Genomic DNA, 72,089 nt, shown 5'->3' on the forward strand with positions numbered 1-72,089 from the left:
TAAATTGTAATATTTATATTGATATATTAAATATTATTATTATTATATATGATATATAAATACCAATAAAAAGGTAGTAAGGATGCATATTTTACAGGACTTTTTGATTAGAACTCATTGCTTATTGAAAAACTAGAAAAGAAAGAAAGAAAAGAAAAGTGCTTAAATTTTTGAAAAAAAAATTATATAAATTAGATCAAAATAACTCAAACCTACGTTTGAATATACTTTATTTATTCTCTTAGTTATAATGAGAAATTAATGCTCATTACATGACCTTTCACCGGGCAGCAGATGCCACTAATGATGGCGATGCACCCGTAGACTCATTAGGGCCTCTTCAAAGAGCCCTGCCCTAACTCAATGAGGACTCCCCCCTTAGAGGTCTTAGAGAGTTTTAGTCCAATAGATGCTCTGCACTGGAATCTTAATTAATTTCCCTCTAGGCAGTGTAACCGGCTAGCTGACATCCTGTTTCATTCTAATATTTCATTAAAATTTAGTCAGCAAGGAGGTCCTTTATCTAAAAATAAAAAACATTTTCGTCTGGTCATAATTATTTATAATTGCGATGACTTCACATAATGTACTTGCGAGAAAAAATTTAATTAATACATTAACCCAAAGCGTTATAATTAAATACTATTATTTAAATAAAGAAGAGAAAAAATATATCTAAAAACGTTGATAAGAACTAAAAAGCATAAATAGTATATTGTAATTTAATAAATTAAAATCGAAGCTTGAAAAACAAAAAGTATTGGAACAAAAGTTAAACAAAAAATACAAAATACTTATGTCCAAGTTAAGATGAAACTCATATAATGAAACTAAATATTAATTGCGTATTCACATAGTCTAGGAAATGTGGAATTCAGATCCATAGTTTGCGTACTAGAATATCCACATAAAAAAATTTATGAAAAAATTAGGCAATGTAGTAAAATAATTATAGGGAAGACTTCAGCACGTTGAAGTGAGGATCCCAGAGTGCCTAATTCAGAACGTTATGAGTTAGATTCTAACCTGGGTCATGTTAATATTAATGCACATTGATTTCAAGACGACCACAAGAAATGAATCTTGAGAAGGTTCTTTAACAATACTGTTTTGCTTGATCAGTTTTTTTATTGATTCAATTTTGTTACCGTAAATGTTTTAATGAAAAAGTGATAGTTACAAAATTCTCTTTTCTATGCATCTATCATTTTCATAGCCTCACCAGCAGTGTCATTGCTTCATCTTACTTGGTTTTGTAATTAAAGTATTTCATAATCGTGAGCGGCTAATTCTTCCAAGTAGAAAATACTTGATTATTTTTTCCATTATTTTCTAAGCACTTTACTGAAATAAATGGCTTTGAAATGGATCCTGGAAATCTTAAACAGTTTAAAAGTATTTTTCATAAGGTACTCACCCACATTAGGCCACTGAAAGTCGCTCTGAGGTTTCACCTAGTACTACACTGAAAAAGACAAAACATTCCATTCATAATGCTTTTCTTTGTATACTGTATCTTAATATGGATTCAACTTACTTTGTAACGCTACTCTTTTCAACAGGTTTCTATGCCTACAATGGAGGAAAAAATATGCAAAAAGAAATCTTTTCGCGACACAAATGAATGTTATGTGTCGTGAAAAGATTTCTACCACTTGGTAATTGTGTTAAAAAAGGTTTAAATTACGCTCATTACTGACGGCATGCCAACAAAAAGGTCTTCTATTTTGACAACATTTTTATTTTTATTTTGAATTCTATTCAAATTTAATTGCTACATAAATCTGTACAACGTTCTATACCATATAGCAATCAAAAGCTAATTGAAACGGGATGAAAAACATAAATTAGATAGACAAAACATAGTTAACCTTCATCACGATGATAGAGCAATACAGAGATAGTAGCAATACTGAGTATAGTTTTGTCTTGCTGCCATCCATCATACCTTTTTGTCTTCTGGGCGGCAACTGTTAGCAGGGTCAAATGATGATACAACCCATAATGATACGTCTCCTTTGCAGTACCCTCTTAACAATTTAACACTCAATTCTTCATCAGACGAGCACTAGGCCTGATGACGTTAATTACCGCCAACTTGTGTAATTTTCTGGGACAACTATTCAAACGTCAATTTCCTGGAACTTTTTTTTCTCTACTCCGTTTCATATCAATGTTCAGCTAAATTTCATCGGCGAATGAAGATTCATCTTAGGTTTTTTCATGTCAAAAAGTCAAACTGTTGTATAAACAAGCAGTAACATTCTTACCTTCCCCCAGGTTTATGAACATAAACGTAACTTTTCACGATTTATAAATAGGAATTATTTATGATGGAAAAATAAAAACTATAAAAAAGTGTACTAAAACTGCAATATTTTTGGGTATTACGCATTTAAATCAATATTTTGTTGTATGAAGATTGCTATTTTTTAGTACTATCATTTATTTTTTTAGCTCAGGTCTTCCATAACATGAAATGGTAATATGCATGCCACTGCTCCCAAAAAATAACATTTTATTTTGTATATTTTCTTTTTTCAAATATTCAGGAATTGAAATAATGATGGTAACAATTTCATTTAGGATTGTTGTGGTGCGGCTCAGCACTCGGTTGAGCAATGATGGATCTACCCCTTATCCTTCTCGCATCCTCCAGCTCTCGTAGTTCACCACAGATTCTACAACCACATACCCCGCGGTTTTAGGAACTCTATAGCTGGGGCACCGAGGATCAAAGTCCTTTTTCTGAAGCTTAGCAGCTTTCCCCGGAATCAGCCGAGCCTGTTAGAATAAGGAAGACCCATGTAGGGGTCCTGACTTGACGAGGAAGGAAAAGTTCTATTGAAGGCTTATACAGCACAGAATGGGAGTGTCAAAATTTGTTTTCGGGGCTACCATGAAATAGATACAGATTGATCAAGATGGAATAGAACTAACATCGTTCTAAACCAGGCACTCTGGGCTCTCGTCGCATCAGTTCATCTTACTCCTTTATTATTTCTTTAACACTTTTCTTTGGCACTGAATAAAAATAAAAGTTTCATAATGCATACCATGTTTATTCATGTCATGATAGTATATGCAGGTAGGTACATTTGGTGAATATAATTTTATTTATGTATGTTCTTTTCTGAATAACTTTTGAAATTGAATAATAATTCTTTCGATGTAATCTATAAGTTGTTATGGATGCAATATTTCAATTGCGGTCAAAAGACGAAGTCCCTGAGGCATCCTTAGATGACCCTTTATTGAACTATTATTATTGAACTATGAAAACATGAAAGTTCAAGAAGTCAGAGATTTACGATTTCCAGTTTTCTTCCTTTAAACTTTCAAAGGATTCCAATTTGGATGCAAATCATTGTGTTTTTGTTTTTTTTTAATGAAATAATTTGTATGTTCGTCAATACAGTGTATTTTACTTAACTATTACAGCAAATGGCAGGTTCTTATTTAAAATGAATTCTAATTCTTTTGCAGTTCCTTCACCCTCTTGGATAGGTCCCCAGGGTTTCTCAGTTTGATCAGCTATTTAGGGCGCAGAAGCTATTGAATAAATCAAAATGTCTGCGTGACGATAGAAAAAGTAATGGCGCACAAACACATTTTATCCTAGAGAAAAAATAATAGCATACAAGATTATGCGTTTTTTTTTTTTTAAATTATAAATACCAGTAAGCAAGGGCAAATTGTCATATGTCGATTTTCTGTTAATTTACAAAAAAAAAAAATATATATACTAAACTATTTTTTTTATTTTCAAACCTCTTTATTTTTATATATGGTTACAGAATACATTATAATATAATGCAATACATTTATACAGATACAATTTACACTAAACTATTTTTTTGTTCTCAACAGTTTAACATCGAATCAAACATACAACAATCATAGCGAGTAGGTTGGTCGATGTACGACATGTCACAATCTCATAAGAGGAGATCATAACACAAAAAAAGGACAATCCTTCCTGGCCGGAGCCACACGACTAAGACCCTCAGGGAGCGGCTATATCATTTTTGAAATATTTGCGTTATGTATTATTATATAACAGAAACTATCAATATTACACAAATCATACTTCATCATTAATTTTCCAAGATTTAGGTGGAAACTAAATATCTCGGCGTTATTATAGACTGCTCCCTCTCATGGATAGCTTAGGAGTAATTGTTCACAGGCGTGAACAGAAATATCTAATAGCTATATCTATAGAAATATCTAAAAAACCGTTAGTAATAACGCTTATGAGGCCGATAAAACTAGTGTAATCAGATTATATAAGACGCTTGTTCAGAGCAAGTTAGACTATGTGTATACAGTTTATGGATCCACTAATAAAACCCAGGACGTTCTAGATGTCGGATAAGATCCAGAATACAATTTGAGTAGCCACAGGTGAATTTCGATCAAGCCCCAATGCGTGTTTTCAAGTAGAGACCATTGCATAGTCCAAGGAAAATTTTAGATTTTAATAGATCTTTTTATTCACCAAATAATAACCCTCGTAAATATTTCAAACGCTTATCAACACCGTTGTAATTACAATTGTATTCAGAACCCTAGCTACTGCCAATTTATAAGGTTAATAAAATCAAATGCAACAAGAGATAAAAATTCGAGATACCAGAATTCAGGTATTTCTTGTGTTTGGATTATATAGCTGGGCTGTATATTCATAAATACTTGAGGGGGGGCGCCATATGCCACTAGGATATGCACGTATGAAATAATACAGGGCAAGTAGAATTATCGCTTTAATTAATGCTGTTTGAATATTGGATATTTTACAAACTATGACTAAATACATCTAAATGGCATGGATGTATTAGCGAGGATAGTTAAAACAGTTTTCGCAAAGTTCCTTTATTAATACCGGATCCAATTTAAACTTTTGTCCGTAGGGCCACCAAAAACTTGGCGACACAATATAATTTGCATTATTGTGCTCACTCCAATTTCGTCCATCGGGAAAACTTTGGAATAATTAAATCTAGTTTCATTTAGAGGAGATTATGTCGGATAATCGTAACCTGTGGAAAATTATAAATATTTATTCACTGGATTCTGAACAAAGTGATATTTCAGAATGTCGAAATAGTTAAAACTATTAAAGCTATCGTAAAAAAAAAATTATTTTTATAAAATAAATGAGGTACTGTGATATAGATTGATTTCCTGGAATATTTTCCAAACATATTTTAGAATCAATACGGAATGAAGCTTTTTGAGGTCCTCGGAATCCTAAAAATAAATCAAAGCATTCACGAAAGGTGATGCTCACTGATGAAGCATCTATTGTGTTTGCAAAGGCTGAGATAAAAATAAAGGCCATGATTATACAGTTGTCCCACAAATTGAAAATCCGTAGAGGTAGCTCGTTAGTCGAACTGCCTGTCACTTTAAAACAAGAGTTACACAATAGGCTTCAACCTTTACAAATGATACTAATAGTAGTATTGATTCAACAATTAAGGGTTATTATTAACGCAACCAGATAATTTCTTCTATAATGAGGGACACCCGTGGGCGGGTTAATAGAAACAAAGAGGGTGGAAGAGATTTGATATTCAATTATCCACTTGTTTATTCTAAACAAAAATAACAGTAATATAGTTAGCAGTAACATACCGTATTTGGATTTAAATGGAGCATTTTTAACAATATTTCCCTAATATGTTCAGGTTCAAATTCCACTTCCAAGGGAATTTCGGTGAGTTTTGTCGTACCCCAATAGCTCTAAATAAGAGTATAATGATAACTAACTGAAAAACGTGGCTGAGATGAATCGTGTCCACCTTTGAAATATCTACAATGCGTAAGTAGATAATCAGCAATTTGTAAAACTTTCATAAGGGCCTAGGATATGATGGACTCCATACCACCAGTTAAAAATTAAAGGTGAAATACGGTATTTCAGAAAAAGAATTATGGATGAATCAATATTTTGTTTAAAGCAGGACATTTTCTATTCCTACGGCAAACCCTAGGGACACCAGAACAGATTTTCTAAAAGCGGGACGTCTAATCACTTTGCTGTTAACTATGCCAAATAGATAATAAACTCTAGAGGTAAGCCAATGCTTGAAACTGAATTTAAGGTAACTTGGAGGTAACTTCAGTATCAATTTTACATATTACATATTAATATATATAATACAATACATATACCTTTGCTTAGGCATACGTTGTTTACAACATACATTGTTGGGCCTGTTCTTGCCTTACTCCAGGCACCCGGAAATTGTATGCTGAAATTTTCTTTAAATTAGTGTAGAACAAGGGGAGAGGAGTTACGAGACATTTTGTCTTCAGACCAAGATTGTTATATTTCGCTTAAATCCAATTGTTATTCTAAGAAATTATGGATTACCTGGTGAAGCGTTGGAAGTCCCGCTACCGCGGTCACTTCTGCGTCTTATAGGTGCTTCCCTCGTGCAGACTGATAAGCGAAATGGTGGATATCAGTCGAATTCGCTTCAGAATCTCGATAAAGGGTTGTTTCTCCCTCAGAGGCTGACCAGCATGTCATCGGTTGTGGCGTAGTAGTAGGGTCAGTACAGGTTCTATCTTCCTTGCCATGATAGATAACATCAGACGGCTTTGCAGCGGTGGCGTCTTCGGAGTCTTCCGGTGTACGCAGTAAGGGGGCATAAAAAAAAATGAGGCCCTAACCCCGACTTTACACAAAATCAAAAAAAGGTAGGAAAATAACGGATTATGTACATCGTACCTTACTCCAGGCATGCAATTATCCTATGCTCATATTTATAATTGTGGAATTTCAAGTCCATGTCCATTTCCATGTCCCTGAACTAAAGAATTTGAACCATATCATCATCGTTATAATCAACGGGATCAGAGCTAAAATTTGTTTTAGGCTAAAAAAAAAAAGAGTTGAGCCCGAGTATAACAATTTAGTTTTTTTTTTTTTTTGTATGTACCCAATAGAAAAGGTGACACCAATCGAACTTAATAGGAAATGAATAAAACCCATTTCCTCGTACATAATTTTTAACTATACGTCAGAGTCTTAAACCACGTTGCCACTAAAAACAAAATCGCTTTTAAAATAAGACCATATGAGCCTTTGAGTGATGTAAAAGATTCTATTCTCATAACAATTGTTTTTATAAAAATAAATAGTTATTTCATACTTGCGATTCACTAGTTCTAACACTAAAAAATATATACATTCCTAAAAACTTTATAGTTAAGTATATTTTGAATCTCCACATTTCACTCAAACTTTTGCATTGAAGGATTCATATTTGAAATTCAACAGCAATTATTAGATATAAGACTGTCTCTTAGTTACCATGTATACGAGGGTGGTCTGAAATGTTCCGACCTAACAAAAATACAAGACATTTTTCTGAATTTCTTTTTTTTTTTCAACACACCCTCCTTGTAACTATACACACTTCTCCCAGCAATACTCCCATCTCTGTAACTCGTCCAAAACATACTCGGCATTTGTCTCTGCAAAATAATTGTTCACGAAAGTGATTGCCTCTTCATCTGACGAAACTCTCTGTCCTCTGAGCGCAATTTTTAAATGAGGGAACAAAAAGAAGTTTCTTAGGGCTATATCTGGTAAGTTAGGCGGATGGTCAAGCAGTTTCAACCGTAATTCGTGAATTTTCGCCATGGCAACCGCTGGGGTGTGAGACGGTGCGTCGTTTTTGTAATACAGGATTTTCTTTTTCTGCAAATATGGCCGTTTTGCCTTCAGCTTGTCAAGTAATGATGCGTAGTATGCTCCGTTTTTTCCTTTTTGAAAATAGTCGATTAAAATAACTCCATGACTATCCCAAAAAACAGTCGCCATCACTTTCCCAGCCGATAAAATGGGTTTTGCTTTTTTGGAGCTGGTTCCCCCTTTGCAGTCTACTGTTTTGACTGTATTTTTGTTTCAAGCGTAAAATGGTGTATCCAAGTTTCATCTACAGTAACTGATCGGCCCCAAAACTTGGATTTATTGCGCCAACAGAGCATTGGAAATGTTTATTCGAACACATTTTTGGTCTAACCTGAACCAACACGGCACCCAACGTGCGGACACCTTTCACGTTCTGTTAACATGTTCACAATCTCTGCTATCTCTCTCACTTTAATTCGGCGGTCGTCTAGCACCATTTGGTGAACTTTGGCGATGTTTTCGTCGGTAGTTGCAATTTTTGGGCGTCCCGAATGTTCATCGTCTCCCAACCTCTTACGGCCACGTTTAAATTCAGCAGCCCAAAATTTCATTGTGGTAAATGATGGTACAAAGTCACCATACACAGAATCCAACTCATCTTAGGTTTGCGTAGGGATATATTGCCTTACAAAAACAAATATTTAATTATAGCTCAATACTCGATTTTGTCCATTTTCACAAAAACACTCATATCTACTCACTCATACGACTGTTACATAAAATGGCTGAAACTCTGGGGGGTAACTGTCAACAGATGAACAACGAAATTCACTTGCTTTTATTTACGAGTGCTGCCGTCTTCATGTTGCGTTCGGAAACTTTTCAGACCACCCTCGTATATTAGGTATGAGTTAATATGTACCTCACCTTTTTTGTCTTGTACTCCTGAAGATCCTGGAGGACACGAAATTTTCCCTTGTGGGACCAGTGACCACTTAGCACTTAAATTAAACTGAATGGGCAGAGGTCCCCTTAGGATAAAATTTCCAATGTTCTCAGCTCTTGATTAAAATTACAAATTTATAAATAAGTAAATAATATAATATAAATAGATAAGTAAGAATAATACAAAATGAATATAAATAAAATTGTATTAATAAATTACAAATTTACAAATCTGGAAAGTATGTTAATCATAATACGTATGTTAAAAAAATAATTTATCTTTCAGCTGATCAATACAACGAAGTTGGACCAATAAATTTGTATTGAGTTATTCCTGGACCATTTAAAAAATATTTAGTAATAAAGATGTTGGTAATATTTGAAGAAATCGGAAGATAATGTGTATATGTGTATGTATATAGACACAAATATAAAATAATATTTATAATATTGATCGAACTTTATAATTATAACTAATCATAGATTTTGATTTTACACCAAATTGTTTTACGCCTTTAAACAAGAGCAAACAAATAATCTTTGAAAATCGAGAATCTTCTCGAATATTTGGTAACCAAGAGCCTACCAATCATATGGGAAGGAATTGATAAATACAGGAGTAGACTTTTTTTTTTCATACCCTCCAGTAATGATGTTAGTGGGTATTTGGTACGTACATATAGGAGGTATGCTATATGTATAGCTGGGTGTTAAGGATACCTTGGATTGCCTTTTGGCATTATAAGGTTAAATGAGGGGTCCAATGAAGGCTGTAACTTGGTTGGCTTACGCTAGTGGATTATTGGAACGGGGAGGGTTAGTTATAATTAGATTTTATTTAATTTTAATTACTAATTTACAATACCAGTAATTCGGGAATGAAGAGTAGAAGTGACAATTAATAATAATCTTTATCCTAACAAAAAAAGGAAGAGCCAAGTGCGTTTTAAGGTCTCCTAGTATGAACTACCAATCAGATGAACATGTATGGGCTGGAATTTAAATTTTATAATGACATTGTCATAGAAACATTTTAAAAAATAAATATTAAGTAGTTTCCCTTTTCAAATGCACCAGTTGAAGATTTTTTCTGATTTATTTTTTCCTTCTGGGTCGTTTAGTTACCTTATTTAGTCACACTTCAACCTTCCATTTTTTATTAATTTTATATTAATAATATATTCGCCACGACATTTCAGACCATCCCTCCATCTTCAGGTATTATAGTTATATCTTGTGTATTTCTTACCTAATTTGGTTTTTGCCTTCAATACCCTTAAGAGTTTGTTGTTCACTTTTCCTACAATTTCTAATTGAAATTTTGTCATATTTTATACTTTTAAATTCAAAGATTGTCATAAACGCTTGTTCTTTTTGTCAGTGCAACAAACAGGAATTATTAATTGTAGGAAATTTAGCATTAAATAACTATTAGCGATATTAATGAAAAATACAACTCAGGAAAGAAAAAATACAAGATATATTTATAATGACCCAAGAATCATCACCAGAAAATGAACTGACGGTTCGAACGTCGTAATGAATACGTTATTCATGTAAAATCAATAAAATATTGAAGGTTAAAGTGTGAAAGTTTACGAAATAATCAAGACAGAAACAAAAGCAGAAAATATGATGCCTACGATACTGAACGAGAGGTTTGAAATGAGAACTAACGAAGAAGAAATCTCGAAAAATAGTAAATAGGAGGCAGAAAAATTGTATTTATATCTAAAGAAAACTGAAATATTTAACAAAATTTTAATTTTCATACTTATATCTTTGGAATGTTTTGTCATAAATTAAACCATTCGTACCGGGCAATAAAAGATGGAAGGTTGAAGATTACTAATTAACCTAGAAAGAAACAAAAATCAGAAAACATCATGAACTGGTACGTTTGAAAAAGAAAATTAATTAATATATTTTTTTATTTTTGTTCCTGCGACAATTCTTGTTCTAAATATTACATCCATTTTTATAAGATTGATAGTTCAATTTGGTAAATGCTGATATGCAATTACCACTGCATCAAGGTTGTGTGACAAGTGCAAAATGGTTTGTTTGTAAAGGATAATTTCACCAACAAAATCTTCGAAAAACGATGAATCTTTTATGAGATTCACAGTTCATAATATTCAGTGACAGTTAATAGGGTGGGATGTGGAATGTAATTGAATAACTGTGTTGAAAACTCAATAAACTTTAACTTAGCTAACTCTGGAGACTGATTTGTGAAAGTTTTAAGAATTAATTTTTAAAGACACGGCTAGGCACATTATCTTACAACAAATTTATGTAACTTAAACTTGATCAGAATGTATAAATTTAATTTCTATATCTCATAAAAATCACAAATTACATTCAAGTTTATCTACTGATTTTTTTGAATTATAGACAGTCTTCGTAATTTATTTGCAGTTATGAATTATATTTTAGGAATTTTCAAGTGCTGCTTATAATTCAAGCATAAGCAGCACTTGAAAATTTAATAAACGGAAGAACATTGAATATATGAGAATAAGAATAAAAAAATAAATTGCAACTGATAATTAAGTAGGAAAGTGGAAGCAGTAATGTTTATCATACGTTTATTATTCACTGTCAAGGTCCATTTTATTAGATGAATAGAATGAGACTTATATTGAATATGAAGGCAATATTAATGATCATATATCTTTTTTTATCACACTAAAATAAATAAAAAAAGTCCCAAGGGGTGGCAGCCAACCACTATTATACAAAGCCTCTAGGTATTTCTGAAACTGAGGAATGGTTGGCATAATTTATTCTTATTGAATTATAAATATTCATCATTTATAATAGTTATATTTGGATGGTAATACTTTGTTTTGTTATTTTATTTTCTTCCAAACTGTACCCTTTAAAGCTTCAAAATATGGTTTAGCGTCTTTTCACTTCTTTGTCATATGTCTGACTGGATAAATTAAGAGAGAGAGTAATACTTAACGCTACAAACCGAATTTTTTTTATTTATTTTTTTTTACGAACATTCACATATATATGCCTGGGATGATACGACAACATTTTCGATAAGACCCACCGAAAGTGTCGCTTTATAGAATCGATTTTTCACATTTTTTTTTTTAGATTTTCTTAACACTTTTGATTAAACTCGGTACATCAATGAACAATTAAATTTATTAAAGCTAGGTGCTGTAGTCATTAAATAAGTATAAATGAATTTAAATGTCAAATTTACAAAAAGAACTTCTGAAGTATCTTATTTTGTTTATTTGATACAATCAAACATGTCTTAGTGTTATTAGTAATAAAAGATGAATAAATATGAAAGAATTTTATAATTAACTAAAGGAGAAAACCGTCTTCAAACAGATTGGAAATAGCCGAGAGTGCATGACCCCATTCTATAGTACATGGCTTTATTGTTATTGTTATCTATTGTTAAATTGTTGGATTTTAGTCAGAAACAAGGTTAATAATTGTTTTTCACACCTCATGAAGCCCTTAAATATGAATTTTTTTAATTTTATCTTTTTAATCGATTAAATTAAAGTAGCTTTAATTTAGTTCATTGGAAATAATTAACTACATGTTATCATTAATATTTACAAACAATTAATGAATATAAAATATGAAAGAGTTTGATAAGAATTGTTTTTCTATGGTTGTTATGATTTTATTTTAACTTTATGTAGGGAGAGGAAGTAGGTGTAATTTCATCTCAAGTTCGTAAATGAAAGTTACTTGATGCGATCACAAGGTTTTTAACGTATAATTTAAATTTAAATTGGAGATTTAAATTAACCTGCAGATTTTTAGAACGAATTACACCAAGTTTGATTCATTTATTTTTACTTTATCACAAATTAGCTAAAAGTTTTCAAATAGCCTCTAACATTTATTAAAAGCTCCAGGAACCCAATTTTAGTCTAAAAACATTAGGAACACTAGGGTTATTTTATAATTTTCCAACCATTCCAAAAAAAAAAAAATGTTAAGATTGAAGCTTTAAAATTTTGTGTTAAATCGGACATTCAAACTTTTATTTCTTAAAACGGAACTAAGAAAAATCTTAAGTGTGTAAAATTGTTAATGTAACGTCAATGTGGGTGAAGGAGTTGCAGTATATTTTCACAAGAATTGTATATATCATATATATCATTAAATAAGTATAAATGAATTTAAATGTCAAATATGCAAAAAATCTTCTGAAGTATCTTTTATTTTGTTTATTTGATATAATCAAACATATCTCATTGTTATTAGTAATAAAAGATGGATCAATATGAACTATGAAAGAATTTTATAATTAACTAAAGGAGAAAACCGTTTTCAAACAACCGGCAAAGATAAATTGGAAATAGCCGTGAGTTTATGACCCCATTCAATAGTACATGGCTTTGTTGTTATTGTTATCTATTGTTAAATTGTTGGATTTTAGACAGGAACAAGGTTAATAATTGTTTTTCATATTTCATGAAGCCCTTAAATAAGAATTTTTTTAATCGATTAAATTAAAGTAGCTTTAACTGGAATAATTAACTACACTTTATCATTAATAGTTATAAACAAAGTTATGTGATGCGATCAAAAGGTTTTTAACGTATAATTTAGGTTTAAATTGGAGATTTCAATTAACCTGCACAATTATGTACTGGTATATTTACTTAAAAATTATAAAGTCGAAGCTTTATCCTCGAGAACAATTATTCGGAACAGTTACAAGTATAAAATTTAATCAATTTACACTTCCTTTAACCAAGTGATTGTTAATTTCAATATTTCAATGTTTAATTAAATAAGTTTCCGTTCGATGGATTCGAGCAGCAATTTCCAATGAATTTGACAACTTATCTAATTTTGGGCGGGGAGTTGAGAAATCTTATAAAGTACGTAGAACGGCTTCTCTGCCCCACTAGAATGAGATATGTCAGCGTTTTTGTGACTTATCGTAAAGAAGTGGCGATTAACTTCCTTCGTTACTTGTGGTTGTAATGCTAGTGTATTTAATCGAGCCATCCAACAACACTGCGGGTTTAAACTTTACTTAAATTGAAAACAAAAAATTTGGGGTGAACATCACACACCATTCACTTAGTACCATACTTTAAAAAAATCCTCACCCCTTTTTGACCAGATATTCCTATATTATTCACCATGGAAATACTTCCCAGTACTGATTATACAAATGAACCCTTCAGTATTTATTAACTTATTTTAACTTCAACAGTTTTCAGAAAAATATTATTTCTAATTGCAAACATTTTAAGTAAATTTTCAAAGTTTATATAAAAGTCTATATTCTACCCTTAACCATTTATTCAATGCTAAATTGTAATAAAGACAATATTTAAAATACTAAGAATGATTTAGTTTATATGAAGGGTAATTAAAATTATAAAACTAAATATTTAATGAATATCGTGACATGAAAAGATTTATCAGACTGACGAAATGGAAAAACGCACTATGCATGCGTCTGCCAGTTACAGTCAAACTCATGTTAGAACAACCATATCAGTAATAATCAAATTCTTTTATCGTTTATATTTATCCATTTTTTATTACTAATAAAAATTTTAGAGGGTTAATTATTTAAAATAATCAAAATCAAAGGTAATTTAAAAGAATTACAAAAAAAATCATCATTTTAGCCCTGTCAGACTATTTCGATGAGGACTTATAGGAAGACTTATCTGACATTAAAGACTATTTAATTGTACATTTATTGAATTTGCCGAGTTAAATCAAAATCTTTAGAACTTTTTAACTGACTCAAGTCGTCAATCAAGTTGTAAAAATTAAAATTTTCTTCCTTTACGACTACGAACCAACTGTATTCCTAAAGGAACAAAAGGATATAATTTTGAAGAACAAAAAAAGAGATGGCGGCAAAATTGTTTTTTTTCAAAATTTTGACTGTACAATCGTGTCTTGTTTATTGCTCCACAAGTATGCAACATCTTTACTATTTACTCACAGGACAAAGACTAAAATAATGACTCAAAAATTCCAACTACTTCTATATCCATTAGAAAATGTGAATTTGCAATTGTTTAAAAGATATATATAGAGTCAATTCGAGTCTACTGAATCAATCCAAGGGGTGCCAAGTAACCAAACATTCTAAAACAATAATCAAAACTAGTTTATAAAAATTATTTATAAGAAAACTCAAATTAAAAATTATATTAAATTTTCTTGCTTTAAAATTTAATTCGAAATAGATACAAGTCTATTAACATTAAAACATATAAAAGGATATATTCCAAATATAAATAATTATATTTGTATCTCAGAGTAAAAAACACTGTATACACTTTTTACCAATTTAGCAGTGCTACACAATTTTATTTCACTGTTTTTGTTTTACTCCGAGGAATAGATGGCTATTTTTTTTTGGCCAATTTTATATGCTTCTAAAAAAAAAAATTGTTAGGACATTTTCACTCGGTGGGAAACTTCTCTTCAAACAGGTTTCCTATTAAGTAAGGGAAATACAACTTAGTATCTTTTACATCTGAGAGACATAGTTATTCTCTTTTTTTTTGTCATAGTTACTTGTATTCAGTACAATTCAGTTATAAATGATTTTGTATATGTGTGTCCATTTATAATATAATTTTTTTTTTAATCAATGTCAATTTTTATTTATTGATACATATTAATCTACCATCATGAATGATATATAATTAAATAAAACAATGATGTGGTAACATATTATCAAGGTTAAATCGAAACAGGAGAGTGACAGGACCAAAACATGCATCTAACTACATACAATAAATACTACGAATAGATTCCGCTCACAAGCATGTCATAAAAATGTCTTCTAATTATATTTTTTTATGTATATTTTAAATTTGCAAAACAATCATTTATTTCAATTTTATAATTGTTTTATGCAAATACAATTATGTAAAGATTTACAATAATTTTTTCAATTAATATTCTTTATCAATTTATAATTGATGTAATAATTTCAACTTATTCATCATTACTTCATCATATATCCACATGTCATTTAAATATTTAATTTTTAAAGTTCAAGAATAAAATTTATTACTCTGGGCATTAGAACTAAAATCATAATAAAATAAATTTTATAATTTGGTCATTAAAAAAACATGAATAATTTGCTAATGACTATAAGCAATGGATGTAGCCTTTCATTAATTTTGATAACATCAAACTAAGAATGATGTCAAATAATTTCTACATAATACCATATTCATTAATAAATTTATGCCATTAGTGAAATAGGGTTTCATAATAATCTACAGCCCCTACCCGAAATTTATTACGACAACGAGAGCGCCGAAAGAGACCGAGTCACACGCCAGAGCATTCTTCGACGACTGAATAGCTTTCGACTCCAGCTGGTCGATAGCCCCCACTTTCATCCCCTTCCCCTCCCTCCCCGGCTCACTATTTTTCTTTTTGTTCTTTATAATAAAGATACATCTTGACAAAAAAAGTTTAAAAAAAAAAATTGAAAACAAGATGCAAACTCTTACGGGATATGTAATTCGTCGCTGATGACAGTTGCTTCATTACTCTGAGCTTCCGCAACTAATTCGGCTGAATTCTGATGGTTAATTGTCATTATAACACAAATAGTTTAACCAATCCTAAAAAACTGTACTCTAAAAAGCTAATAGCTCATCTAATGAAGATAATTAATCAGTTTGGTATCTGACCAATGCATCTTTCAATCAAGCTGCTGGCGACACATGATTTGCCAGATGTAACTCCAAAAATATCATTGTTTATATCTTTGCGATCGTCCAAGGAATCATGTTTAGGTTTTTAACATACATTTTGTGAACCTATTCGAACAAAATATATCTTTATGATTGTACTCTTCCTATTCTAATGAAAACTGGTACGCTCATCATACTACTTTCACTTACCACCTTAAATGACAGTCCTTTTGAATTTCAAAACAGCTATTTCATTATAATTCTGAATGTGTAATAAAGGAATCTTTAATGAATAAGCCCCATATTCTCTTTAAAACATTCATTATCAAATTACTCCATATTTTATTACTATAAAAGATAAAAGATTTTTAATTTTTTTTCAAATTGAAGGTACTTAAATGTTTGTTCGAAAAGTTTTTATTTTTCTCCTGTTATAAAAATTCGTATTTAACGTTGTCTTGAGCTGTAAAAAACGTTTATCAACTATATATCTATTCAGAATACAAAAGTTTAACATAAGACAACAAAGCATTGCACTATGGAATAAGATCTGCCGCTTTTGGCTATTTCCGATTTCCCTACCTCCTTTAGGCTGTTACATGAAAACCTTTTTCTTCTTGAGTTAACAGATGTTTAACATTCAAATGTTAGTTTAATATTTTAATGTATATTTTATGACAAAAATATATTATTTATTTATAAATATGATTCATGGAATTTAAATTTTTGTCCTTTAATTTTTTTTTTTTTTTTTTAAATCACAAGATATGTTTTATAATTATGAATATTTGTATAAGTGTATATGAAAATCATTCAACATTGATGTTCATAGTATTTCAGATTTTTGTGATTATTAGGCAGAGATATTATAATCGGGTGGCGGTCAATGAAGGTAACAAAATAGTAGAAACAAATATTTATTGTTAACCAACATTTTCATCCTTGTTTCAATCAGATAGCCCAAACGAGGCCTTACAAAGTGGGGCGATACGTTGAATAACAATAAATAGTTTTTCTAATATTTTGGTACATTTATTGACTGCCACCCCGGACTATCTTCCCATTATTTATAGGAATTATTTTACTGTTATATCGGCCGTGATTTTAAACAAATCACCTCCTAGCACAATCGCTGTACTAGAAAAAGTACCTCTTTAGCAAGTATCATGGAATATTAAGTTTTGATAAGCCTTGTAACGCCTGATAAATAAGAGAAGTAAAACATATTTAGATCAAATATATTATTTATTTATTTTATGTATGATGATTGACTGTATGTGCTTTTTTTTATAACTTATTATTGTTATTTACAGCTGTATAAAAATGTTTACAAGTAAATTTGCAGTAGGTGATATAATGACATGATACAACATGTGGAGAATCTAGCCATTAATAGAACTCCGATGAATTTGATATAATTTGTTAGGACTGCGGTCAACAAGACCAGCAATAGTTTTCAACTATTTATTTAATGTCAAAGTTTCGACCCACAATTTAGGTCTTCATCAGGACTGTTGTGACAAGTGGAGATGTACACAATGGACAAAGGGACTTCGTCAAAAAATTCCTTTATTTTAAGAATCATTGTTCTTCATGACCGCAGCCCTGACCATCTCCTTTTAATTAGTTTCTTCTTTGTTTTGAACTTTCATTTTCATTACACATACCTTTTTGAAGTTGACAGTAAGCCTAATGATATATCAGAAAGAATAAAATAAAGGGATTATTTTATAGATCAATTTGTTTTATATTTTTTTATGGTCGAGAGTGTTGATTGTCAGAGCTTTAATGGCAAGGATTACAGGGTGTAGCCTTCACAGGTGGTCCTCCGAACCTCTTGGTCAACTCGACGATCCTGGATGCTTCTCTGATGCCGGAGACCCTCGAGCCGTGGAGTGTGCCATAGTGGGTCTGATGGGTGTGCTCGCCGGCGAAGAAGATGATGGGCGGGATGTCCCCGCAGTCGAAGGGCAGCGGCGTGCTAATGCTGTCCACCATCCCGGGGCTCGAGCCCAAGCCGAGGTAGGTCCTGTAGCCACAGAAGTAGGTGTTCTTCCGCCAGTCGGAGCGGAGCACTTCGCTAGGAGTTGGCACTACTGTCGAACCCAAGAACCTGCGGAGGAGTGTCATCAGCCCGTCCAACAGCTCGTGGTCCTCTAGTGATTCCATTATCGTGGCTTCTGGGCCGGCTATTGTAGCTGCCAGTACCTGAGGAGGTACTCACTAAGCTTATTGATTGAATAAAATAAATAAATAAATAAGAATAAAATATATTCACGCGTACGCCTATGCGAGTTATTATTATTATTATTTATTTATTTAAGTGTGCCTATACCTACGCGAGTTAAAATAATAATTGTTAGTCCTCTCAATGCATAAGGTGTTCAGAAAATATATGTGTTACTTTAAGTTAAATACATTTAAAACAAAAGATCTCTAAAGAAAATAATTTATTCATTAAAATTGTGCGTATGGAATATCATTTACTAAAAATAATATTGTTTAAATAGGATTAAAAAAAAAAGTTTTGCGAATTAGTAAGAGACGCGTGGGCATTGAGCAAGAGGTGGGTGTTACGATACAGCTTGATTCATGGAATATTACTAGCAATCTAACCATTGACTCGTTCTCATTTAAAATCAATGCTAAGTCCATTACTGATGTACGTTTGCTAAGTTTCGGGATGCAGCACCCAGTATGAAATGGAAACAATTATAGTCATATGTTGTATTACTAATAGTCAGTTACATCCCGAACCACAATTGATATAAATTGATGAATTCATTAAATATGTTTTACTGAATTCCATTCCTAGTAACCAGTTAATGGTGTAATGGCCTATAGTTTTTTGTTTGTTTTTTTCAATTACATCTCCCTTTCTTCAATTATTATTATTATTTCTCAGGTATTTTATTTTGAATATTTTTTGCTCCTAATTATTTTTTATTTAAGTAATTATAATATTTTAAATCATTAGGTTTGTCTTCTTTGCATCAGAGCAAATCCCTCAGGTTATCAATTGTTAATATCAAATCCTTTATTGTAAAAACCACATAAAGCTTACCTAGCCATTCTGGTAATAAATAAATATAAAAAGAGGAAGAACCCTTTGCAGGACAACAGCGCGCTTTATACGTTTGGCTATTAACAAGGAATAATACATGAAAAAAAGAGTTCCATTGTTAACAAAACTACACGAACCTGACTGATTCGTAAGTCCCGTCCTCCTGTCCAGAGCCGAAATCTCAGTTATTCAAATTAAAAATAATTCTCATTCTTGAATTTCTCCATAATTGCAACACTAATTTTTTTAAACAAATTCTACTGATAAAAAATGTTTCCTTCTCAAATCGAGATCTAAATACTTCTTAGTATTCAACAATCATTACTTCTTTATTTTAAATTCTTATCTATAATTTCTTTTATTAACAAATATTACAACCAAGTTTAATTCGTAAAAGTATACTCATATCCATACAAATAAACCAACAATAACGACATATAGGCACCTATAAGCATAATAACAAATCTTTTGTCAGTACAATAGCATCTCCCTTAACCGGCTCTCCGGATTAACCGACTATATAAAAAGAATAATTAAAGTGCTGAGAAAACACTAAGTTCTATTAAACACAAAAAAAAATTAACTTTGTAATGCTACAATTGTTTTTGCTCAATTTAATCAACTTCTATAACCTTAGAACGCATTACTAATTATCTAGAATTAAATATTATACCAATCATCAAAAACAACCGGTTTTTGATAAAAATTAAAGCTTTTATGACTTTTATGTAATGTCATCATGATTCTCTACTAGATTTTTGCAGACTATATTGAAAATTTAAAATTTTCCTCATCAGAGATAAATTCGGTGTTTTCTTTTTGTTTCTTTGTTTTTCGGATGTATTTTTTACTACCCAATAAAATATTTGTAAAGATTTTATAATAAATTTATTTTCGAGTTAATTTTATGGAAATAAGATTCGACTCCTATTTCGTAAGATAATCTTAACCTTCACTTTGTGTCTAGAATTGATGAGAACTCTCATTTCCCTCGCCCTAGTTGTAGTAATAACTGGTGTAAAAACGATATAAAAAGTAAATACCTAAAATGAGTCATTACTTAAAGATTTGAACACAAATCTTAACAAACATTGTTGTGAGGTATCTAACAGGTAAATGGAATGCAGAATGAGAGGTATCCAGCTGAATCTATAATGTAAGAACGAAAAAAAGGTGTTTATTGCATTCCTCTACCTTACAACAAGAGAGATGAAAAACAGAAAAACTTAGGGTATAAACTAATCGTTAGTAACTTATTGCCGTTAGAAAGTGTGCTGGAAACTAATACATTTTTCATTTATTAAAGACGAAATGTGACAAGTTACATACCTTGCTTGATCCGGCGACTGCTTCAAAGCTGGTGACTCCTCTAAGCCAAGACTTCTCCTCAGCAAGGTCAGCGGGCGTCCAGGTAAGGATCAATGTTCCTCCACTTTCGGCCCAGAAGGGAGAGTCGAACTTAAGGAACACCCTGTTAACGTTGCCGAAACCGAGACCTTGTACAGCAGACATCTTGTATGAAGGTAGGTTGGGGCAGAAGAGGCGGTCAGCAGAGTCCTTAAGAACTCCCAGGGAAACTGTGACGATGACGTAATCAGCAGGAAAATTTTCGCCGTCGCAGCACTTTACAATCGCTCTGGGAGCCCCAGGCCCAGCGGTGCCCCAGAGGATGCAGTGAACTGGCTTACAGTAGACCACTGCGTTCTGGGGTAGGTTCCTCACAAGGGGCGCCATGAGACCCGCCAGGCCTACGGGTATCCTCACCCTCCCACCGGGGATCTCCTCAGTACTCAGCAGTGCACTAGCGCTCAACTGTTCCAATGATGATGATGTCATATCAATATCAAAGGAGGAATTAGTAAATAATGGCCAACACTAACCTTATCCAAACTTTCTCCGAATTGGGCCCTCAGTGTCCCCAAGAGCCCGAAGACGGCCCTCGATATGTCCCACCTTTCGTGCTTGGGATAGTTATTGAGGTGAGCCTTGAGCCCGCAGTCGATGTAACTAGCGAGGTCGGAGCCGTGCTGAAAGCCCCCCTTGGGTTCGTGCTCAGTGGCGTTCTCAACCAGCTCGGTGAAAACGTCGACGGCCTTGTTGGCGGTCTCGCTGTCGATGGCACGGCCGTCGCTGGTGAGGAAGAGCAAGGAGTCCTCCGCCAACCTCTCGACAGGAGCTCTGAGCAGCCGTTCCTGAGCCGCCAGGGTGAACACAGTGTTAGCAAGGCTGGCTCCTTCGATGTAAGGGTACCCCATTTCCACTGCAGCGTCTCCTATCCAGCATGTTTTCATACGACCTCCCGGCCTAAGTCATAATAGACATTAAATCGGTTATCCATAAATTTATTTTTTTTATTTTAAAAATAAGATTAAATATCTACAAAGTATATATGCCACCTTTCTCTCACTATTACTATATTTTTTTATTAGGCCAAACAGTCAGGCATCGATTTCTACGCTCTGGTAATCATTCGCGGCTCCTTCCTCCATTATTGGTTCCCAAAACATTATAGAATTTTGTAATTTCAAGCTAACCATCAGTTTTAAATCCACCCATACAGCTAAACACTAAGGTTTTTAGGTTGATGTGGCTATTTTAACAATAATTAATAAAACTAAAATTACAGTATACTCAGTAATAGTTAAACGAGTTTTAAATATATTCCTAAAGTATTTTTAAGCACACAGCAATAGGTAGTTTTTCTCATCTCAAATTTTCACGCCACTTAAAAACTGACGCCTTGTAAATGTAAATAAGTCCTCCATTTTTTTCGGTGAAATATGTTAAAATACAGAGAAATTTTACGAATACAGAGTAGTTCTACGCCGTCTATTAATTGAGCTTACGACAGTCAAATAGAATCGAATTAATGGTGGCATTGAGCATACCATACCAGGAAGTTTAACCAAGATTAGACTGGTGGTTAGTTATTGTAGAGTCAAGGTACCAGGAGTACCGTAGGAAAATTATGCAGTCAAGGAGGGTCTAAGGTAAGTATAATATTTACCCTCCAACTCTTTTCAACCCAAGAATAAGCAGCCCACTATCTTAGGGAAAAGCTCTAATAACACAATTCATAATAGATTTATCACATACCCATACTACGAAATTTATAATATTTACACAATTTATAATACATCCACCTTACGCTGATGAAGTATTGTCTAGAACAAGAACAGCGCTATTGGGGATGTTCTTGGAATTCGAAAAAAAATGAGTCTCCCGAATAACGATGCAAAACCTAGGAGATATACGATAGAATAGAAGAAACTGTCAATTTTGGAAGGCTAATTTCAAGACGCTAAGCCAGTTAAGTATTTAACATCTCTTTTCATCTAGAAGAAATTATGGCAGTGTAGCAGTGTAGCAGCCAGTAACAGATATTATTTTGTTCTTTAAAAGCTTGACCAACCCGCCATCTTGATACAACCGTCATTAAAACAGTTGTCATTTGGGAGGATGTAGGTGGCTACTTGCAGTACTTATTGCATGAAGTACAATACATAAAAAAAAAAAAAAAATTAATTTGAAAATCTTATTTCTGTAATATTCTTCTTATTGTGTTAAATAATGTGAAGTAAATACTAGTAATAATGAGGTACAAAGCATATTACTTTTTTAATTCATTAGTAATTTACCCATCCATTGCTTCGACGACCTTGAAGTTAGTTATACCACATTGCAATAAACGATTAGCAGCAGATAATCCAGCCATTCCAGCACCAATGATCACAACTGCAGGCTGTGGAGTACCAGGTTTAATAGCACACATATCATAAATGCAGGCAGGTTCTGAAGGTTTTGAATCCAGTTTAACTGGTTTGGCTTTCATCAGTCCTCTTCCAACATTCAACCACCTTAAAGTACAGTGTTAAATCTCTTAAATTTAATTAGATATATCCAGATTGAGCAAATTACTTTTTGAAAAACATAAATTTGTATCTTCAATTAGGTAATAACTTACAATAAAAATGAGTTGTAAAAGTTGTACTTCTGAGTTGTAAAAGTTAACTTCTTCATCATATATTAATGGCCAGAAACAAAAGTGATAAGTAGATATTGGAAACATCAATTTGCAAGATTTTTTTAGAGGATAGCGCTAATCCAACTTTCAAACATTCACACAAGTTATCCCTATCTACAAATCTGTATATTTCAAAAGCACACTTTATTTTGCTGTTTTAGTCAGAGTTCTAGCATACTCTGCTTTACAGGTCAGAAAGCTCAATAATTCTTAAGAAACATGCAAGCCAACTTACAGCAGTGGAAATACGTTTCTTAAGAAAAGTGTCGGGAAAAACAAGCAGAGACTGTATGAAATAGCACCATCTAAGCCATGTTGAGATCTGTTATTGAAATCCTCAAGGAACACCAGCTAAAATGGTATGACCCTGTTTGTAGGATGGAAGATGATAGAAAGGCCCGCTGGCTGATGAAAATAAAGCCCATAGAAAAGTAACTTGTTGGCAGCCAAGTCTTACCTATAATAATTAGGTAATAAATAATAATTAGGCAGGGTTGAAAAGCAATGTAGATCCTCATTAGATTAACCCTGAAGAATGGTCTTATCCAGAGACATTACAAGATATGGAATGAGGATACTCTATGTAGCTGCAAGGGGACAGTGAAAGAAGAAAACAATTTCTTTTGTATCATGTAACTGTTTACCATGGGTTGTAAATAGTGTTATAGAATCTGAATTCTATGCCTGAGCAATAGTTTATCATTGAAACCTATTTAACTTCAATGCCCACAAATATAAAGACTAGGAAGTTAATTTAATTTATAAAAATCATACATTTCTTAAAGAAGGAGTGGGTAGCTCATTGGTAAGGCAATGGAATACTAACTTCTAGAACCTGGGTTCGAATCCAGCTGTGGCAGATAATTATTATCTGTCACCTATAGCTGTTGATTCAGCCCTGTGGGTTCAGGAGCCCTTCGAGGTCCATCCAGCCTCGTAAAGTGGGTACCCTTAATTGGGTAAAAATCTGACGATCGTGCGTGATTCTGACCAAATTACCTCCTTGCACAACTAAACTGCCTTATAACAGCATTTCCTTAAAAATTACTGCACTCCTGACCATTCATGGGTTGTAGCGGTACATGTTTCTTTTTTTTTTTTTTTTAGTTCATTTCTTTAAGACACGATCTACCCAATTCTTTGAGAAATCATATTATTAATCAAAAATCTTGAAACTAAATTTTCGATAATTTTGAACATAGCACCTTTATCTTCCCATGTCTTCAAATAAGTTAAGTTACTAATTCTATCAGGTCTCTAAAGTTAACTGAAGAAAAATGGTGAAGTATTGTGGGGGAAAATCATTAAAACCTATGGAAATTGACCCAGAGATTTAGAAGATAATGAATTTCTTGGAGTTTTTGTATTCACAGATGTGAATAATCTCAAAAATGTAATAAGAAGAAAATATTCAAGAAATGTTTATATTTTTCTAACTTATTTACCAATTAAACTTGAAAATAATTTATTTTTAAAAAAATCAGCATCAATCATCCTAATTTTTAAATGATCCTTATTCATTGTTACTAAAGAATTTCTGAAAATATAAATCAAAACTACCACTGTATACAAAGGATTCAAATTCGGATTTGTTCATTCAAATTCTTTCTATTTAGGCAGAATTAATGTTCTCTGATTTTATTTATTTGATTGATATTCACCTGATAGTAGTCTAGTACCATATGATGACAGTAATATTTCAATACTTTTAAACTTTGCAGAAAGAACAATCAAAATTGCTCACAAATAATAAAAGCTAATAGGGCAGTAATTCATTCTTTACAAACCTTAATCCAGTCAGGCATCTTAAGTTGTTTGGTTGGATGACATCTTTATAAAACATGATAAAGTAATTGATATGCTACTTTTAAGTCAATAAATTATTAATGCTAATTTGTAATTAAAGTAACATTATGTATATCAAAAGCAAGGTTTTTTATTTATCATAAATATGATGGTATATTTACAAACCATATGTCATTCTTATTTATATTTTAATTATCATGAATGTTCATATGATGATTATGAATACAGAATAATTCTTAAAGTGATGAATGCTGTTTAGTTCTATTAATCAAAATTAGTTAATTTAATGATATTACAATAGGTACTATAATTTATTGTCTTTGATGAAAGGATTCATCAAAAGCTCAATCCGATTGACCATGATAGTGTAGGTTGTTTTCTAGAAATAAAAAAATGGTATTTTGTAGACTAGATAAATAATAGTCATTCAAGCTAGATAAATTGTGATATTTTCAATTGTAGCTAATAAAGCTTAAAAATATATTATTTATATATGTAAATACGCACTTTATATATTTTTATTGTTTGTTTTTAGTGAGATTGATTCACTTGCATCATATTCAATCAATCAGACTAATAAAAAATGTTACTTTTTATTTCTATTTGTTTTCCAGACCTTTTTTCAGTTTTCATCAGCCTGTTTTACTTATTTATGCTTTGTTATTATGAAGAAATAAAAAAAAGGCAATAAGCAGTACCAAATGTTTATTTAAAATATTTCAAAGAATATACAGTTAATTTTTTTGTTACTTATAACAGTCAGAGCCTCACTTATAATTTATTGGAGAAGTTTGTCGGGGGGGTGCGGTCAGCAAAGAACAACATAAATAAACAAAACCATATTTATTTATTTTATGCCAACGTTTCAACCTGAGTTTCAGGTCTTCATCAGGGATTATGGCGTAGAAGGTAGGCCTGCAACTGAGAGACCTGAAACTCAGGTCGAAACGTTGGCATAAAATAAATAAATATGGTTTTGTTTATTTATGTTGTTCTTTGCTGACCGCACTCCCCGACAAACTTCTCCAGTCATTAATCTACGGTCAACTATCTACACCTCACTTATAATTTAAGTTGAGACAGATGGGTTGAAGTGCTAAAGTTGAAAACCACATTAGAGAGAATCAAGTTGATTGAACTATTCAAGAATATTGGAAACTTTGGATTGGGCTTTCAGGGGGTTTTTGAGAGACCGGAGAGGATTGAATTTGATTGGTAAGCATCAGGAATTTTCATTTATAAGATATAATTTAAGAAGAATCTGGACCAATAGAATAGTATGTGATTTCACTATGGCGGATAAAAGGTCTGTAGGGGGAATGTATACAAAACAAAAGTTGTTATTGTTAGATGATGGAAGGAAAGGCAGTTAGAGAATAGAGAAAGCATTTTTAAGGAAGCAAAAAACGTATGAAATGTGAATTTAATTCATTTGGTAATTCAAAAGACTAGTGGTAGAAGAATTTATAAGATTCACAAAGGAAATGATTGCAAAGGAGTGTACATTGATAGGAAAAAGAAACTGATGGAAACGCTTTATGGGAGGAAGTAGATTTAGCTTTCCAGTGAAAGCTTGTTTTCAATGAATTACCAAGAGTGGTAGAAGAGGAATGGTTCCCTTTAACTAACTAAACAGATGACCTAGCTGCTATTATTACCTCCAATAGTCCTACCAGGGTCAAGAGAGAAGGTAAAAGAATCACCAGCCAAGTGGTGTGATGTAGGGTGGGAAGGGAAGAAGATGAGGTTCTGCTACCATGAATCCTTAAGGAAAAAACTGGTTGGTCACAGCCTTTAAACATGGACAAAGAAAGTAAAAGGATATGTTCAAGTGATGTGGTAAACTATCTTGGCACTAAGAATTGCGAATCTTACTAAGAATATATGGCAGGAACATTATTATTCCATGGGTTGTCTCGCTTTGGCTTACCATTCCTTACATCCGAGGTCGTTAAAAATTATATCCTGTGTGCGTCTTTCTCCCTTTATCCCACAATCAAATTTTTGGCAGTAAACGTTTTTCGGGATTATGAATTTGGGGGGGATTTCAATTCGAAAGGGCTTAAAGAGCAGGGAACAAGGAAAAAACACTAACGTACCAACTTATACCTTTTCTACATAAACAAAGGCCAAACCCATTTTTTATTGTATCAGACAGGAGAGCAATAACTATATTTTGAAATGGTTAAAACTATCCTTGGGGCTGGCCCTCCTCACTCGTAATTAAATAACATCGCAACTCCGTGTAATGCATCTCTTGCGATACAGATGAAAGCATCTAAATTTAAGCCTGATCATCTTGCTTTAATAATAATTCAGTCTAGGATTTAAAATGCGGGAGGAGTTGCCCGCCGATAAGAGTTTTGACGAAAAAGACAAATATACAAACAAGGGAATAAGCACGGGTCTTATTTGATTAGAACTGCTCGGCAGTCGACGGTGTGAAGTCGACTCGTTGGCTGCGGCAGTTTCTTGAGGGCTTTTTTTATGTCAAAGAAAGGTTTTGACAATAGCTGTGTTCCAAGAGGCAGTCCGGAACCTGGTAACGCCTAAGTGTAACCGAGTTCTGGATTGATAAACTGCACATGATCGAGCGTTCCCCATTTCGGGATTGGGTAGAAACTGACAATGGCGTGTGGTGAAGTTGGTCAGTCTGTATCGGGTAATCTATCAGGTAATAATAGTAACAGCCTTTACAGAACTAAAAGCCCTTCGGAGGTATGAGCCTGGTTTATAAACAATTTACAAAATTATCACTTCTTCATTGATTTAAAATAAAATATTTTCTATGTTGTATTTGAAGACTTGGCTATTAATAACAATTTACTACAAATTCTTTATTATTTTAGTCCATAGGTCCCCATTCCTAGCCGCAGTAGCCCAACAGTCTCATACCCTTTGAACTATCTCATCTCACCATCTTGTAATTGGTCTTCCTTTTTCCTTCTGTGTTCCCTTGGTATCCACTCTGTTACAATTTTGGACCACCTTCTCCCTTCAAGTCTGGCAACATGGCCAGCCCACCTCCATTTCAGTTGTGCTTATTTTGTTAGACTTTTAACTTTAATCCTAGATTGTACTTCTTTGTTGTTGATGTGGTCTTTTCTTTTGATACCTATCATACTTCTTAAAATTGCATTTGTGTCATCCCTTCTTTTTCATAATTGTTTTCTGTTGCTGACCATGTCAGAGATCCATATAAAATTCTTCATGTTTAAAAATGTGTTTTTTCCATCCCATGTTAATCCTTTTATTTATTTCATATTTTCTATTTTTAATTGAGATGGGTTATCCTAAATAAATATGTTTCTTGACTAAACTGATTTCTTAGTTATTAACTATTGCTTCTCCTTTCTATGAATTTGTCATCATCTTTGTTTTAATGATTGATATAAATGTCCAACCCCATGGATTCGCACTGCTCAAGGAGTTCGCTGATCATTTGTTTTGTTGTCTCAGTTAATGAATTATGTATTAGTATCAATAATTTTAAGTAAAATAATAAGTAAATTCCACTTATAAAAAAATGAACAACCATTATTTTTTTAATTATGTTAAATATATCCTTTAGGGAGTTGATTATTTTTATTTATTGTTAAATTTATATCAATCTAATAAACTGTTTATTTTTGTATCAACTTTTCCAATGATCTTACATCATCTAAATCCTCCATAACTGTTGGCATATTCACTACATTTCTATATATTGTTTGTCTTCTCAAAATTCATGTTTGTATATTCTGCAATACTAAGGCCAATAAGAGACCCAAAATGTTACAATTACAACCTTTGAATAAATGTACTTAATTTTATAAGTTTTTTTATTTACTCTACAAAGGTTCTAACAGAAAAATTGAATCAAATCAAATACTTTTTTCTGAACTAACCAACTGGTACTGGCAGTGAATCACTTCTTAAATCTTAAGGAAGGCTTTAGTGGACCAAAATCGAAATATGTTAATTCGGAGAAAGGGGGCTTTTATTTTCTTACTCCTAAAAAGTTAAAAGAAAGTTTTTAGAGGGACCTCTTTAATTATCAATAATTTCACAATTTTGTCAATACTAAAGCATACATTATAATGCATGTAGTACTCCTCGATAAATTAAGACGAGACTAAGAAAACAAGTTTCTCATTCATAATTAAAAATGAAAATGTTAAATCCCAACTCCTTTCTGGATTAACATAATTTTGAATGGCTAATAGAACCAATTTTTTATTTTTGCAAACTTAATTCCCTTTTAAAGTATAAATCTAGTAGTGAGCAGAAGAAAACATATATGAGGAATAAAACTCAATGAATTTTACTATACATGTAATATATTTTAAAATTATATAATCTAAAACTATGGCATATATGATAACAGAGTTGAACAAGAGGTTCTATCTATACAAGTGAAATGCAAACAAATTCATGGAAACATTTTCTGAAATTTTAAGCTTATTTATTTAGTCATATGTAAATACAGTCTCTTCATTGGAATATTCGGCAGTTATGATATAACATATTTAATAAGTGTTTGTGAAATATACCAAGATTACATTTCTTATAATATAATTTTGTACAAACAAATTTCTCAAGAATATCAAAACTTAAATGAATTGTGTAACATAATTTTTTTCATGAATATAGGAGGAAAATATTTAGCTAAATTTCGGTTAACATATGCAACTCAGAACAGAGTTCAAATACTTATACTCTTAATTTTAATGTACAATATAGGACATGATGAGTGTAGTGTACATATAAAAAAAAATTCTTATTTACATTTCTATTTTTATATACATAAATATATGTAAAAATCATAAATCCACAAAACAATAAACATACCTTTAATTAAGCCATAAATATAATTAAACCAATTAAATGAGCAGCATTTAAAACCTTGGTGATTTTTTTTATTTTTATATTTTTTGTAATGAAATCAGTACTCAGTTAATTGTCAATTTACATTCGAAGAAATTAAATCAAATACAATGTAATATTTGAACCCCACTGTTTACTCTATTGAAAAGATAATTAAATACAGCATGTTACATATAACCGAATGAAGCTCAGTATTTGAACCTTAAAAATTATAATGCACATTACTTTTATGTTGAGCAATTAAAACAATTTGTTCTTAAATAGTATTCAATGAGCAAGGGCTTTGAAGCTATTTGACTAGATCACTATTTGGTCAACTACGTAAAAAGAAAAGAAAAATGAAGTTTATGGCAACGAATAACATTTTTATTACCCTTAATATTATAACATACTTCGAGCCCTTTGAAGAATTCATAATTCCAAATTAAAATAAAATAATTACAAATTTAATCATAATTCGTTAATGTGCATTTCTAATGGAATGTAAAAACAAAAGTGGCATGGTCTTTTATAAATTTCAGACTATATACTGATATACTTTCACTGCATTTCTGTAAGGAATTCAGTAACTATAATTTAAAAATAATTAACAGTCATACAATTACCTTTAATAAGTATACACCTAATATTATATATATATATATATATATATATATAAATTCTACTACAGTATAGGTTACAATAAGAGGATAGAAAATAGCTATAATTAAGTTTTAAAGGTATTGTTGTGACAAATGAGAGAGAAGGAACATGGCTGCTTAAGAGTATAATACATCTTTAAAGCTATAGGGCTGAATACAATTAAATATAAATTAAATTAAAAGAGACTGTTTATAAATATGTTAACATATATAATAAATAATTACATTTACAATAATCGAACCTTAACATTTTAATATACAAAAAAATAATAATGTTAAAACATCACTTTCTTACACACACTTTGACAATGGGAACATAATAACTTACAATTAAATGAAAGGAACTCTTCATGTTTGACTTTTGTAAAGGTGGACTTAAATAAGATTATACCATGTGGTTAAGTAAACACATAGGGCTCTAACATTACATTAGATCTAGTAGGCAGAAAAGATAAAAAATAAAATAAAAAAATAAACCAACAGGATATAAAATTCCACACTAATAGGATTTCATATATATATATTTATATTTTGTATCGATTTACATTCAAATATAGAATGAAACCAACCATAACAGTTTACAATTAATTAAATAATATAAATATTTTAATATATTTTCAAATATAAGGATACAGCTTAAAGCTTATTCAAATCCACTTAGCCTAACTTCTAAAAGCCTAAAGCAGACTTCATTTGTTTAAAGAAAACATAGTTTGATAATAAAACATGTTTACTAACAGACGCTATGACAGTTCCTGTTAAAAGCTCAAACTATAAGTGGCTAGCCATCGCTAAGGAAAGTTATCAGTGAATAATAATTAAACATGAGTAGAAAAACCCTAGTTACTAAATTTCATGTAGGACGTAACAATGAACACTCTGGTTTTTTTAGGACCATCAGCTGTCATGAGGACTTCATCACAACTGGAATGATTGAGGTACCATATTCAAGGTAATTAAAAATTAAAACGTGTAATCACTGAGGAACAATTATTTTATATTATTTAAAAAAAAAACTGTAAGTTTGATTTAAGATTAATTCAAATCGTAAACCTGAGAGAATAAACTTTAAATGGCAGCTCAGAGTTGCATTATAAACCTAACATTTAATATTATGAATTATCAGTCAGAATAATGTTTATTCAGAAGTATAGTATATTCATAAGCTTAGTATGAACTGCTTGATGAAATGCTTTAAAATGGCACTAAAAGTGTACAGCGAGTACACAAATTAAAATCTTTACAATTATTTTAGTTTAGAAAATAATCATTTTTACATTTTAGCACCTCAAAAGGTCCTAAAATAAAATAACTAAAACAACATTCATTAATTACTTCCTTACAATGCCATCAAACACAAAAGAAATTAAACAAAATAAAATAAGCCGTCTAGAGCTTCCCTACCATATCTCACATTAAACACAACCCTCAACCTCTGTGATATGTGTAAAAAGGCAAACATTACCTAACAATATTAACTTTATCTATAGTCTGGTAACTCTGATTAGAACCAAATACGTTTTTCTTGGCAATACGATATGTTGAAAATTTTCTTCAAACAGAAACCACCATGCTCTTTAGCCATTCTAGGATCTATATTATTATTTAATTTTCAATTTAAAAACCATGCACCGAAGTTCATTGTAATCTTCAATCCAATATACATATTTACACATTAACTAAAAAGAAATAACAACAACCTTTAGACAACACTATTAAACACATTGTTATTATGAAACATGTACAATTAATGCTAACACTTTTAATAAATTTAAATTATATTTAAAAATTATCATAAATGTGGTCAATAATGTTGTCTAAATTTAGGAAGTGCATCTGACAGAGGCTATACACTGTTCAATGAAGAGACTTGTTTGCACATTTTGCAAAATCTATCTCTGCATAGTTGAAAGGCGAAGTTTCTGAAGGAAGGCTTGGGCTGGGGGAAGATGAAGACTCTGTAGCAGTCCGAACAGTCCTTCCAGATTCTTCACTTTCTGAACCTGACTTTACCAAGTCAAGGGAAGCATAGTGCAACTCTTTCTTCCTTCACAAACATACAGAAGTATTAATGAAATGATTAATTAGAAAAGAAAAAATTAAAAAGATAAGACAGGTTGTAAAAATAACTAATTATCAAGGACAAAAATGCTACTTCCATTATTTCTACTCTGAACACTAAATGGATTATCCTATCTTTATCCCTATGTCCCTGAATTTTAAATAAAAATGTGTACCCAGTAGTTATAGATTATCTGACCCAAATTTTGCATGTCACATAAAAATAATAATAAATAAAAATAACAGAACTACAACCAGCGTTCATGCTATTGGCCTGAATGCTACCCTTCCAACCCTAGAGTAGCCTCTTTTTTCTTATCTTTAAACCGTGGATTAATAAGTGTATTTGGTCCAGGTATAATCTCTCTTAATTCTATATAAATTTTTGTTGGAAAGAGCAGTTTTACTGAGATTATACAATTAATTTATTTTTAGTACTCCGATTGGCAATGAGAATCTGAGAGATGAATCTGATTGTTATATTCCACAGCATTTTTAGTTAGCACTGGGTATCTATATTGCCAATTAACTGATGATTATTATTTATTTATTTTGTAACTGAAAAATAGAAAGTAAATAGATTTTTAGTTAACATGAGTTCATGACTCAGGGGCACTTAGTATTTCCACTATATATATATACATATTTTAGTTTGAATTTCACAAAAATGTGGACAGGTAAATAATTAACTTAGGCTTGAAGCTTTTGTTCAGAAAATTTAAAAAAAAAATTTTTTTTTTTAAAACTAATTCAAATATACTGAACCCAAATAAAGCTTCCGTAGTAGACCAGAGAATAAAATTCTTATGAAGTAACAACAAAATATAATTCCACATTATTTTTAGGACTACAATTGACTTATTTAATATTTACATAAATTCTTTGACAGAGTACTGGTTAGTCGCTATACAGTACTACCTAGAAAGATATCAATCGATTGTTTAAAAAAAAATTAAAATGCTAGGAATCCTGAATATTTTAAATAAATATGAAATTCACATTCAATGACATGTAGTAATGTTAGAATATTTTAATGACTAACATTAAAAATAGGACAATTGGAGTAATAAAAGTTAAATCATTGATACTTACCCATTAGGAGAAAGGGTAGAGGCAGAAGTCTTTGAATCTTCTTTAGGAGACATTATCGTTACATTTCCAAGACCTGAAAGTAGCCTATCCATAGGGCTCACTTCGGTATCCTCGTCATCCTCCTCATTATAAATGCGTATTTCTCCAGACGTCCCATCTACAGGACACTTTGCAGGCGGTTCATAACCATCGGGACTGAATGGGAAGATACCTTGATCATCCCTCCTACTGCTACTGCTGCTGCTACTGATGCTATTATTACTAAGACTTTTGTGGTTCCACCTGGGAGAGCCACTTAGTGACAGGTGCAGAGGACCTTTAGGCGGAGTACCTGTGGAGTGTTTCCTTCCTCCCGACAAGGCAAAAATAGGCAAGGAACTAGGCTCCTTCGGTCCTTGTATAGTGATTGGTTGGCTGCCTCTTCGACTACCCCTCCTTTCCTTTGTACCCATGTTCATGACCATATAACTGCTTTCTTGATCAGCCTTAGATCCAAGGGTCATCTCCACATATTCATCTGGTTGAGGAGCCATTACCTTAGTGTTATTGTTGTCCTCAGTAAGGGACATTTTTCTCTTAAGACTCATATCGAGATAATCATCTTTATTCCTTCCTGAGAGCAGAAAAGGTTTGATAGGAGGTGATGTAACTGGAAATGAATCGACTCTCACTTTTGTATTCATTGGCACAATATGTTTAGGATCACCAGGTTTCATTTCCATATAGCCTTCTCCTCCTTCTGGAACCCTACTGAGAGAAGGTGATGGGTGTCCTGGAGGCGATGACTTAGGAGGTGACTTTCCAAAGCACTTTTTGGGAGGAGACATTTCCATATAACTTCCCTCAGCTGTTGAATAGGAGCTAGCAGCAGAAGATAAAGTGGATGCACTACTTCCAGGAACACTTAATCTTTCAGAACTATTGGCCTTTTTTCTTGCTCTACGACCCTTCTTACTGAAGTCGAGTTCCATCATATCATCGCAGGGTTCCATTGAAGAGTGGCTTGAAGATGGTGGTATACGACCAAAGACATGTACATTTCTGGAGCCAACCGAGAAAGCACGAACTCGCTCACAGGTACTAGAGGTTAATAAGTCAGATCTGTAAACAAACAAATCATTAAGATACATATTCATGACAAATGAAATAAAAATAATTATTATGCAGATGAATAAATGATAACAGCCACTAATTAGTTTTCTCATTTAATTTAAGTTTAAGTTTTTTTCAAATCAAGAATTGAAAAAAAAAAATATTATAGTTAGTTATTTATCCCAACATTGAGACAATGTAACATGATATAAACGAATATAATGTACTTGCCTATTAACATTTGGGCTAGGCCTGGATCCCACTGAATAGGCTCGTGCAGGCCGCTCATTAGGTGTCAAGTCTATCGTAGGGTCGACATCACTGGGAGGAAAGAAAGCAGACACTTTATCAAGAGCATACTCGGAAAATCGTATGTCTGTTGATGGTGTGCCAGATGTGATTGAGCCGCAGGAACCTGAAATTTTTTAAAAAATAATTTATAAATATATCCTATAGCAAATAAAATGTCACTTTTTAAAGGATAACATCAATGAACAATGGTTCTAAGTAATTCAGCTGTATTTATTATTCAAAATATGCTCTAAGAGGTTACAAAATAACTTTTCCAATAAAGAAGTTTTTTAAATGATCGCTTTACAAAAGCTCAATATATAAAAGGAAACAATTTCCTGGAAGATATTTTATACGACTAGTTTAAACAATTTACTTTTTTAAAAAAAAAAATATTGATGATTCAAAGTATTCTGTGATAAAGTAAATTAAATTTATTATTATTTATTTTATTTTTATAGGAATTTACTTTTATTTCTAATAAGAAATATTTATCAATAATAAAAAACCACAAAAAATCACATGCCATTATTAATTAACATAACATATAGACAAAGACTAAAATTTAACACAACACAAGAAAAACACAAGACACCTGTAGAACAAAACAAGACCTCTTATAAATGAATATTGCCATGAAATGATGGTAGTTTGCAAACAAATGTGTTTGGTGGTAAGCCATTCTTAATTAGTCATAATCTTTATTTGATAAATTATTGGGAGTTGCCTCTTTATTTGATAAATTATTGGGAGTTGCCTCTTTATTTGATAAATTATTGGGAGTTGCCTCTTTATTTGATAAATTATTGGGAGTTGCCTCTTTATTTGAAGTTTGATAGGACTACTACATGTCTAATCAAATCATTCTTCCAACCACATAAGGCTGAGAGGACCACGTTTAAAGCTTAAAATACATCAACCATCCCATCAATTGACTCTGTTCCTGCCTTCATGATTTTTAGATAGATAATTACGCTCCGAGTATAATAGTAAAAAAAAACAATTTAATAATGCTAGTCATTATTAGTATGTTATAAGATCACCAGATTGATGAGCGAGGAACCTATTGAAAGTGAATACTTAAAACTACATTTATGCGATTAATCAATTACTAAATTAAAAATTCATAAAATTGTCTTGAAAATTATCTTGAGTTTCAGAAATCTACTAGTAGAAATATCAATAGCACTTCAATTTCTATAATTAAAGTTTATATATAATATGGGCTTCAATAAAAAAATAAAAGGTATAATTATGTTTATAAATCTAATACAGGCGTAACTGTGGCTTTATAAATCATACAAGACATATTTAGCTGTATATTTGTAGAAAAAATTTAAAACTACTTAAAAGAATAAGGGTTAAAAAAATGAACTTTTACAACCTTGTTTGTTTTGGACTGATCCTTGATCCATATCCACATAACCATCATCAGAGGCAGCAGGAGCCATAGGAACATAACCATCCTCTGTCAAGCTGCTACCTCGACTATGATTAACAGCATTCCTCAGGTAACGATTATCACCTAAACAAGTAAAAATTCATAAAATTAAACATTTTAATAGTAACAAGTAAACTGACAATACACTGATACTGATTTACATTGATAATGACTAATCTGAAAGTGGTTATTTAGAAATTAAAAAAATCATTACAATTTAGATAAATTATTTAATTTTTCAAGTTAACTTTTCCATGAACCAGAAAAACATAAAATTACCCTTGAATTAAATTTGAAGAAAATAGAATTTAATTTGCATAAAATTAATTCTATTTTCTTTAATAATGAATGTATTAACTTTTATAGTTAAGATTTGGTCTTCTCTCAGAATGCTCGAGATTGTAATGTTGTACAACGACTACTTGTTGTAAGCAATGTTTTAAAGGAAAGACAAGAAAGAGGGTGGGAGTTGCCTCTAGTTTTAGCAACTAACTAGAAAATGTAGCCAAGGCCAGGTGTAACTATGAAAAGTTTACAACTGAATGAGACACCCTCAACACATTACTCTCATGTTGGCTTCGCTGTAATCAGGTAAAAATAGTCTTAAACAAAAAAAACAGTTTTTCTTCAGTAATAAATATATATATATATGAAATAAATTAAATGAAGTATTACAAACCTGGACTCATAGGAAGATAGTTCCCAGGTGTGTCCAATGGTGAGGAGCTGTAGGGACTGTACATGTCCATACCTGAGCCCTATAGACATTAATAATTATTTTAAGAACATAAAATTATAAAATTTGAATTTCTTAAGCGTCAGTAATAAATACAAGAAATAAAAACTTGAATGAGTCTATTCAATATTGGCATTAAAATAATAGAAATCTAAACAGATGGATGATGGTCTTGAAGAAAAAGACAAAAGCTAACTAAATATAATGATTGTGTCAGTCGTGGGTGTAAAAAGTCCATTTTTATGTGTGATTCTTGAGTCATATAGTTAAATTATATTACATATCACTGTTTTGCTTCCTTGAATGGTGACAAATCTGACAAAAAAAGTTTTGGTTTTCTTTTGAATTGAATGTGTTCTAAAGAGAATACTGTATATAGGGTTTTCTTTCTCTACTTTGATTTGGTCTCTCCAAAGACTATTCTAAAGCTAGTAGGATTATAAAAAAGTAAACAATTTATAGGATATGTCAGGCATAAAATATCTTTTAATGTTTTTGTCAGTTGTGCTACTAAACAAGCCAAGTACTGATATGTACATTAACTTGTTTTATTTATTTCTTCTAAATCTAATAATAGAAATGATATATTTCATATTGGTAACCTATATTTAATATATAAATATTTTAACCAATGCCCATCCATCCCATGGTTTTGACATATCTAAAATTCACCATGGATTGAAATATTTTTTCTAAAATTTATTTAAAAAATAATTAGAATTACCTGTGAGGGAGAACTGGATTTGAAACCACTGCTACTGGGGTTAGGAGAGTGTTTTCTATTCAATGTACTGTTTGACTGGATTGAAAGACAGTAAGAAGGCTCCATCTGCATGTAATTGTTAAGTTTTTCATCTTCTCCTGAAAAATATTATTCATTGATAAAAGAAAATGTTAGTATACAACAAATGAGTACTAAGCAGTTTCATAATATTAAATGAGCATAGAGATATAATTTTAGCTTTTTTAAAAAACTATTTTTTTGGGACAAGAAACTAATAATTAATTAATGCTAATATCAGAATTTGAAATATATATCGTACAGTATTCTCACTTGAAAATAAACCCTAGATCTACTAAAAACTTGTCGAATTGAAAAAAATTGGTATCTAATAAAAATAAACTCACCTGGCCATGGGGAATAGTCATCCAAATTTTCTTCAAGGATAACCGGTTCATCAGGAGTAAGCGAATACCTCCCACTTTCTTCCCAAGGTCCATCTGGGACATCACCGTCCATAGACAATGAGGACTCAGCTGAATCGGTCGAGCAAGCTACACTTGCAGGACTGTTAACAGAGATAAAAAGATTTAGCACAAAGTTGTTTAATGGTAAGTGATCAATTGACATTATTTTCTAATAGCTTGATAACTTTTACCATCGACCTCTGATGGTATATTATGATCAAAAGTGATCAATTGATATCATTTTCTAATAGATTGATCACTTTTACCATTGACCTCTGATGGTATATATGATCAAATGCCAGGAAGGAAAATGGTAATTTCTTAATTTTAATTAATTTAGCCATCCTCTACACAATCTATACAGCAGACATCCCAACCAATCCTACGAGTGCTACCAATGGGTAGTTTCTCTACATGCTTGTACCATACCATTATGATTTCTTCAAATTTACTTGATGTATTTATGTACAGTAGTAAATAAATATCAATAAATAAATTTAAAAAAAAAAATAAAATAAAATAATTAATTTAGTCTTCCTTCAATAGGAGAACTTTAATTATGGTACATCAATAGTTTTATTTAATGAAAACAAAAACAAAATGAAATAATTTTTTTTTTTTTGTAATAGTTTAACAATTTATTTCTTTATATAAAAATAAAATAAATTAAAATAATATTTCAAATTAACCACCAATAGGCTCTTTTTTGCTTATTTTTTATTCATTTATACTTTTTATAAAATAATACAATATTATTTCTCCTCTGAGATAAAATGGAATCATCAAAAGAATGGCTCACTTTGAAATTTTGTACTAATGTTTTGTTTCTTCATGAATAAGGAAATAATTGAATTATAAGTTGTGATAATACAATCCACTGCCTACTCAAAGAAAATATTTCCTAATACATGAACACCATTTATCAAATTTCTTTTTCCTTTAAATCATTAATAGGTTAAAAGTATTCATCAACAAAATACAGAGTTTTCTTAAATCTGATGTATTTACCTGACTGGGCTAGACACAACAGGAGGTGAATAATTGTTAATAGCCTTGTTGTACATGGAGTGAGGTCGCATATGGCTCTGAGGCAAGTGAGGGAAGTGAGCATTCTCACTAGTTGTTCTGTGACGAGAAGGCATAGAGTCACTTCTCTCCCGAGAATTGGATATCCCTGTAAAAATATGGTTTAAATTAATAATGACCACGAAAGTCTCAGAAAATACTAAACAAATGTTAAAATTAAATAAAGAAGTTAGTTAAGTTTATACAAGAAAAGATTACAGCCACCAACTATTTAACCAACACAATTAAAATATGAATAAAGTAGGAAAATAAAATGAAATATTTGCAATAACCGAAAAACATGTTTTTCTATTAACTGTACAAGCCAGAATGGTATCAAAATGATTTTAATGAAAATTGCCCCAAGTCTCTTCTGAAAGACTTTTAACTGGAATAATTGAAACTACTGGACCAATTTTTTACCATTTTGTTGATTTTCCATTAAGTCACAAGTCTCCTCATGAGCCTAGAAACTCTTTATTACCACCTACAATTTCGATTCAAAACGGGCAATTTGAGGTTTCATATTCCCATATCTCTACCATTTATAAAAATAAAGAAAAAATATAAAATCTCATGAAATCACTCCGCAAAAGCCTTTAAAAAATGCTAATATTTTAACCTTCCTTAATTATGAGGTAAAGATATAATATGAACTAATTTTCAACTGATTTATTCCATTCAAACCCCTCTTAGTAAAAAAATAAATTTTTAACTGCCACAATTATCTCTGGAATAGATGAACCGACTTTGTTGCTTCTTACTGTTAGTAGTGTGTGTGTACTGTGAAATTAATAAGGCATCTTGTGAGTAACAGCTGAAAAATTTTCCTACTTTATTATTATTGACTGTAGTGCCAAAATAAAAAATTGTTTTTAGTCATTTAACACGAAAAAATGGAATAATCTCTTAAGAGTACAATAAATTGGAACTTGGAAAATAAACTTCTTGTTGTAAATTACCACAAACATAAGAACTATGTTTTAAATGAATTTAATAATTTTTGTTTTAACATTGCATGTGGCCGAGAGAAATTATATGAATTGAAGAGTCAAGAAATAATTAGCTCGGAAATATTGCTTTTTTTTCCATTAATCTGGGTAAGGAGTTAGGACGACATTCAAGGATAACTTTTGAGAAAGTTTATGGTGGTTAGCCATAAAAAAATCCCTCACAACACCAATTTGTGTTTCCTTAACCTTCACTGTTTCTTATGCAGTAGCTAACTAAATATCTCTAATGGGGTTAGTGTACTTCTGACACTACCCTCAGAAAAATCAAAAAGGATACAGAAATGCAAACCCAGGGAAAATTTAGGTCATGAGATATTAACTCCTACTACATAATAGAGTTAATAATAATAGTTATTATTTAATCAATAATACAATAAATATATATAACTTAAGAATCATCTTCAAAAAAATTATTTCTAACTAATAACTTGCAATTTAAAATTTAATGAATATAAAAATAATGATTCATTCAAAATAAAAATAGTTTTTTAAGTATTTATGGAAATCACAATGTATAATATTGCACATATTATTGTATTTTTAAAATAAATGATGATTACTTTTTGACATAAACAGAATGAATTATTTCTCCATCTCAGGAAGTGTAATTTCTTAAAGACAGTTGGGTGGCTTAAGAAAAAAGCTTTGTAGGAGGAATGGTCTTTTTATAACATTTAAATCTTAAGTAAACTTGAACCTAAGAAGTCAAAGTCCTTAAACTTTCTATTTAAATATTAATATTCAGTTATTATTTAACATAACAATACTGACACATATTTACATTTTACAAATATTAGGTTACAAAAATCTACAAATATATATTTTGTTTACTAAAAATTCAACTAAATAAGATGCAAAATAAGAACATGCAAACAAACTGAAACCACAGGAGCCTAATAACTAGAAAATCGCCTAAAAGCATATAAAACTCAGTACTAAAGGATGCAATAAAATAAATATTATTACTTTAAAAACATTACATAAAACCATATTTAATATTAAAACTTCTAAACAAACAAGCATAAGGTAAGTAATCTAAGATCAGATTAACTGATAAAAATTTTCAAACATAGACAATCAACAATTTACTTCCTAGAGCAATAACTTTTGCAAAAGATGAAGTGATCTAGGTCCATCTAAACCATTACTCACAATAAAAATTTTAAAAATGTATTAATATGACAGAGTGAATTTTTTTACAATTTCTAAAATGTACAAGTTCACAAAATGTAGGTCCTAAACATGGAATTAACATACGTCATATAGGTTCGAAGTTGATTTTAATCCTATACCAAACTTTTTTAATAACTATTAAACAAGCAAGATTTTAACTTATTATGTCTGATGACCAGTCTACCAAAAAAAACAAGAAAAAAGATTAGGATATCCATTTACCTTCATGAGATACCGAATTCATATAAAGATATTTTAATAACAATTGGCTTATTTTAGATATAAAGTAAAGAAATATTATATAACATACTGCTGTAATAGCTGAAATAAATATCAAAGCAATAAACATCAATATATGTGACAATAATAATTTCTGTTTAACTAGAATAGTTATAAGTAATTAGAACAGAACTTTAAATGCTAAGAGTAAGCATGCATAAAATCTCCTACACCTTTACCAATAATCTGTTTCAAGTTTGGACATGCGATATCTTTAAGATTTAAAAATTTGAATTCTCAAAAATTTACCTAAGATCTATCAGCATCCTACTATCTCTTTTTAAGATCCTAGATTATTTTCTAAAAAGCAGGGTTTAAATTAAAACTGCTGAGGAGATACTTAATTCCTACTAGTTACTTTTCTTTCACAGAAGAAGGAATAAAAGGAGTTCATCTAGAGAATTTTATATTTTATAAAAACAAAGATCCATGTTTTTATAATTTTATTCTGGACATATTAAAAAAAGAAGAAAGAAACAGCTTCATTCTTATACATCCTATTATGTTTCAACAAAATTATTAATAAATTAATAGAAGACAAAGTGGAATGTGAAGGAATATAAATTAAATTCAGTTGTTTTTATAAATTAAATTAAATTGAATGGAAAAAATTGTATATATTTTTTTTTAATCACTAAAATACAGGAGTAAAAACATGTAAGGTGTTCCCTTTAATCTTTCAAGGTTAAGTTGATAACAGAATTACCTTTAAAATAATTATGTAATGGACCAGTAGATAATACTATAATAAAGATTTATGGAAGCAGAAATGACTGACAACCATACACCTCTAAAGACTAACTAAAGTTATGGCAAGTCACCAAATATTTAAGTTAAACTTCATTGAAATCTACTGAAAATGCTTTTATTATTTATTGTTCATATATATCACTAAATACCCCTATCAATCTCTACTAACAGATTTATTAAGATTGGTCACTCAGAAACAATATAATAACTTTCAGATTATTAAAACAGAAATAATACTCCACATTTATTAGCCAAAGTAAGCCACTAAAGGCACAGGCTAGTCGTTAATACATTTTAATATTAAACAATCAAAATTTCATATGAAAGTTAATTTATTTGTATGATAGAATCTGGAAAGGAACAAATGACCTTGAGAAAAGAGGTTTTGTTTTTCTTGTTTACAGCTTAAGATCAACAATCAAAATATTTGTCTCAATGAAACAGCAAAATTCTATTTAGCCTGTAATACAACCTATTTAAAACAATGCAATAATTTTATAAATTAAAACATAAACTAACAACAAATTGATCTGTTTAAAAAATATTTCAATTTATAGTCTTCTCTTGAAAGAATACTTATTTATTTATAAATAATAAATTATTTTTTTTAAAAGTGATAATGAGTTGATAAATATAATGTTACAGTAATCAATTCAATAACAGTAACAACAAAATTTCTTTTGAGCAATGCATTTTCTAATTTCTTTCCAATAGGGAAAATGATGATTGTTAACATTAAATAATGATTCAATTACTAAAACTATTAATTTAAATTATGAAACTTCTTAAAACAAACCTTATATTATATTATATCATAGTAAACACCTAAAAATAATAATTATTATTTTATACTAAATAATTCAAAACATTATCCAAATTATAGTCTCAAAACTTTTATTGTTTTTACACGACAATCGACAATCTTAATTCACTATGAAACATATTATTTTATCATTCCAAACACTTCATACAGGCTATTCTGCCCAGGTCAAAACATTTTTATCCAATAAGTCAAATATCCATTAAAAATCACAGTCAAAAATATTTCTCATTAACCACTATCATACACTTTGAAAAGTGTATCCATTTGTTGATTAGGTTGAATTCCTTTATGAACTCAAAACTAGAGCAAGGAAGAGAAGAGGGTCAGCAACCTATTTCAGCCACAGTCTAAATAATTATGTGATCCTCCACATAATAAAAATTGACTTTCAGAGACAAGATTTTAACCAGCCCTACTACAATTTTATTCATTTCATTCTTCCAAGTAAATTAATATTTATACATAGCACAAAAATTTATACATAGTATATATTTATTTATCAAGCTATTCGAAACGGCACTTTATTCATTCTAAAAGTAGGAATCATAGCCCAAGAAACAAAACATCTATTTAACACACTTGCCACCAACCCCAGACCACTCGACCTATGTACTCCTATTCCAAAGTCACAAATTAACATAAAAACAAATTCTAAACTATTCCAATCAGATTTAACCAAAATACACTATCCACCGACAGTTGTAAAACAGAAAACACTAAAAATATTCTCTGAAAAGTATAAAAATTATCTAAAAATTTATACAGACGCATCTAAAGATAAAAACAAAGTTCCAGTCGGGATATATGATGTCCAATATAACCAGGATACATCAATAAACCTCCCCACCAAATTTAGCATATACAATGCTGAATTATACGGTGTCGTTGAAGCTTTCAAAATAGCAAACAGAAAATATAGGAATACAAAACTCGTAATTCTGACAGATTCCGCTTCTGTATCCAATTCACTCAAAAACATATTTCCTCTTACCTAATAACTAACATAATAGAAGAAGTTCATAGTTCATCAAATAACAAATTTAAGGTCAAATGGGTTCCAGGTCATGTGGGTTTGTACGGCTATGAGCGAGCTGATAAGACAGCAAAACGATGTTCGAGTAGAGTGGAAAATGCGAAACTGCCTTTACAGGAAATTTTTAATGGTTAAAAAAAGACTTCATTAGTAAATGGCAGGATAGGTATGCCTGGGAGTCAAGTTTGAAAGGTAAAGATCATTTCACTATCCAACCTAACGTCTCTTCACGCCCATGGTTCTCTAACACTTGTGTCAAGTTAAACAGAAAAGATATAGTCTTACTTACAAGATTAAGAATTAACCACGGTCATACAAATCGCGGCTTAACATTAATCAAAGTTAAAATAATGATAAATGTTCGACATGCAACTCTATCAAAGATCCATTACATATTATACTAAATTGCAGTAGATATGATAAATACAGGATTAAATATCCCCTCATCCAAAACAATAGCGCTTTCCTCCAAGGGCTGGCAGATCTAGAAGGGCTACTATTCAGGCGTTGTGCAAATTTATAGCAGAATCCAAATTAGATTTTTAAAATTAAATAAATAATAACAATTTACATCCTCAGCTCCATTCTTTTATAATATAACAACAGGGGCAGTGTAGGACTCCAACGGGAGTCTTGGGCTGACGTAAGAAAAGAAAAAAAGAAAAAAAAAATATTTATTTATATTATATGACCGTGACAGTCGATAAAAATTATCAATTAAATATACAAAGATAAAATGTAAAGAACTAGTTTGATTTTTGTTACTATATCATATCAGGTATTGTATTATATTATGTGTCTGTGACAAAAGATAAAAATTGTCAATTAAATATTCTAAGATAATATGTTAAGATCTAGTTTTTTAATTTTTTTGTTTTTGTACAGAACCCAATAATACCTTAACACTTTATTTACAAAATATTTTTAACTTGTTCAACAAGGACTGTCCCCAAACAAACACTTCCTCTCACTTAACCCGATTATATTTTATTTGCTAATTAGAAATTCTATGAAATATTTAAAATAATTAACTAGAAAAATGACTTATTGGGCAATTTAAGAAATTCAGACTTTTTAACACAATCTAATAAATCTTTGTTTATAATCCATTATTTAATGCAAGCATTTAGTTAAAAGATTACATAAACTTACAAGATAAACAAATAGACAAGCTAATACCTAACATGATTAAACATAAATCGGATACTTTACTGTGCTATACAAGTACTAAAAGAAACAAAAGAATCTCGAAAAGAATTTTTATTAAATCAAAATGATTACAAACATAACCTAAAACCAGACAATTGAATATCACCAGTATGTTCTAGGACAGTGATGGCGAACCTTTTTGAACCGTGGGTCAAATTTTGTTCTCTAATTTTTTTTTAGTACTAGCTCGTGGGTCACAAAGTGTTTGAATGAACAAGGGGTAAAGAAAATTACATAAAATATGTATTATGAAATATTATTTATTAATACATTTATACATATATATAAATGTATAACAATGTACAAACATAAACTACTTAATGAGAAATCTGTTGCTGTTTATTTTCATATAATTTTTTATAAAAAATTAATTTATAAAAACCAATGAGTGGGTCAGTTAAAAAGCTTGCGTGGGTCAATGTCTGACCCACGAGTCATAGATTCTCCATGCCTGTTCTAGGACAAGCAAAAAAATAAATAACATATAGAATATGCCATGCATCACACACTACTGAGCCTGTTCATACCAGATACACATATGCACAATTACTTTACTCATTAAACAGCAAGATTATAGAAATAAAATTTGTCACCAATAATATCTAATGAAAAGACCACTTAATGGCTGTTGGTAATCCACCAAATTAACATACATCCCTAATTCCCTAAAACATAATAACACGACCAGTACAATAAAGAGAAAATTGTAAAATAAATATGAGTAACCGATTCAACAAATAGTCATTCTGAAAGTACCATATTTTATCATAATCAAAAACAGTAACGGATAGGATTAGACATTTTTTTTCATTCCTCTTTGCTTTGAATTTTATTCACATCTACTATACTTTTTTTTGTTTTAAAATTACAGAATGGCTTAATTAATATTTAAAGCTTAAAAAAAAAAGGTTGAAATCATCCCCGTGCTGACAGTTATATATAAATAGCCACAAGATCGTACAAACGTTAATCTTTTGTAAAAGTATCTATTCCTATTGCAGATATATTCCGTAAAATCTCATTACTATTTATTTTAATGTAAATCTTTGATCAAATTTTTTTTAAAAATAACATGTTTGAATTTTCAGAAACACCATTGAGTTCTATACAGTATCAATCAGGTTCAAAAAGATAAGTTGAATCATGACTCAAAAATTGTTAGCACACGTAACTTTTTAGTTCCTGGTTTATTAAAAATAATTCTACCAATTCCTATCAAATTTAATTCAGTAGTTTAGAAAGAAATGATGATAACCTCTGATGTTAAAAAAAAAAAGTATCAATGCTACGATATTAAATATTAATCGGAAGAGAAGTAAAAGATGTACTAGTCAAAAAAGGGGGAAAAAATATGTAAGGTAACTATTTAAAATAGTGCATATCATAAATATATGGTTGAACATTTAGTAATTAATAAGATCCCAGATCATCATATTAAATAACAGCAATAAAGAAATAGTTTTCACTATTTCTTAATTGTAGTTTAGCTTCAATTTTTTTTAACTCATTCTTAAAAATAATCCAGCTGATGCACATACTAAAGTAAATCAAACACGCACCCCTAAATATTCTTTTTGATTTATGCCAAGTTTTCAAAAAATTATATCCTTTAAAGTCTATCAAGAATAGTTTTGCAATATAGGGTGGTCTTAAAAAATGGAAGACAGTAGCAATGCCAGAACGTTACATAGAAATCAACTTTTTGAAATAAAATTCAGTTAATTATTTGAGAAATTAAAAAAATAAAATAACTACCATGGGTAATTAAGGAAATAAAATATTCTCAATTTAGCTTAATAGGTACATGTTTTTATGAAAATTTGCCAAGAAGAAGAAAATAAAAAGGGTTATGTTTTAAGAAATTTATCATACATCAGGTATTAATTAATAATTATAAAATTCCAAATACATCATATATTTGGGAAAGAATACCGATTGTTCAGATAAATTTTTTTTTCTTACTTTTATTTCATGCAGAAATGCAAAGTTAATTTTCAAGCTGGAGGTTTTAAAGAGATTAGATACAGGAAATTAATATTCAGAAAACCTGAAGCCAGTTAAAGCTTAAACAGAGCTTGAGATAAATAATAAGAGATCCATTTAAGCCTAGATAAGAGAATTTATTTAGTTTTAAAATCAAATAAAAGTTTTGGTGTCCATATCATTAAACAAGAATGAATACTATCAAAATCTCCATTGTTGCTCACATCGTTTTCCCTAAATACATGGCTAACCGTACTCACAGAGTGACCATGGAAAACTGAAGAGGAAAAAAAATTAAATTTCTTTCACATCACCATATACATAAATAAATCTATATTTCATCTACTCATCATCCTTGTTGAAATCTCAAAAAGTGACGAAAATTAAAAGCAATAATCAAACAATTAATGATGAGGGATTTAAGTCGGTTTTATGTTAAATAATATATACATATAAACCAAAACATTTTGGTTATGTACATGAAGCATGGATATGCAAAATAGGGATTGGTTCAAGTGATAATAGTTTAATAAAAAATATGCATCATTTAGGGATTAATCTCCTTATAAAACCCTATCTGAAGCCCACACCAAACTTTGAACATAAAACTAGATTTTATTTTTAACTTTGAGAACTTCAGTATTGGTTTCGGAAAGAGTTAAATCCCTGAATCAAGCACATTTTTCTTAAAATATTGCTTTTGGATTCCTTGAGTTGTATTTATCCGATTAAATAATATGTACAGATAACAAATAAATTGTTTAGTATTCACTCTTGTTTTAATAATGTTACTCTCACAACTAATCTGATAAAATCAAGCATAATCAATAGTTGTTTATTTTTATTCACAGTTCAATAAAGAAATAAACTATAATGTTAATGTAGGAAAAGGAATAACAGCCATTAAACCCATCACTACCCTAACCTTTTATAAAGCTTCCACAAATTAATTAAAGCAAACTACTGCAGATGACGATGACTGTACATACACAAATGAGATGAGATGTGTTTGTTAGGCCTGGTCCCAGTGCTGGCTCTCCTCGTTGGGGGTACTGGGGACAGGGGGAAAGAGTAGGTTCGCTGATGGTTACCGGCGCTCCCACCGCCTCCTGCTTATCACCACATACAAGTCACACACAAATATCCTCAACACCATAACACATACTCCATGGCTCAAACCTGTTAGCCAGGATACACTAAACAGTAATTAGCTAACACAGCACAACTATTTCTTTAATATAATAACTAATATAAAAGAATGAACGAACAGAAACTCTAGTTTTAACATTCTTATTAATGATTATTCATGCATGCATTAAAGAGTGGGTTCATTAGAAAAAGGAATATCAGTAATATATTAAACATAATGAAAATGTACATCATTCAACAAATGATCTTTAATCAGACCATTCCCCAATCCCAACCTGTTCAAACTTATTTATTACTTTTTAGTTATAAGTAAATAACTATGATAAATACTAGTGGTGTTCCCAACCAAGTATAGGTAAATTAGAGCCAGGTTACCATGACTGACTCCATTTTTCACAGATCAGCAAATTACTCTTTTGATCTCAAATTAATTTTTCTTCTAAAAAGTTGTAAAGCAACAATACAGATAAAATAATGAAAGATTATCAGAAATTTTATTGGCCTATTCAAACATCTATAGCACAGTAGTGGACTTAATCCATTACAACCTAGAGCTAAGCTGTGGACTAGATTCAATGTTCATGATGCACTAACTTCTTTACTGGAGAGGATAGATGTGTTGCATCAATTCACATTACATAAAAAATGTAAAATATTAGGGAAGCTAAACAATTTCAAATGAAATTTCCAGACAAGAGGACCTCATACCTGAGCAGGCTAGGGTCCCAGAGCGCTCAGTACTTAAGGTTGTAGGTTTGATTACCTCCAAGGTCAGTCAATATTAATATTTTGGGGACCCAAGAAATGAATCTTGATATTCCCACTCAGGAGCTGTATAGATCCTTAAAAGAGCACTTGAGAAGAAAAAACATATTGCAAATAAAGTAGATTTTGAAAAATATTTACAATTTATTCATTAAAATCCAAGGACAACAATTATATTTGTTATAATATGACAACATATAACATACAAAGCTGTTGGTTAACATTATTAGTTTTAATTTAATCTAGGAAAACTCGCTGTGTAATATTTTCTTTCAAATCTCAAAATATTTTGCTATTGACTCAAAAAAAAAACTCTTCTCTAGATTGATATATAAAATAGCAAACGATGGGATACATATTCAAATTTAAGGAGGCATTGTTAGACACCTCAGATAATGTTTTAACAAATGCATTAGCAAACTGCAAGAATTTTTTCCATAGCAAGTTCTTACTGAACATTTTTGACATTTGCTATGAACTTAATCTCTAAGGCCAGTTCTCAAGCAAGTATATTATTTTTGTTTTTTTTTTCTACAATTTTATTTATATATCAAACATTTCACAATACTATCAGCATATTGCAGCATTTTTATGATCAGTAAAAAATTAGTAACAATGATGCATACATTAACTCTTGTAAATGAGTAACTTTGGTAGTGTTATATTTTATCAATGTATTCTCATCTTTATTTTTTCTTTTTTGGTTTGATCTATGTTTTGTCATTTACTCATTTTAAGTCACTTACTGGTTTTTCATTAACTTCCTTAATGTAAAAATAAAATAAGATATTTAAATAAAATGAATAATTATGCCAGATGTGTCATTTTCTTAGTAAAAATATTACAAACAAAAGCACAATATTTGAGGAGATTCACCTGTACAAGATAAAAAGGAGAGACACATACGCAATGATGCCCATCACTTCTTGGAGAAATTTTGTTTTTTAATAATACTTTATCCTTAGAGAACATTATTTAGAGTTGAGAAATAGATATATGGTCACAAGAAGTAAAATCTCAAATGCGAGTTTTCAGACCTCATCTTTTCTAGGAAGTTACTCAGCATTAACTGAGCTTTAGTAACCAAAATAGACAGCCATTTATCATTCAACACTAATTACACACAGGTTTCACACTATCTTGCAAAAATATTATGAATTTCTTTTTTCCATTCATGACATAAAAATTAATAGTTGGTATAATAGAGTTTCATAACTAATTCACAAAAACCCCACAGCCATTATGTTCTTTAGATTTGAAAGTGATTTTATAATGTGTTTATTATGTTTGTTTTATAATAATTATTTAATTTTCAGAGAGATATTTTTATGTTTACTTTAATAAATAGCAAAAGACAAATTTAAGTACAAAGTTCACATTAGAAGCTAATTTCTAAACATAGATATCACTAAGTTCATACAGATTAAAAACTATTATTCATAAATACAGTGTGATCACAACAAAGAACAGAGCAGTTTTATAAGTTGATTTCCATAATTTTAACCTTGTTCATTAAAACAACACTGTTGCTTTATTATTTTTAAGTAATTTTATTGTCTCAGTTCCTTCAAAGATAATTACGTTTGGATAAACATCATTAATGAAAGTTGTGAGTTTAGCGATTTATGAACACTTGACATTGGTGGTATGGATTAGTAATTGAAAAAGAAGTACCTATCTAAAGGTAGGTTTAGACACCAGAAGTTTTCTTTACAAAGTAGATTCACAAATCAAATGTTCTATACTAATCCCTTAACCCTCAGCTAGATTCAATAGGCTCTCTAAGCCTCAAGTCAACACTTTATGGTAAACCATCAGCCTCAAAAACAATATAGACCAAATACTCTTAATGCGTGGGCTCAAACGAACCAGACCAATGTGTTTGATTGAATTATGTAAAGATTTGAAATAAAAAAATGAGAATAATACTCCAAAGTGTTTAAGTTTTTGTGTTCTCCTAACCATTAAAAATGAAGGAAACTGTACTTCCTTAGAAACTATTTTTAAGAGTCAGCGTTTGGCTGTCGAAACATTTAAAAGCCTATGAATCATTGTATTGATGTGAATATGTTTATTTTGTCATTCATCATAATTATTAAATAATAATATATACTAACTTCTTTCCATCACAGTGAACTACATTACATATTAGTAATTTACAAACTAAATAATCAAGATAGAACTAAATTATTTAGATACAGGATTTCAGAATTAGAATAAATAGGTTTGACTGTTAACCTGAAAAATACTCTTAGCATATACTGTTCGAAATTCATACAAAAAGAATTAAAAAACATTTAATAGGAAAATAGATAAATTATTTGAAAATACATGAACTTTTCAAGTCTAATCAAGGAATTTAGTAACAGATGGAGGTAAGAATAAATAAAACAAATATTAATAACTGTTTAGAAGAAAATACTGAACATCAACCATTTAATTAACAGACTCAAGTCACATTGAACATAGACAAAACAGATCATAAAAATAAAATTGAAACATTTGACATGCATTTTCAAGTGTATAAGCTAGCATTTGAGGCATTATTAGACAAATATATGATAAACAAAAAGAAAAAAAAAGTACTGCTAACCATGAGAACATGATTGTGGAAATCAAATGATATTAGTATAACATGAAATATGATTAACAAAACACCTTTCAGAACTCAATTAAAAAAAGTGAATATGAAAATTATTAAAACAAAAAGCAAGATGAGACACACTACAAACTAACAGCACACTACAAAATACCTGGGTGTGTTAATCGCTGTATTAAAGATGTGGGCTTAGAGGCTTCATTTGCAGAACTAGAACGAGTCCTGGATTTAGGTTGTAGATCCTTTTTAGTACAGTTGCGCATTGCACTAGAAGTCATATTATGTGTTAGCCATCTTTCAACCCAACATAAATATCAATTAGTGAAACTAAATGTTAGGCATTTAGTTACTTTAAAATTGTCGTATGCATGTTCTCTGCAATATTCGTATCCTCAGTCTGCATCCACAAATTTCCTGGGCCGGTTACAGTACATTGCCCCAATTCCATATAAAAGAAAGTATCAAAGTGACCACACCTACGAATTTTCTGCAACTAAAACAAAAGATAATGTAAATAACTAACTTTTAAAAAGTAATTTGCTGGTTATAAAATTTACATGATTTCACCTTAAAACTTTAATGTGTAAGTTTTAAGGTGAAAAAAAAAAAGAAATAATATATATATTGTAATATGCTCTTTTTTAGTAAATAGTATATTTTGATGTATAAAGGGTTTTTAATATGTTTTATTTTATGTATCATTTTAATATTGTTATTTATTATTTTAAATCAAAAAGCAAGCTAACCAGTTTTCTTAGTCTAAAAGAAATACGCTGTTTCAAAACAAGAAAGATGGCAGTGCGCGTCCTTCCAAAGTGTTCGTTGGGTTGGTTGTGTTAAGATGGATTGAAGTTTTTCAACCTTTGTTGTTTCTATACAGTAATTATAGAAAAAGAAAAATCAAAGAAGAAATAGAAAAACATAACAATTGTCAATAGACTGTTCGCATCACAAACCATAGCAAGTAAAGCGGAGCGATTGTACCACAATCGATTATTTTTGGATTGATCAGTAAACATCGAAGATAGAGGAGAGGAGAGGAGATGGGCATTCGTTGTTTGAGCGCGCAAGAGAAATGATGTTTGCAGGATGAGGAGGTCCTCATCAATTTCTGTTCAGCAAGGAACCCATTTTGGACGCTAGGACATAACATTAGAAAAAAGAAGATACCAAGAATCATCAAAAGAAGATTGTGAACTTGGTTAGTTTTGCTATACATAAAAATAGATACATGTGTAAAATAGATATTAATTTAATAAATTGTAATTATTGTAAATGCCTGTTTCTGATTGCCTAGCAACCCGCCCTGAGATATAGAGTCTTTTATATTATAAAACTTAAATAAAATTCTATTATCCATTTGATATTAAACTTTTTAAATTTCAACCAAAGCTATCTCTTTTAGATATCAGAATTACAAGTTAAAAAATATAAAATTTCCTTTATTTTATTTTTAATAATTTTAAATTATTACAATATATTTATTAATCAATCTACAGTGAGACAGGTGGGTGTAAGGAACCAGATCCATATTTCTTCCACTAACATTTTGGTGTTTTTGATTTGATTTGTTTTAGGTCATATAATCCATTTCCAAATAAATAAATAAGTACGGAATAAACGCATAACAAACTGAACATGTGATGTGATATAAAAAGTAGAAGAAAAATGTTACTGAAAACTGCAGACCCACCTTGCGTTATCGGTTAACATCAACTGAAAAATCAAAAATAAGAATTCCGATTGGCAAATAATTAATGAATGATTGTATTATATAAAAATGTCAGAACAACTTAAGACTAATTACAGTAACTGAAGATTTAACTTTGTAATACAGTACTAAACATAAGAAGGTTAAAAAAAAGTTCAAAAACTTACCGAAAATTCAATTGGTTCATATCTATCATCATTAGTTGCCTTTACAAGAGACAACACTTGATCTGTTAAACAGAGTAAATAAGGGCCTAAGATATTTTTCTTACTACCCAATTCTTTACTCAAAACAGTAACTCTCCAAATATGTTCTACAAAAAACAAGGATAACATTTTTAAAAAATGTTAAATGTTTAAGTTAAATAAAAAAATATCTATATTTGAAGTTAAAATTATAATTACAACATTTTACAAAAATTAGACAGGTCCTCAACAGGATTGCAAAAATTAACTTTTACTTCTTGAATAAATCAGAAACAAAAGTGATAGAATTAGAACTCAAGATTGCAAGATTATTCCTGAAATAGTTAATGAACTATACAAAACTATATACTACTAAACTTTAAACTTTTCCCGGAAAATTAGACTACTAAATGAGCCAATTATTTATAACAGAGATAAAAATAAGCCTAAAAATGTTTAAAATAACATAACTACAGAAGTTTAATCAAATGTTTTTCTATATAGATACAAATTATATTAAAAGAGAACCAAAAGCACATTACCCTCAATTCAATTCAATATTAACTAAACAATTTTACCTTTTAGAAAATGTATTTGAAGACATTTTAATTCTATACTAAAATTAATTTTTCTTTAAAAACATAAATAAAGAATACATCATGAATCAGCATCTATTATTTAATTGGATAGTAAGTGAAAATTAGTCTTAATATTAAATAAAAGTCTCTATAATCTGTTTAACCTAGAAGTTAAAATATTTTTAGGTTATGTTAGTACTACATTAAGGATGTAATTTATTGATTAATACATTTATAAATAGCTAGACCAAAAATACAGTATAACTTCAGTAATATTTAATCATATAGGTTAGTTACCAAAATTTGGTCTAACTGGCTCGCCTTCAGGAATAGCTTCACCGAGTTGCAATTCCAAAAGTGCCTTCAACCAATCTTCCATATCTTCTTCATTTTCAAGAACAATACAAAAACAATCCTTCTTTGTATAAAGGGCTATAACCCATTTATGACGAGTATCAGTTCTCTTGTTAATATTAAAACAAGTTTTCAATGTGATACTCCTAAAAATATAAGTTACATAAAATAAAAAACATTGATTTAATAAAAGAGAAACACTAATATGATACCTTTTAGGTGGTTGATTGGTTTTGAACTTCTTTTCAGAATCATAATATTCTATACAAGCCGCTGTATCAGCTGAATCACCACGTAAAACAAAATACTTTTTTCTCATGGTCTAAAAAAAAAAAAAAAATTATTTTCATAAATTGATCATAATGAAACTACTAAACTAAATACTAATCCTGTTTTATTAAGATGTCTAGCTGATTTCTAATATCTTATTAATAAACGTTTGAGTCATTTGATCAAAAGTAACACAATTACTGTTAAGGAATGTAAAGTAGAAAAGATATATATTTCTCATGAACAATTTTATTATGGTTATTCATTGTTTAAATAGTGGGATTTACTCTATTCTATAATAATTGACTAGACTGGGAAGAAGGTAAAAATGCTTGAAAATAGCCAATGCTGGGCCGTAATGTTACAAAAATGTAATATATAATAAAATACATATTATGAAAATATTTTTTATTAATATATATAAAAAAAATGAAAGGTATAATATGGTTTAGGTTTCTCTTAATAATTTTGATTAATACTATTAAATATTTTCTTTTTTATATTCTTACAACAGATATCACAATAGATAATCAACTAATTTAATAAGCCAATTAACAATTAATCAAATGGGCATTAATTAGTATAGACACAAAATTATAAAGAAAATAATTCATTAATAGTAAAAAAAATGTAATTCTTTTAAGGAAATAATAAAGTGAAGAAAATAAAAAGGTAGATTCCAATGATAAAAAATCTAATCACATAAATAACTCAGTAATTTTTTTTTTCTTTACTTAGGTACCAATAATACAAAAAAAAAACATAATTATTATTCATGTTATATATACAAATAAAATATTTCAAAATAATAATTAAAAATACAAAAAGTTTAGATCACCAGTATTAAAATAATTAAAGAAATGGTTGCTTAACAATTAAAAACTATGAGGCAAACTACTATCAGCTTTAGTGATATTATTTTCAATAACAACTGATAAAGGCTGATAAAAATCTTATGATAGCAACTCATAAAGGTAACTACAAAACATAGTAGTATAACCTTCTTTTAAAAAGCTTATTATCAAGATCTGAAAATATCTTTTATAAAAACAATACTAGCATGATAAACAGCGAAACTACACATTAAAATAAGGAAACATTTTCCTAACAGGAAAGTATTCACAATATTCAGCAACTCATTTCTTAGAAATTACTCAACATTACACCATACTAAATATCATAATCTTTAATAAAAATTAATTACTTTCTGATTTTATCATTATATTGGTATTTTATTTGAAATAAAATATTTAAAATGGTCAATAAATGACAATTTAATTGTGCTTCTAAAAAAAAATTGAATGAGATCAAATGCATTCTACAAATTAATCATAATAAATTCCTTATATTAATAACATACCATTGCATTATATTGATTATAAATAAAAAAATAATAAAGCACCTTCAGCTTCTTTAAGCAACCTTGTTTCACAATGTCACCAGAAGACTGCTGTCCAACCGTGACACGTGACGAAGACATTTTCAATAAATGTATTCAATATCAAACAGAAACCTGAGAGAAAAAAAATCACTTTACAGAAACTTTTTGACAGCCTGTGAATAACATAAATTTCATTTACATATACACAAAGCACTAATATCAAACAGCATGCATTCCTTCAATTTTGTACTACAGAAGAAAAATTAAAATGAGGTGAACTAATAATCCTTATTGCTTATAATCAATACACATCATACACTGATTAAAATACTAACATTTTCATGGGATTATTGAAATGTTTTATTTGAGCAGTTACTTTATCCTTCCATATTAGTAGTGCAAAAAAAAATGTAAAAAATAAAATTGAAGTATTACTAGTTAACACAATTAATAAACTCATTCATAATAATACACAATATTCAATAATTAAAAAAAAATATTTTGAGGAAAAAATTTTTCTAATTTGTTTTTATAAATACAAATAATAAAAAAGGAAAGCAATAATAATCTCAATTGTGTACTTACTAAATTATGCTAGGATTAATTGTTTTAGTGGGAATGTTTTTCCTTCATCTGTTACGACGCAGAATATCAAAACAAACCCTCAACGTGAAAACATCTCATTAATAACGCAATTATTTCACAAAAACACTGCACTATAACTTTCAATAGTATTACACTTCAATTTGCACTATCATTTTTACAACTAATGTCAAAACAAAGATGTAAACACCCACAAGGACATCTTTTATGAGAGAACGTAAATATACATAATATTTCAGGTCAATGGATGGCATTTCCTGTAAATACCAGACCTCACAAATTTACTACAAGTATTAAATTACTATATTTCTGCGAAGGCAACAAAAGTTTCTTTAAACAATCAAACTATGAACAACTTTGAACTAATATCGTGATAACAATGAATTTTCAGTCGAAAAATGTGCTTCAACCGAACCTAAAATTATGCGCAATAGTAATTATATCCTAAAAACAACATTGACATCAAAACTCTTCACAACGCACTGGGACCACTTCAATTCTATCTGTAATTACGTCGATCAACATTGGAAAACTAATTATTCCATTTCTAACACCGCAATATTTCAAGAAATACTTATAAGGAACCATCTTGGAAAAGGTCATGTGTGACTGTGTGTACATGTCGAGACTAGTTGTAAACAACTTCCACGCAGGCGCTAATTCTACAACTCGATACTGAGACAAGGAATGAAATTTACGTCATGCATGAATCACCATAACATTCCATTGAATAAGATCAATCTCTTAGTTTATTTAATATTAAAATTTATAATTCGACAAATGACAGGGATCAAAACCCCTATAAGAAGGTAAAATTTCCTTGGTGGCGTCCTTTGAAGGTTGAACCTAAGTCCTTGACATTCCTCCGCCTCTAGAGGCGCGAGGCTAGAGACTGTTCTCTTTAAGGGCACAGTATCTTGGATTAATTGTTAAGTCTTGTTCTTTCAGACTGGTCAAATTTATTTAAAATTTTAGAACAGAACTCCGCCAGCAGTAGAATGTTAAAATGAGGAGGGAATGGCGGGAGCCCAGAGTATGGAGCTTTACAATTACTACGACGCAGTAGAGTACAACCGGATCGATTGGAGAGGAATAGCAGACGTCGGGACTCATTCATGGGAAACGCCTTCCAGACACACCCACAACCCCCCCTTCTGTCTGCCCTACTCAACCCTCACCCAAATAATACCACACTATATCCCATATACATTTATTTTTTAATACCATCTTTATGGCTTCCTAAATTGAAGGCTCTTTTAAACAAATATTCTCCTTTTTTTAATAGTAGAATACAGTATACATTCCCTGGGAATAATCAAAAATTAATTATTCCTAATAATTAAAAGGTCCAACATAATCAATTTATCTAATTAGTCACCTTTTTTATAGCATATAGTAATTTTATGTAAATGTAAATTTGGAATTTAATTAACTTCAAAATACATCATATAAGCCAATTAAAAAACAAAACAAAATAAATGGCATCACAAGTACTTACACTCTATCTTTTACTTCTGAATTTCACCCACTCTAACATTTAGTCATTTACCTTTAAATGCACTTTTAGCATTATAGTCATTTCTGTGTAAACAGAAAAAGGAGTAATCAATATCTAAAACTATAAATTATATATAATGATTTGAATCATTTTGATAAATGATCAATTTTATATATTAAAACTATGTATTAATACATTTTCAAGGGATAACTTAGGTCTAAACATAGGTATAATAAAATAAGAGAATAAGCTATAGCATATTTATATTTAAATATATACTGTTAATAATTTTCTAAATAATTTTTTTTGTTTATATAATTTAACTACTCTATTAATAAAATAAAGTAAAAATATTGATGCTAGATTTTAAATTCTAGCACATGGAATATAGAGTATATATGTTTATGTCTCAAATATACAGACAGTGATTTCAGCCAAATGAATGCCATTTCAAATGTTACACATAGACAATTGTCTGGTTGAAAATAGGCATCAGTCATCTAACTTTAGATCTGGCCTGAGTAAACAAGGACTCCTGACTCCAGAAGTTTGCATTCTAAATAATAATTATTATATTTTCTTTATAAATAAGATGTAGGTCATGCATTTTACAATTTTTTCAGAAATTTGAAGTGTCCAGTTTAACACAAATCTATTTTTTTGGTTATATGCTATGACATATCAGACTTATGCTTGACTGAATTAATTATTTATATATGATAGTGATTTGAATCTATCGAGAAACTTACACAACTGATAAGCTAGGAAATAATTATAATAGGGAGCATAATGTATATAATTACGGTTAAAATTTTAAAAAAGTGAATAAATGTGTTTACTTTATAATTAATGTATAAATGTGAACCTTTGATTTAATTGCTTCCAAGCATTAAGTAAGGCTGATTTTAATATTTATGATTAAAAGAAGTCTTTTTTTAGTATTAAAATGTTTAGAAGTGTTCTGAACTTAACACTTTCTAATGCTCTATAAAACAAAAATAAAGAAATAAACAATTTAACACATTTTTGTGTTTACTGACTAGTTTGGTCGACGATGCATACTAAAAACTGACCAACCATTTATAACATTGTTCAGGGATTAGCTCACTGGAGTATATGATAAGACAGACATTGAACTGAGAATTTTATTATACAATTTAAAATAAAAGTGAGATTTTTTCAAAAAAGAAATTATATAAATTCAATTTACTAGAACAAACAGAACACATTACAGGATTAATAATTGGAATTAATTTACACATAACCCTAATCCTAATTTGTTTGAATCTAAAAACAAAATAAATTTCTGGATCTTATAATACATATATATTGGAACTAAAATTCAAGGTAAATACTATTTACAACAGATACTTATTTAATTAGGTATTGGAAACACACCTTTTATACTAAAATATTATTACTGTGATAATTACAAATCAAATTTTAATTTTTAATTATTTTGGCTAAAGGGAGTTGCCCATGAATTTAACCTCATGAAAAATTATTGATAGGGAGAAATGTCTATTTGCCAATGCTGCCCAAATACATTGGGTAGCTATAATACATAGCGTACCCATCAATCCATGACGACATATATATACAATACGACATATTAATAATGAAACAAAAATAATTTTTTTTCCCCTACCTTTTCCTTTTTCAAACAATAATAATCTATAAACTAAATACAATATATTTCAATTTTTTTATCTTTTTAACAGTTTTACTTTATTTTTTCTTATATATATTTGTTTTCTTCCTTCTTTTTCTTGCACAGAGCCATTTTACAATATACATATTTGCTCAATATACTATTCTCCTTATTCCACTCTCTCATACCTCCCCTTTCCAGTGATTCGCAACACACATTTGATCCGTAACACAAATTAAAAGGAATTATCAATAAATAACAATGCAGAAATAAATCAAAACTAAAATAGTCACATCAGTAAACAGTAGAGCAGTTAAAAAAATAAAATAAAAATCTCTCTCTCTCAGAATTTTTCTTTGAAAATTTCAGAGTACAAATAAACATTTTTTTTTTTGAATTATCATTTATTAAGGATATGTTAAAAAGGAATACTTAAATTTAATAATTGTTGTAGTCAAACATAACATATAATACATAAATATAAGTGTATTCTTGAAAAAAAAAATGTTTAGTTAGGTTAATGGTGTAACTTAGTGAGAGGTCCTGTTTTATATTGGTAAAGAATCTACTGAGCATCGTGTATAGTATGTTTATATCTGCCAAAACTGAAAAGATAACAAGGCGGGGATTTCTCCGGTCATTCTTTGTTCTGGCCTATTTTCTTCATGGAAGATTACTTCTTGTTGTACTTCTCTTAGCAAATATACAGCTTGATAAGTATAATTTATTTTACTATCCAAATAATCCACAGCTGCATGAATGTAGCCATAGATTGTACGCAGACCAAATCTGTAAGACCATTCAGTCACAGCTTGACCATTTAGTTGACATTAAAATTGAGTCAGCTTAACAGATTAGATGGACAAGCTTGTTCTGATAATATCCTTAGTTTTCATAAACCATTAAAGTATTACCTTGTTCTCACAATAAATTAAAGGGTAGACTTTAATTCAATTAATTTCTAATTATTAAAAATCAATCAAAATGATTTTAGAAAAAAATCATTTGAACCACATTATTTAAAAACAAACGATATAATTTTTTTTTAAATGTATTTCTTTAAATTTGTTTACGATTTCCAAGATTTTAGTGATTTACATAAATATGAATGAATAAAAGGAAATATTGAATTCAGATGTCATTTATTCACACAATCTTTCTAGTATCAGAAAAGCTTGAATCATCTTTGGACGAGTTTTCCAATATTAATAATCATGACAGAGAAGCAATAGAAGGTTAATAATAAAGAAATTTGTAATTGGAAAATATTATCCTTGGAAAAAGGAGATATAAGCTTATTATCTTCTTCCTAGTATCTTTTTCAGTTTTTAGAGTTGTAGTTTTAAATGAGGCCAATAGACTTAATATGAAAGAATGAAATTGAAAAAAAAAATGTAATAAAATACTAACATGTAAAAAAAAATATAATAATTTGAATTAATAGTGAGAAGATGGTTGACAGATAGTTGAATTCAGGTGCCATTTATTCACACAATCTTATATACACAAATAATTTGAACTGCTTAAATAGTCAAGATAATGAATTTATTCGTTAAAATATCATTTCCTGTTGTTTTAAAATAGTTGTAGGGTTAATAAATAAAACAAAGTGAAATGCAATTTCATTTATTAAAAAAAATAGCACCTATTTTTAGAATTTTTTACTATAAAAAAAAAGAACAAATAAAAACAATATTTACAGTCTGTTAACATTTAACAATGAAGGCTCTGAAGACACTCTACCATTCGATAAACCATGCCTTAAAGGCCTATTGTTATTGGGCTTAGGCGATACTTCACACTGAGCAGATCTTACATTCAGAAGATTTTGAGTATTATCATCTAAAATTAAAAACAAAATTGAAATTTTATGCTTATAAAATTTGAGCCCAATTTATCAAGATTTTAAATATGAAGAAGAAGGTCGGGGTTGCAATCAAAAAAGAAAAAAATAGTTTATAACTATTTATTATCCGATGTTTTGCCCCACTTTGTAAGGCATCATCCGGGTCTAAAAAGATACAAAAACAACTAAGAACAATTTGAAATAATAAATAATACAAAAAGGTAGGGTTATTATTATGTAGAAATAAGTGCAAAGAAAATTATGTACAAATAAAGGAAGAAATAAATAAAATAGTATCAATATCAAATAAACAATGATAAGAATAATGTAACCTATACTGTCGTTATTTACTTCTTTTACAATTATTGTATTTTACCTATATTGTATTCATTTTATTATCCAAACTATATTTTCTATCGGTATATATTATTAGTTACGTAATTTATCATTTAATTTATATTTAGTTTTTCCTAAATTAGATAATTTTATAGTTATTATTTTCATATTTTCACATCTCTTTCTTGTATTATTTGTCATTGTATATTTATACCTCTTTCCTGAATATACGATCTTTTTGAAATAGAAATAAAACCGTTAACAGCCACCTCCCTGCATTTCTGCATGGTTCAGATTTATGTCAAAGTATGTAAAGCTATCATCTTGAACAGGTAGGAGGTCCTGATTTGTTTTTTAATAATTTATTATTAATTTTATTTATTATTATTTATTTTATTTATTATCTTAACTTACTTCTTTATTTTCATCTTTTAGTGTGTTAAATTTTATTTTTCCATATCTACTTCCTATTTTTGCATTTTATTGCATCTCCTGTACATTTTTTAACTTATATTTTATATAATTTTTTATACTTATCACTGTTTATTTTATATTAATACTATTTTATTTCTCCCTTCCTTTATTTGTATATAATTTTCTTTTCACTTATTTTTACATAATATTAACCCTACCTTAATTTAACTTTGTGTACCTTATTATCTTACTATTTTAAAATGTTCTTTGTTGTTTTTGTATCTTTTTAGCTATGATGAAGCCCTACAAAGTGGGGCGAAACATTGGATAATAAATAGTTGTAAACTATTTTTGTTCATTTCGACCGCAATCCTGACCATCTTCTACATATTTGAAATTATATGGCCATGTATATGTATATATATATATATATATATATATATATGATATCAAAATTTTAATTTTCCTAAAAAAAAACGTTTAATCATAGCCTAATTTAGGATATAGATAGAGTTTAGACAGTGTTTTTGTATACATATACAAAAACACTCACATATTTTTAATTACTCACACAAATTAGATAGTGTATAAGGGGGTGGAGGTCCTTCTCGAGGAGGTAATGATGCTATTTCAGAATAAGGTGGGGGCTCCACAGGGCTACCAACTATCTGGACACCATTGTTAATGTTGTATGTTACAAGAAGACCTGGCCCTTCAGGTCGATTTACAGATATGTCTAAGTCATAGACACCAATCTAGAATTTAATAACATTGAATATTTATGGTTTATTTTCTACAGAATAATAATTTATTCTATCTAGCATATTTTTTTTTAAAAATAATTCTTACTTCTTGTGTAAATGCTCTGTGATATGCAGTGGTAGTATAAGTACGCCTATTATTTGGCACATGAGTAAGAGGGGAACGCTTCATATGAATGCGACAAATAGCAACAACCAATACTGTTCCAATAATCATAAATACCAAAGCACATCCTAAAATATATTATGATTAATAAAGAGTATTTATTTAATGTAAAAAGAGTTGTGCATTCACAAACCAATGATAGTGTAGATAGTGGTCTGAATAAAATTGATATCATAATGCTGTTGCATATTAAGTCTATCATAGTCATTATATCTTCCAGGGTAGCTTCCTTCGCCATATATTAATCCTAAAAATTATGAAAGCAAAAAATCAATTAACAAAAATAATTTCATTATATATGTTAAATCAAACAACTTAACTAGCTACCACCTTTTGGAATATTTATGATGACTTGGTTCGGACAACAATCATGGATGTACCTGTTAGTACAATTTATCTTTTGGGGATCACAAGGTTCACACCACTCTTCAGGTATACATCTTCCATTACTACATTTAATTCTACCTTCACATGGATTTGGTCCTAAAATCCAATGCAAATATTAGTAATTTGCTTTCATTAGTAAATAAAGCCCTTGAAACTTTTTTTTTTTTGTTTTGCTTTTTAAGAAAAGGCTTTCATTAATGGAAAATGAAATCAAAAATTTTCTATTTACTCATTCCAATTATGGAATATTGAGTATATTTATATTGAGGATATTAGATCATCATATGGGTTAATACAAATCAAATTGAATAGTATTACAGCAATAGAAATTTATGAGTAAAGTCGTTTTATAAAAGGAACAATTGGGTATATCTGGAGGGTAAAATGGGGTATAGATGAAAGGATTGTGTTTGATTTATCTGGCTGACGTTTTGATGGGGTTCAGTGGGTGAGGATGAGTGGTTCTAGGATTGTCAGTAGAACTAGGATAGAACATTTGGGTTCACTAAGGCTTTCATAATTATTACTTTTAGAATAAACCAAGAGGCATAGTTGGACAGAGACAATGAGAAATCTATTAGATAAGAGAGAATTTTCTTAATTTATTTGCACAGTAAATTAATTGAAAGTATCATATGTTTATAGTGTACAGAAAGGACTTGTATATCACAGATTACGTTCAATTTAATAAAAAAAATTGTAATCCATTCAAAACCACTTCTCTTTTACTTTCATCTATATTTATTTACATCAGCCCTAATCTACCAGTTAGGAAATATGGGTGTGTATGTTGCAACAAACTGTCACAAGGAAATCCAAAAAATATCTAATTAAGTGTGTGACATCTCTAAAAATAATATATGATCAATTGATATATATAAAAATTAGCAGCTACCTTAAATCTGCAAACATAATCCTCTAAGAAATTTTCAGATGCACCATTTTGTTATCGCAATGAGGAAATATGAAATATATTCATATGAGAATGATTGTGATTGCATAACTTTCAGTAGCCATACCTGAGCAGATATTTATTTCAACTCTAAGGAGGTGGTAAGTGAAAGCTGGGTTACACGTGCACTAGATGAAATTTTTTATATTGACATAAAGTTTATCAATAACAGACAATAATATCTTGAGGCTTAACCATAAACAAAACTGGTAACTCAATAATGCTTAGAACAGAGACAATGAGGGAGCTTTGGAAGTTTGATGAAGAATATACTCATAACCACATCAAAAATAGTTTGGACAATGCTGAATGATATTAATTAAACTGATGTGGAATATGTCTTACCACACACTTCAGGAGATTCATCACTCTTCGTTTTACAATCTATAACACCATCACACTTAAAAATACTTGATATGCATTGATTACCATCACAATCAAATTTTTTCTCACAAGAAGGTTCTAAAACACATGAAATACATAAATATAAACATGAATGCAAAAAATGTAATTTAAAAAAAATATAATTAACCATATGTATAATTTTTTTATGTGATTAGAGCACACTTTGAATCTACAGAATTATATCACATCAAGCAAGCAACAAACATTATTGATTACATTTTGATAACAAAGGTTACCTTAGAAAAAATTAAATATAAAAAAAATTACATATATCAGGTTCATTAATTAAGAAACGTCTGAAAATTTAACCAGCATACTAACTTAGGTTTAAAATTAAAAAAAGTCATTCTGGAAAAGTCTCCTTACAATAATTATTACTTTATAATTTGGATTTCCATTAGAAAGATATGAAGAAAATAAAAGAGAAATAAGATATCAAGAAAAAGAAAATGGTGGATTAACTCTGAAACAAAGACATCCATATTCTGAAATAAAAATAAATAGAACAAAACATTAAACTAATGAATAAAATTTAGAGAGAAAAAAATAGCTCAGGCTGAAAGTAAACCAATTAAAAATATAAATGGTAATTATTTTGATATTATGCACATGCCAAAATTTCTGCATTGTGATATAGTTCCCGATGTAATAAACATAAGTTTGCCACTGATTTGAAAGCTTTGATATTTCTTGTTTGTAAAAAGTTTGAAGGTTAGTTGTCAACCAATGGTGCTTATGGAACTTGACTTCATTGTGTTTTAATTGTTCTCCTCTAAGTAATTTCTTAAAGGTCATATAAAAAAAAAAAAAATAAATGAACAAGTCATGGAGAACATCTCTGGACTATAATGAGGGATTTTTAAGGTTCTTCGGCCCGTTTTTTCTAATATATCCCTAGTCAACATAGTGATGTGAGGCATGTTATTATCAAGAGGAAAGATGACATCTTTAGTACATCTCACTTTTTTTTTCATGACTGAGGGCAGTTTTTTTATGACTATAACAAGAAGTATAACCGTAATAACGTTGAATAATCTCTTGGATGATATGAATGCTGTCATCTCTAAGACTTTTTCTTGGTCATCAATTATAACTAGTTTTGTCTTAGACTTTCTCGGCTACCCTTTAATTCTTTGACCCATGTATAAACTCCATTCTGGGACAGCCTAGTGACCCCAGACTAAGCCATCCAACAAATAAAAATTTTTGAGGTTTTAACATCTACATTGGTTAAAAATTTTATGATTGTACATTTTGTAAGAGCTGAACGAAAAATATTTTAATCTTTTCATTAACATGGAACAATCAAGTTTCCAAATTGGTGGCAAAAGAGTAAATGTATAACATTAACCAATAAAAAATGAACATAAAATAATTACTGATTAAAATGTACACCCTCTACCATTAACATTTTATTGAGTAAAACTAAATTTCCAATCATTAATTGTTATTAAATAAATAATTCTTAATTGTCATTCATACCAACATGATTCTAAAGAGTAAGAGACTTTGAAAAAATAAATTAAAGAATTGAAAAAAAAATTGAACATCATGGAAAAAACAAAATTAAAAACTATTTAGTAAATAGATTCCTGAATGTTAATAAAATATATACTTACTTGATTTTACAATAAGAGTAACATTTTGATTATATACTTCTGAATCATTGATTCTTGCTTCACATTTATATTTACCATTATGTACAAGTTGTAGAGGAGATATGTAAAGTTTTAGGGTACCATTTTCATTTACTATGTCATAAGGTCTGTAAAATAACAACACAATAGAAATACAAGGCAGGGATAGTTTATTTAGGGTTTAATGTTCTCGTCTACTCTAACTAGAAATGGACAAAAGATAAAATAGACAAAGATTTTTTTTTTTAAATATTGAAACATCATAGTTTTTCGTAGTTGAAAACAAATAGGGGGGTTGATTGAATTTCCAAAGGCTAATTAACTGACATAGTACTTTGATTGAATTTCCAAAGGCTAATTAACTGACATAGTACTTTGATTGAATTTCCAATGGGTAATTAACTGATAAATTAATAAAACTGAGGCAGTAGTGATTGATACAGTAACAGAATGACAAGTAATGAAATTGATAACAAATAAGGTAAATATTAACTGATCGAAACTATCCTTTTATCAAAATAGTAACTGTTAAGATGATAGTTGCTAAATAATAAAAGTAATTATTAATATAGTTAAAGATAAAGAAATATATAATGTAGAAACGAACAATGTAGAATATGTAATATTAAATTGTTTTTAATATTTAAAATGTTTAAATGCAAAATAAAAATACTTAAAGACGGAAACAAGCAAAATAAATTTTGAAAAACAATAACCCATAGAAAAATAATCATAAAGCAAATAAAAAACAAGAGGAGACCTCAAATGCCCTCCTAGATCCTACAGGCTGATCTAGGAGCTACTGGCTGATTTTTCAATTCAATTATTTTCAAAGTTTATTGGCTGAAACAAAATTAGTCCATATTGTATTTTCATTATTTTTTTGCTCTGATGTTTCAGATAATACACTTATATTTTATGTTTTTTAATAGGTCAAAGTTTAAAAAAAATTTTTTTTATTACTCTCTGCCTGGTCATTTCTGACACATGGGGATTATCAACAGATAACCAACGTATTCTAACCAGAGTAGAGAGGGTTCAAGTTTTTATTCTGTGGGGCCGCCACAAAGTAAAAGTCAATCCCTTCAGTCTTAATTTGAATCATACATTAAAGGCCATAGCGGTCAAATAATACACATCTATTAGGCCACCTAAGATAATTGTAAGAGTTACAATCGATAAGGAAGGATAAAAAAGCTAAGACTCCCCAAACAACACCAACTCAATTCACATAAGCATTTTCACCCCACTAAATTAGTGGTTCACAACTCGCAAAGCTGTTGGGACCACTAGGCCATACAGTTGGACCACTACAACTCTTGACTTAGCCCAAAGGAGGATCTCCCCACAAAAAAGTTTGAAAATTAGGTTCTTAAAAGTGTAGGTTCAGATTCATTTCTATAATGTATTTGCCTGTTGAAATCTTTCAACTAAACCTAAAATATTAGGAAAGGTATACAATAAGACGTTTTTAACAATAATTAATCTTATTTCCAGGGGAAAAACAAGTGATGACTCACTCTTCTATGAATAATAAATTTAAAGATATTACTACATAAAACATAAACTAAGGTATTTTCCCCTAATAAACTAAGTATATTTTCCCCAAAAAATAAATAATTAAATATGTATATTAATTTTAAAAAGTAAAATAAAATACTTACATATAATGCTATGTATTAATTTTTGTATGGTATTAAGTGCTCCCATCTTTTCATTGGCATTAATCATTATTTATTCAACACAAATAGAAGTATAACTTAACATTATAAATCTATCAATGTTAAAACTTCATTCATGTCCTCATCTACACTTTCAAATGAAATTTACATACCCAATCCTACCATAAAATGTTGCATAAATGTAAATTAGAGAAATAAATTTCTTCAGTATATTGTAGCATCTAAGATAATCAAAAGAAACCAAAGAACATGCATTTAAATTTTGTCAGTAACGAAAGAATAATAGATTGATTGGAGTATAAACAATAACTAACACCATTTAAATTAAATGAATTTTAGATTTGACATTATAATCTTATTTCAACAAATTTAAATGAATCACGATTAACTGTCAACTCATACGATAGAAAATTCTGTAATAATTAAATTTATAGTACTGATTCTAAATGTATGGTTTTATACATACAGATGTATGGTTATATAAATAAAAATGAACATAAATTAGAAGCTTAACAATAGAACATTTATAAATTATATTAATACAAGTGCTTAAGCTTAAACTGTTCACTATTTCAACAAAAAAATAAATAAATACCAACAACAGACTTAAAAACTATAATCAACAGACTGAAAGCAAACATGAAAACATTTGAGAATTTAGAACACACCAGCTGAAAGACAAAAAAATGTCCTACTCTGCTCAATGTAAGCAACTCCAAATGAAATATGACGTACCTCTAAACTAATGGTATATAAAACATCTATGTCAAATGTCTTCAATGTTTTCAGTAGCTGGCCATCATTTACCAACAGGAGTTAAAAAACAAAATAATAATCTAACTCAGCAACAAAGAATTTGGACCTAAAACATTCCTCATTATAATAGTACAGTCGAAACTAGATTCTTTTAATAAGCATTATTAATTTTTTTATCATCTTTCATTTCGATTCCTACACATATATAATATTAATAACACCATAATAGCATTGAACTTTTTTGTCATTTTTACATAAATAGACATTTGAACTAAATTCTATAATTATACTTGAAGAAATATAGAGAAAAACAAGACGAAGTAAACCATAAAGTAAAGTTCAGTAAATACTTACTTTGCAATGGAAGATTCATTACTAAAATCTTCGTCTACAGCATCAAAAGAAGATCTGAAAAATCAATAAATTACAATGGTAACATTCGAATAAAAAACATATTTTATCAACTAAATGATATTTTGTAAATAGAAATAGTACATAACTTGTTATATTTTTCTTATAGACCAACAATAATACATAAAGATAAACTAGGATGCAATCTGAGATACATTAAAAAAAAGAAGTATTGGAAATTTACCTTCAAATTTATTGGATAATCACGTATCAACATGAAATATAATGACTTATAGACAAACCATACTTTCAGCATTTGTCAATGTAGTTAGGCATAACGATGCACACACTTTTGCCACTTATTTCTTAAACAGAATATTCCTTGTTAATAAAATGTTTTAGGGCTAGTTGTCAGCCATCTTTACAAGTGCAGCTAGACTTCTTTAATGTTTTCGAATTTTTCTTTTCAAAATGATTCTTCTAAGGGCATGAACAAAAATTGTCACAAGAAGATAAGTCAGGACTATAAAGATAGGGCACAGGGTTTCCCAACCTATTTCTTTTAATTTAATCTTAGTCAAGATTGTGGTGAAAGATAACTTCTCTAATGAACAAATGACTTAGTAATCAGCATTCACTATTCAGTGATATTAAAGAAACTCAACCAATAAAATTTCTCTTCAGTAAATCAAATTGTACCAAAGACTTTTCTATCACAAAGGGGAGTGTTGCCTTTACTGGGTAACTTTTATCCTTCTTTCACTCCTTAATTGATACTTTTGGTCGGGAATATAATGATGAACCCACGTCTTATTACATATGATCCTTTTGTTTTTAATGTATCTCGAATTTTATCCCATTTTCTTTTAATTAAAAAGTTTTATCTTTATTTAATACTGATGGTTTAAGTTTAACTATGTTTTAATCTGGTAAGTTTATTTTAATATTCTAAGATGGAATAGTTTATATTACAAATTGCTTCAGGAAAATCATTTCTTAGAAATTATATAGACTAACCTGTAATAAATCCATTTGAGATTAATGTCATAATCTTCTGTATTATTTTTTAAATAGCACCCAAGCACCAAAGAATCATTTAAAAATTTAAGTAAATGAGCTGGATTTTCTTCTTGAGATATACTATCCACAACAACAAGATTCATTTCTTGAAAACCTAACAAAACTAATACAACATGATCAGTTGAAATTGATGTCAATCATGTTTTGATTCAAGGTAACTTGCCACTTAAAAAAGAGTAAACAGTATATACCTTTGTCCAAAGTAGAAATAAATAAAAAAAACTTTAACAAATAAATAGTCATTGTTGTTCATTTCCGACATTAACAAATTAAATTGTTCCTTATTCTAGATTAAACAAAACAAAAAATGGAATAAAATTCTATTCCTGAAACTGTTGCCCTTGAAGGTTATAATGCTGGTTACATGTTTACATTAGGTTGTGCTTGTTTCAACTTAACTTTCTCTGGGTTATCAAAAATAATTACAAATTCCTTGTTGATAACGTAAATATTATTTAGGGAAAGTAAAATCGCACTTGACAAAAGCTAAGTAGAAAAAAAACAATTGATATACTTTTTTAAAATTTATTTTTCAACAAATTTTGACCAATTTCTGTTAATGAACAAATCTTAAGTTGATAATGACATTACCCACTTCTGAAGTTGAATTATTTATTTCTTGCAGGTATATTTTTACTTCTGGAAGAAAATTAATTTC

General features: G+C 29.7%; 4 protein-coding genes across 11 annotated transcripts in view; 1 reads left to right on the top strand and 3 right to left on the bottom strand.

Annotated features, from left to right (window-relative positions):
* Positions 1-17,994: 17,994 nt before the first annotated feature.
* LOC106681969 (spermine oxidase) lies at positions 17,995-25,322 on the bottom strand. 3 transcript variants are annotated; one of them, XM_067044809.1, is made up of 5 exons: positions 25,160-25,322; positions 22,987-23,090; positions 21,229-21,652; positions 20,678-21,160; positions 17,995-18,492 (listed from the first exon to the last, which is right to left on the bottom strand). In XM_067044809.1, exons 1-5 carry the CDS (start codon positions 25,175-25,177, stop codon positions 18,070-18,072), a joined length of 1,452 nt encoding a protein of 483 aa, XP_066900910.1. In that variant the 5' UTR covers positions 25,178-25,322; the 3' UTR covers positions 17,995-18,069. The 3 variants fall into 3 exon arrangements, with proteins under 3 accessions (XP_066900910.1, XP_014278065.1, XP_014278064.1); XM_014422578.2 differs by having other exon boundaries at positions 17,996-18,492; positions 22,987-23,205; XM_014422579.2 differs by lacking the exon at positions 25,160-25,322 and having other exon boundaries at positions 22,963-23,104.
* A 4,157-nt stretch (positions 25,323-29,479) lies between these two features.
* On the bottom strand, positions 29,480-58,582 carry chico (insulin receptor substrate 1 chico). 5 transcript variants are annotated; one of them, XM_067044811.1, is made up of 16 exons: positions 57,492-58,581; positions 56,886-57,038; positions 55,468-55,577; positions 55,199-55,401; positions 54,306-54,451; positions 52,778-52,920; positions 52,582-52,694; positions 48,904-49,023; positions 39,595-39,760; positions 38,527-38,687; positions 38,123-38,259; positions 37,342-37,420; positions 36,606-36,746; positions 35,162-35,345; positions 33,839-34,939; positions 29,480-32,732 (listed from the first exon to the last, which is right to left on the bottom strand). In XM_067044811.1, the coding sequence occupies exons 2-16, from the start codon at positions 57,003-57,005 to the stop codon at positions 32,543-32,545; spliced, it is 3,114 nt and encodes a 1,037-aa protein (XP_066900912.1). In that variant the 5' UTR covers positions 57,006-57,038; positions 57,492-58,581; the 3' UTR covers positions 29,480-32,542. The 5 variants fall into 5 exon arrangements, with proteins under 5 accessions (XP_066900912.1, XP_066900911.1, XP_024214987.1 ...); XM_067044810.1 differs by having other exon boundaries at positions 48,904-49,026; XM_024359219.2 differs by having other exon boundaries at positions 48,904-49,026; positions 56,928-57,038; positions 57,492-58,580.
* Positions 58,583-62,268: 3,686 nt separating this feature from the next.
* On the bottom strand, positions 62,269-71,790 carry LOC106681974 (uncharacterized). Of its 2 annotated transcripts, none has more exons than XM_014422585.2 (10): positions 71,623-71,790; positions 71,369-71,525; positions 70,355-70,408; positions 67,545-67,690; positions 65,866-65,982; positions 64,512-64,664; positions 64,315-64,428; positions 64,104-64,249; positions 63,826-64,009; positions 62,269-62,500 (listed from the first exon to the last, which is right to left on the bottom strand). In XM_014422585.2, the coding sequence occupies exons 1-10, from the start codon at positions 71,672-71,674 to the stop codon at positions 62,355-62,357; spliced, it is 1,269 nt and encodes a 422-aa protein (XP_014278071.1). In that variant the 5' UTR covers positions 71,675-71,790; the 3' UTR covers positions 62,269-62,354. The 2 variants fall into 2 exon arrangements, with proteins under 2 accessions (XP_014278071.1, XP_014278070.1); XM_014422584.2 differs by having other exon boundaries at positions 71,369-71,534.
* A 26-nt stretch (positions 71,791-71,816) lies between these two features.
* LOC106681973 (copine-8) overlaps positions 71,817-72,089 on the top strand; it is a 22,588-nt gene continuing 22,315 nt past the window's right edge. Inside the window, exon 1 of the mRNA XM_014422583.3 lies at positions 71,817-72,056. Within this exon, the coding sequence (XP_014278069.1) occupies positions 72,013-72,056 (44 nt within the window). The 5' untranslated portion in view covers positions 71,817-72,012. The remainder of the gene's footprint in view (positions 72,057-72,089) is intronic.

This window comes from Halyomorpha halys, unplaced genomic scaffold, assembly GCF_000696795.3.
Source record: "Halyomorpha halys isolate HHAL.00 unplaced genomic scaffold, Hhal_1.1 Scaffold380.1, whole genome shotgun sequence".
NCBI classification, from domain to species: Eukaryota; Metazoa; Arthropoda; class Insecta; order Hemiptera; family Pentatomidae; genus Halyomorpha; species Halyomorpha halys.

Bases quoted from the DNA above. Each gene is read 5' to 3' on its own strand.
- LOC106681969 (XM_014422578.2), bottom strand. From the start codon at position 25,215: ATGTTTTATAAAGATGTCATCCAACCAAACAACTTAAGATGCCTGACT. The intron at 21,161-21,228 runs GTTAGTGTTGGC...TCATTGGAACAG, and splicing joins TCGGAGAAAGTTTGGATAAG to TTGAGCGCTAGTGCACTGCT. The intron at 18,493-20,677 runs GTATGTAACTTG...GTACCTCCTCAG, and splicing joins CAGTCGCCGGATCAAGCAAG to GTACTGGCAGCTACAATAGC.
- LOC106681974 (XM_014422584.2), bottom strand. From the start codon at position 71,674: ATGACTATTTATTTGTTAAAGTTTTTTTTATTTATTTCTACTTTGGAC. The intron at 64,665-65,865 runs GTAAGACATATT...ATTGGATTTTAG, and splicing joins TGAATCTCCTGAAGTGTGTG to GACCAAATCCATGTGAAGGT. The intron at 64,010-64,103 runs GTAAGAATTATT...ATTAAATTCTAG, and splicing joins ACAGAGCATTTACACAAGAA to ATTGGTGTCTATGACTTAGA.
- chico (XM_067044810.1), bottom strand. From the start codon at position 57,005: ATGTCTTCGTCACGTGTCACGGTTGGACAGCAGTCTTCTGGTGACATT. The intron at 55,578-56,885 runs GTATGTTATTAA...TTTTTTTTTTAG, and splicing joins ATAATCAATATAATGCAATG to ACCATGAGAAAAAAGTATTT. The intron at 52,695-52,777 runs GTAACTAAATGC...TATGACTTCTAG, and splicing joins ATGCATACGACAATTTTAAA to TGCAATGCGCAACTGTACTA.